Source organism: Molothrus ater, chromosome 18 (assembly GCF_012460135.2).
Source record: "Molothrus ater isolate BHLD 08-10-18 breed brown headed cowbird chromosome 18, BPBGC_Mater_1.1, whole genome shotgun sequence".
Taxonomy (NCBI): Eukaryota; Metazoa; Chordata; class Aves; order Passeriformes; family Icteridae; genus Molothrus; species Molothrus ater.
In genome coordinates, this window is record NC_050495.2 from 10,721,343 (window position 1) to 10,779,488 (window position 58,146).

General features: G+C 47.0%; 7 protein-coding genes and 1 pseudogene across 9 annotated transcripts; 5 read left to right on the forward strand and 3 right to left on the reverse strand.

The window, feature by feature from the left end:
• Positions 1-6,273: 6,273 nt before the first annotated feature.
• LOC118692965 (cytochrome c oxidase subunit 6A1, mitochondrial) lies at positions 6,274-7,893 on the forward strand. Its single transcript, XM_036393198.2, has 3 exons — positions 6,274-6,428; positions 6,726-6,865; positions 7,624-7,893. The coding sequence occupies exons 1-3, from the start codon at positions 6,323-6,325 to the stop codon at positions 7,702-7,704; spliced, it is 327 nt and encodes a 108-aa protein (XP_036249091.1). The 5' UTR covers positions 6,274-6,322; the 3' UTR covers positions 7,705-7,893.
• Positions 7,894-9,569: 1,676 nt separating this feature from the next.
• Positions 9,570-11,184, reverse strand: TRIAP1 (TP53 regulated inhibitor of apoptosis 1). Its single transcript, XM_036393199.2, has 2 exons — positions 10,924-11,184; positions 9,570-10,205 (listed from the first exon to the last, which is right to left on the reverse strand). The coding sequence occupies exons 1-2, from the start codon at positions 11,068-11,070 to the stop codon at positions 10,122-10,124; spliced, it is 231 nt and encodes a 76-aa protein (XP_036249092.1). The 5' UTR covers positions 11,071-11,184; the 3' UTR covers positions 9,570-10,121.
• On the forward strand, positions 11,141-13,629 carry GATC (glutamyl-tRNA amidotransferase subunit C). Of its 2 annotated transcripts, none has more exons than XM_036393196.1 (4): positions 11,141-11,288; positions 12,155-12,321; positions 12,704-12,807; positions 13,165-13,629. In XM_036393196.1, exons 1-4 carry the CDS (start codon positions 11,154-11,156, stop codon positions 13,221-13,223), a joined length of 465 nt encoding a protein of 154 aa, XP_036249089.1. In that variant the 5' UTR covers positions 11,141-11,153; the 3' UTR covers positions 13,224-13,629. The 2 variants fall into 2 exon arrangements, with proteins under 2 accessions (XP_036249089.1, XP_036249090.1); XM_036393197.1 differs by having other exon boundaries at positions 12,158-12,321.
• A 3,289-nt stretch (positions 13,630-16,918) lies between these two features.
• On the forward strand, positions 16,919-19,216 carry LOC118692969 (dynein light chain 1, cytoplasmic-like; annotated as a pseudogene).
• A 111-nt stretch (positions 19,217-19,327) lies between these two features.
• On the reverse strand, positions 19,328-24,330 carry COQ5 (coenzyme Q5, methyltransferase). Its single transcript, XM_036393203.2, has 7 exons — positions 24,183-24,330; positions 23,642-23,791; positions 22,926-23,153; positions 22,104-22,210; positions 20,378-20,466; positions 20,061-20,172; positions 19,328-19,944 (listed from the first exon to the last, which is right to left on the reverse strand). Exons 1-7 carry the CDS (start codon positions 24,328-24,330, stop codon positions 19,843-19,845), a joined length of 936 nt encoding a protein of 311 aa, XP_036249096.1. The 3' UTR covers positions 19,328-19,842.
• A 2,233-nt stretch (positions 24,331-26,563) lies between these two features.
• On the forward strand, positions 26,564-29,715 carry LOC118692970 (dynein light chain 1, cytoplasmic). 2 transcript variants are annotated; one of them, XM_054516808.1, is made up of 3 exons: positions 26,564-26,674; positions 27,200-27,340; positions 29,108-29,715. In XM_054516808.1, exons 2-3 carry the CDS (start codon positions 27,209-27,211, stop codon positions 29,243-29,245), a joined length of 270 nt encoding a protein of 89 aa, XP_054372783.1. In that variant the 5' UTR covers positions 26,564-26,674; positions 27,200-27,208; the 3' UTR covers positions 29,246-29,715. The 2 variants fall into 2 exon arrangements, with proteins under 2 accessions (XP_054372783.1, XP_036249097.1); XM_036393204.2 differs by having other exon boundaries at positions 26,571-26,674; positions 27,203-27,340.
• A 2,927-nt stretch (positions 29,716-32,642) lies between these two features.
• RNF10 (ring finger protein 10) lies at positions 32,643-54,228 on the forward strand. Its single transcript, XM_036392929.2, has 17 exons — positions 32,643-33,147; positions 38,887-39,089; positions 41,951-42,150; positions 43,160-43,250; positions 44,283-44,467; positions 44,545-44,681; positions 46,116-46,276; positions 46,606-46,734; positions 46,890-47,148; positions 47,779-47,912; positions 48,445-48,562; positions 48,852-48,953; positions 49,440-49,574; positions 50,394-50,491; positions 50,721-50,781; positions 50,932-51,090; positions 51,986-54,228. The coding sequence occupies exons 1-17, from the start codon at positions 32,988-32,990 to the stop codon at positions 52,060-52,062; spliced, it is 2,409 nt and encodes an 802-aa protein (XP_036248822.1). The 5' UTR covers positions 32,643-32,987; the 3' UTR covers positions 52,063-54,228.
• A 322-nt stretch (positions 54,229-54,550) lies between these two features.
• POP5 (POP5 homolog, ribonuclease P/MRP subunit) lies at positions 54,551-56,079 on the reverse strand. Its single transcript, XM_036392930.2, has 5 exons — positions 56,031-56,079; positions 55,816-55,958; positions 55,594-55,743; positions 55,005-55,088; positions 54,551-54,826 (listed from the first exon to the last, which is right to left on the reverse strand). The coding sequence occupies exons 1-5, from the start codon at positions 56,048-56,050 to the stop codon at positions 54,723-54,725; spliced, it is 501 nt and encodes a 166-aa protein (XP_036248823.1). The 5' UTR covers positions 56,051-56,079; the 3' UTR covers positions 54,551-54,722.
• Positions 56,080-58,146: the final 2,067 nt, after the last annotated feature.

The window sequence follows — 58,146 nt, forward strand, 5'->3', positions numbered from 1 at the left end:
AACACAGATTTCTTCCCTGCAGCTGCTGACAGCTACACATTCTGTTAGTGTGTGGTGGCCCAAGCAGGCCCTCAAGTCCCTCTGGACAACTCAAGTGTCTTGTGACTGGGAGTTCTCACCTCTGCAGTAGATTTCCAGACTCAGTTTTATGACCAGAGATGAAGAATGACAATTCTACTTCAGCAGAGGAATCCCCGTGCTTGTATTGCATCCCAGGAAAAAGACACATGTCTTCAGACACACCCATTTACCTTGGCATTCACAGCCTTATTCCAAGAGTATCACAATACAGACTGACTTTTGTTCTCAACAGCCCCATTCCAGAGAGATTATTCCATTCCACAGCTAAGGATACAAAGGCATTCGGTGGGAATCTGAACTGGGAATCCAGTGCTGGTTTCAAGTTCAAATTCAGAGTCCTGCTCACTGGACTAATCTGGAGAGCATTTTTCTACTTGGCAGAGAAGTGTGAGTTTTCAGGTCTGAAAGAATACTGAGGATGGAGTCACAGATACATTATCACAGACTAATATCTTTGTCAATGAAGTAGCATAAAACCAAAGCAAGCTAGGTCAGCTCTTCCCTTGGTCTCCAAAGAACACCCAATTAGTAGAGTGAGCATAACCATCTTTAATAAGTAAGCTGTTTTGGAAGCTGAACTGTTTGTTCCGAGTGCCACATAGACAGCTCTGGCTACTGGCAGAAGAGGCCCGTGAATCAGAGCCCGAAGTCTGATGCAAGAGAAATTTGGGCGTCTCAAGCTGATTTCCCCAGCAGAGAACAACCCTATTAGTTTGAGAAAGTCCCCTGCCTGCTTTCTCTCTGAGTAATTAAGAGTGAAATCCTCCTCTCAGTGACCCCAATGCTCTCAGCCTAGGCTGATTTACACATGAAAGGAACCCTCTGAGGGGCTTTCTCTCTTTCACATTCACAACCAGGCAGGACCTATAAATAAAACCTTTCTGAAAACAGGAGCTTTCAAAAAGGTCTGTGTATGTGCACAAACGTGTATGAGAGAAAGGGAATGGCTGTGTGCACTCGAGGATGTGTGTTTGCATGCGTATCTGAGGCGTGGGTGAGAAGAATGTGCATTCACACACCAGCCCTCATGCAAACAAGTGCACTGAGAAAAGCATGCACAGGTGCTGGGGGCATTGACAGGAGCCAGAGGCCGTGTCCAGGCTGGCTCCAGCTTGCACCATTCCAGGGGTTCACCCATCAGCTGAGTCATGCTAGAGCTACACACCGAAAACCAGAGCAGACTCAGACCCAGCTGTGCATAGGAGACCAAGCTTGTGGAGCACTTTCCCTCTACACAGCAGCAAAGTACTGCAGGACAAACACCAGTGGTTTACACTGCTTGGCTTTCACGTGGGAGGTAACACAGAATCAGGGCTCAGTTCCTCTAGTTTTGACAGAAAATGAGATTTTTAAGTGGTCACATCTTCTCAGCTATTCAGGAGAGAGTGAGTAGTGTTCCATTTTCCAGGGTTGTCATTATTCAAAAGTAAATTTTAGTTTTCTGGAGCATTAAACCCTTAAAAGTTTGAAAACATAATGACGAGACAGATGACCTGAAAATGAAGGTCAGGAAATCAAAAGGACTATGACTACCTTTACAGTAGTTATAAACACAAAAATGCCTAGATATGCATCTGAATTGTCCCTGCCCCACTCTCCTGCTCATCCATGTGGCTACAACTCAGGCCAGGATATCTTCCCTTCCACGAGGCCTACAGAGAACCCAACATAACTTGCAGGAAAGCTGGCAGTTCGTGTGACCCTGCCCTAATACAAAACAGGTGACACAGAGCTCGGAGCCAAGCCACGACAGCCCACAGGGTTTCACAAAGCAGGTTCTGCTCTCTGGGGCTTTGCCCCTGTAAGAGAAGACTTGGCTACAACGCGATAATTTCAGAACTGCAAATTATTCTACTCCACTACTCCTGACCAGCTGAATCATTTGCTTTGCTGAATCTGTGCCTGTGCCATATGCTAATGCCAGCAATCGGGATGTAGGTGCGTTAGAAGCACTGCAGCTGCTCCACTGCTTGGTGGGAGACCCCAGGGTGTGAGAGGGAGGCAGGCGAGGTGCCCCACCCTGCACCCTTCTGACTTCATCCCTGCTAATCGCAGCTCTTGGATCTCTCACCACCCCCCCCCCCGTCCCCCCCGTCCCCAATTCTTATGCAAACATTTAGAAGAAGTAGGCAGGAAAAAAGGCACAAAACAGGAGACATAAAGAGTGCAAAGCCTCACAGGAGCGCACAAAGCACAAAATGTCTCTTCTGCTCGTTCAAAAGATTCTTCCCAGCTCCTTGCACTAGGCAGGAGTGTGTGAGCAGGGATTCAGAGCTCCCCTCCCACTGAGCTCGCAGCTAAAGCCCTCCCCCAGTTCCCAGGGTCTTCAAATGAAGATTTGCATAGTAGTTCCAGATCATTCCCGAGAGAAGGGACAATGGCTCTCTCAACGCCCTCTTCCCCCCATCCCTCCCTCCCACAGCTGATAAAGCCTTGGTGAAAAGGGGAACAAAGGATTTACAGATGTCAGAATATTGATTTCTGCCGTTCCCGGACTACAGGGAGAAGATGAAGAAAACTTTTTGCCCCCCGAAACTCTGTGGAGTTCGAGACACAGACGCTATCTCTGCAGCACGAACTCCGCGTTTGTTGAGACAGTATCTGATGGAGGCAATATTGCTATTCGAGAGGGATGAGCAGGGCCCTGCAAATGAAAATGCACGGGGATGAGATTACAGCCTGCAGTCCCAGAGAGCGCATTTGTTGTTCCAGACGTGCTGAACGGAGGCATTTCCAGCGACAGCAGTTTGCCACCAGGCGGGCCGGGCCGGCATTGCTCCGGGCGGCAGCTCCCGCCCAGCCCATCCTGACCCCCGCTGGATCCTGGCCCCTCTCTCTGCCCCCCACCGCTGCAGCTGGGACAAGGAACGGAAAGGAAGTGAAATCTTTGAGTCTTTGGCAAGTGGCCTTTGATTCGGAATCAGAATGGAAGGGATTGCCACCGAACTCACTAAATTTAGGGCCGTTACCTGAAAGCCAAAGCTTTCTGCGCCCACAACATTTCTGTGCACAGTCCGTGTAAACCCGAGCTTGCTTTTGCACTACAAAAATTCCTTTTCGCTGTAGTGCATCAACTCCACTGACCTCCACCAGCTCCCTGCAATCGTTCAGATTGTGTTAAACAGAACGGTGACACGATCCAAAGTGTCACATGGTGGCACTGCTGCACACCCAGCACGAGACTGGCACTGGGCAGCCAAGGGAGCTTCCAGGAGCCTGACCTCCCCCTGTCGCACCACTGCTCTGAAACAGCTTCCAGCTTTCTCTCTGGGACTGCCTACTGACACTTTATAGACATACATACATTATTATATTATATTATATTATATTATATTATATTATATTATATTATATTATATTATATTATATTATATTATATTATATTATATTATATTATATTATATTATATATATTTTCCCCTCCCTTTTCAGAGCTAAGTCGGTAGCATTTCTGCACTCAAAAAGTTCCTGGGACCCTGGATCTTCTGTAAAAATGTACCTGATTAAAATTTCTCTAAATGTGGGATTTAGGCCATTTTTAAAGGTGATAAGCTAGTTTCTAAATCAAGTTCTAGGCTCCTCCGATTTGCCCTGGGGGAAAACCCCACCTGAAACTTTCTGCAGGGCACAGTGGTGAGTACAAAAGGGTTTCCCATGCCATGGGTCAATAATTCAGACAGAGCTGCAGAGCCAGAGCTGACTGCTCCCTCATTTTCCACACAGCTTTGTACAAACACGTGCTGTCAGGAGGACTGCAATCATCACAGTGATAACAACCATCACATATTGTAGAGTTAAACACATTTCACACAACTACATCAAAACATTATTCACAATACTCTTAAAATATCTAGGTTTCTTTCAATACCTGCCTGTCTTCCCTCAGCTAAAGAAATTATTCTTATGGAATATTTGGTGTCTCCCAGCAGTCACCCCTAATTTACATTTAAAGATGTGAATCAGACAAACCAGACTCCTGATACACCTCATACAGAGATTAATCACAGCTGCTGGGATGATGAAGACTAAGGCAGACCCATTTTAAATCAGTGTAACTCAGACTGTAATGAACCTGCTACCACACTCAGCTTCAGGACAGACTTCAACCATTTCCAGGTGCTCCCCACGAGCCCTTAGAGCTCCATGGGTGAGCTCCTGGGGCAGCTGTGCTCGGAGGTGCCACTTCTGCCTTCTCCAAAGGGCATTTTCTAGACTGTCAGAGGAGTAAAGGTGTCAGGGAGAACCTGGGAGAAGCAAACCTTGGCTGCTCTCACCTCCTGCTTAACACTTGCAGGTTGTGTTTTGAGGCTGCTGCAGCAGCAGCACAGCTCACAAACCGGTTTCATTTTAGAGAGAATTTTCCCTCATCTAGACAGATGTTTGCTTATTTTGCTGATTTCTTTGTTTTCTTATTTTGTTTGCTTATTTCTTTGTTTTCTCTTGTTCGTAAACATTAGTGTCTGTTGCTTACTTAAAAGTTTTGTTGCTACAAACAGGAGTAGTTTTGTTTTTACAGTTCCTGTTACAAATTTGCTTTAGGATACAGAACTTAGTCCTAGTTTCATCACTGAAATATTGTACCAAATAATTCTCTGATCTTATGTTTCCCCCAAAACCCCATATGCAAATTAAAAGTCTGATATGTTGGACATCTCATAAGCCTGAATCCAGAGGATGAAGGTGTGGAAAGGCAAAATCTCCCTCCAGTGTGGATTTAGCAGAGCAGGTGTGTGTGCACATGGCAAGCCCCAGTGGTTTGAGGGCTGTTTTGTACAAAATGCATCCTGTCCATGATGACAGAACACTTGTGCAGGTACACACAGTACCTGGAAATAACTTCTTTCAGTATGGAAACAAAGCAGTCCTTAAAACTATGTATTAAATAAAACCATACAAAAGCAAAGTACTGGAAGAGGTAATTGTAATTTTAAAAAATAAGAGAAAAACAAAGAAACCAAAGCACTTTTAACAGTTTACAGTGCCCAGATAAAGTAAATAACTGAGCAATATTTTTATGCCAAGGTGTGTTTCACAACAGCCTTCCAAGGTTCTGGCCATCTTACCATTCCTTTATACTACACAGTAAATTGGACACAAGCCCTGCTCCAAGCAAAAATGGGTAAAGAAATCCTGTTCCCCAGCAGCAAACACTTCTCCCCACCATCTTACAGCCATGGCAGGCTGCATTCCTTGGTCTTGGTAACAGAGAAGCGACCAATTCCATGGGACCAAGGTGTGCACAAGGCCAACCAACCTCCTCCTTCCAACAGAAACCTTGTTTGGAGTAAAACTTCATGTCATTCCTCTCAGACAAGCCCCTACCATTGTCCTTCCCAAAACTTCTGTTTCTTTGCTTTTTTACTGTAACAGTTTCTATATGCACCATGGGAATCCTCTCATTTTGCCATGCTGAAAAATGTACTGTCCATCTACACCAAAAGTCAAACAGCCAACCACCAGGCCCCAGTAAAGAACTAAAAGAAGACCTAGATATATATTTTTTTTCTGGAGATCTTGTGTTCATTCAAGCGATGTTATTATTTCAGTAGAATCACGCCAGGAATCCATGTAATTAAAAACACATTGGTGGTAACAGAAGTGCACCATTTTAGGGCCCCTTTGATTCCCTCATGCCTGGGACATCCCCAGCACTCTCCCTGACCCCACAGCCCGAGGACTTTTCACTCTCTGAACTACTCATCACTCTCTACCTGACAGGAGGATGTAGGCAGGTGAGGATCGGCCTCTTCTCCCAGGCAATGGCGACAGGACAGGAGAAAACGACCTCCAGCTGCACCAGGGGAGGTTAAGGTTGGACATCATGAGTAATTTCTCCACAGAAAGTGTGATCAGACATTGGAATGGGCTGCTCAGGGAGGTGGTGCAATCACCGTCCCTGGAGGTGTTTAAGGAAAGACTGAGTGCCATGGTCTGACACGGGAATGTTCGGACATAGGACGGACACGATGCTGCCCGAGGTCACCTCCAAACTAAGCGAGTGTCTCTGTCACCGCCCCCAGGCCAAGCGCCCCCAGCCCCGCCCGGGCCCGCTCCGCCCTCAGCCCCAAGATGGCGCCGGGCCGCCCCTCAGCCCGCACCGCGCTGACGTCATTGCCCCGCCCCTCCCGCTCAGGGCGGCGCATGCGCACGGGCGGCCCCGCTCAAGGTCAGCGCGGCCGCTGCTGCCGCCGGTTCCGCCCGGCGCGGTTCCGGTTCCGGTCCCGCTGTGCGGACAGGAGGACATGGCGGCGCTCGGACGGGTGTCCCGCCTGCTGCTCGGTGCCGCCGCCCCGCGCTCCCTGCCGGGGCGCGGCTTGGCGGCGGCCGCCGCACACGAGGAGGGCGGAGGTAACGGGGCTCTGCGGGGCGAGGGCGGAGCCGGCGCCCGCGGCCGGCGTGGGGCTGCCCTTGACAGCCGGTGCCCTTCGCTGCGGGAACGGGGCATGGCAGGCGCTCGGTGAGGCCTGAACCGGGGCTAAACCGTGAGTCCGGATCCCCGTTACAAACGGGGAGGGTACCCGCGCTCGGGCGTGGGACTCAGGTTCATAAGCGCCTCGTTAATGCGCTAATTGCGGTAACGCGTGTGGGGTGGGTATCGCTGATGAGAGCCGTGCTCGTTGTTCTGATCCCGCTGTCGCTGCCCAGCCCGCATGTGGAAGACGCTGACGTTCGTGGTGGCGCTGCCCGGCGTGGCCGTGTGCATGCTCAACTGCTACCTGAAGGCGAAGCACGAGCACGAGCGGCCCGAGTTCGTGCCCTACGCGCACCTCCGCATCCGGACCAAGGTACCTCTGCCCGGGTCACAGCCCTCTTCCCCTCCACGGCTGCAGAGCTTCCTCTGAGACTGCTGCGTGAGATGGCTGTGATACCAACTCACGGCTGTTTCTGAGGCAGTGAGAGTTTGTCACAGCTCTGATGGAGTACCCATGACATTCACAGGCCCTCCCACCCCAGAGTGATCCTCCTAATGTATTACTGAAAAATGTTTCAGTCCTAGAGCTGCCGTTCTTAAAGTAATACAGATCCCAAAATACTCAAAATTGGGGTCCTCATAATACAGCACAATGTTTGTTTAAGAGCAACGATTGTGCTGTTTAGACACTGTGGCTCCCAGCTAAGGGAGGCAAAGTTTTCCAGCTCTTGCTTCCCCTACATCCTGGGAGCCAGCTTGCCTAATTCACCAGCCTGTCAAGCTGTGTGATCATAGAATCATTTAGGTTGGAAAAGTTTTCTGAGACCTCCATCTTGTCAACCAGATCATGGCACTAAGTGCTACATCCAGTCTGTACGTAAACACCTCCAGGGATGGTGACCCCAGCAGCCTGGGCAGTTTGTCCCAATGTTCAGCAACCCTTTTTGTGAAGAAATTCCTCCTGATGTCCATCCTGAACCTTCTGTGGCACAGCTTGAGGCTATTTCCTCCTGTCCTGTCACTAATTGCCTGGGAGAATTGATATTTGAATGTGTACTGTTCTTGGTTTCAGGTGCTTGTAGGGATTGTTCAACAGCTGCCACTGGCTGATTTTCTTTCTTCTTTCAACAGCGTTTCCCCTGGGGTGATGGGAATAAAACTCTGTTTCACAACCCCCACGTTAACCCTCTCCCAACTGGTTATGAAGATTAAAACCAAGATCCTGCCAACAGCCAGAACTTTGGCTCTCCCCATCCTGAACCAGAATGTTGAGTGGGAGCCATCATTTCTGGGGTCATAGTTTCAGAAACTCTGTGTTTCTTCTGTGATGAAGCTGAGTGGTGGTGTGGCCCCCTGTGTGCTTGTGATGGGGCCCTTTAAATAAACAACTCTGAACGTGAATTTGGGATTTGACTTGTTTACCTGAATCCTTTAGAGTTTTTTAGTTTAGTGTTGGCAAAAAGCATTAAGGTTTCCCCCAGGAGAGAGTGCAGGAGCAAAGGGGTCTGACTGCCTGAATGGTAGCACATGTTCCTGTGTCTGCTAACACAAACAACAGGAATGCACTTGGCATAGGACATGAACCATTTCATGTTCTTGTCTGGTTTAACTGATGACTAAACTCACAGCCAGAACAACAGATACATGGATTAATAGTCAATATATACTGAAGCACATTCTCCATTATCAGCTCTTGCAATATTTATTAACAGTCATGAAGGTGATTTTTCTCTGGTCCCTTCTGGCACAGGGAGAACAGCAAAGATGTTGAGCTAAGCTCTGCCTTCACCCTCTTCTCAAATTTTCAGGTACATCAGCACATATCTTGCTCACCACTCTGCTTTCCATAAAGCTGCAGTCTGTACAAAGTCTCACACAGGTTTTGCAGAAGAAAACACAATTTTGGTTCTACTGCTTATGTCTGTACAGCATGTACTGTGTCGTGCAGAAGCTGCCTGAAGCAGAAGGAAATAGTGAGCCACTAGCCTGAGCCTGTGCCAGTACAACTTTTCATTTTCAAGGTTTTGCTCACTACAAGTAAACCCTTTTCCACTTCTTACTATAACTTCTGTGTTTTTTGCACAATGTGAGCTCTATCTCAGCTGTCATTAATGTGGTTCCTCCAAAAGGTAGAACACAGCAGCTGCTTTGGCATCTTGCTGTGGAAAGGAGTGATGGATGGCAAGAGAGAATCTCAAAGCGCCACTGCAGGATGCCCTTCCCCATGTTTCCATGGGATTTTTTTTGTCTGCTTACCAGTAAAAGATTGCTCAGAGAGGTTTTCCTGTGTTGAAAGTACAAGGCACTGATGGGCACAGTTTTAAAGCTGACAAAAGTCACATTACATTTAGCTCTACACTAAGATCATAGAAAAGCAAACTGGTTTTGTGTGTTATTCCTTAAAAAAGAAAAGCTACAGAGTCAACTGTCTCCAAAATGCTATTTATAGATCCTTCCCTTAGACCTGCTGCACTTTGCCAACAGCTTGTTTTTTCAGTGCTGTATTTAAGCCCTATGCTGTAGGAACACTCTGCACCTGAGAACAGGAGTGTGGCTCACCTGGCTCTGTGACTGGCACAGGAACAACAGCCTCAGGCTGCAATAGTTCCTGATCCTCTGCACAAGGACTCGGTCTGGGCTCTGTGAGGGGCTGTGGTGCAGACAGGCCAGCCGTAGTATTTGAGAACTACACCTTTTTAGTTTGTTTTTTTTTTTTTTTTTTTTTTTTTAAGTATAATCTTTAAATAATTAGTAGTAATTAAAAGCTGAGAGGGAAGCTTTCTTTTTTTTCTCACTGTAATTCCAGAATTATGAAGTTATCTTTTGTCCCCAGTCCATAATATCTTTTTCCCCTGTGTTGGTGTAAGGAGAGGGGCAAGCTTTGCCCCATCCCTGTGTGAGGATCAAACCACAGAAATGTGTAATGCTAAAAGGAGAGAGACAATTCCAAGTTCATGGATGTGTCAGTACCTCAGAAAAGGCTGAAGTAGCCTCTGCATTAAGTCTTCTCTTCAGCTGCTGAGCAGGCACTTCCATGCCTCCTAGGGGGCACAATCAGACTCTACTGCACAGTTACCTACTTGAACAAAATATAACCTGGTTGTATTTATTTTAGCCAAGCTGTTGCAGGTCCACTAGTGCCTTAAACCGTCTCTGCAGCTGACACAAAACAGTGCTTAAGCCCTTCAGCATTACATGCAACTAATTTCATCACCAAAATTCAGCAGCATAGAGATGATAGCAAGTACATCAACCCCCTTCATATTCTTTTTAAACACTTTCAAGTGTTATATAAATAAGCGAGAGAAATCAGTCACAAAGAGCCCATCCCAGCCCACTCCAACCAGCATTCCCCACTGCAGAGTACATTCAGTAGGAAGCTCACATGGATTTTTAAGCCACCAGATGCTGAACCACCACCAAGTTTCACTGGCGAGGAGGCAGCAGTTATCACATTATCCAGTTTTGGGGTTTTTTTCTTTTAGCTGTTTGTTTTCACAAGCAGAGAACATTTTTCACTTCCTAGAAAGCAGTTAACAAAGGTCTTCTCCAGGTGGCACCTGTGGCACACCTGGTGATGGTGCTTAGTCCAAAGGCTGCTGTCAGTAACTCCACCCATACTGCCAACATCAGGAGGAGTTCTCAGTTTTTCCTTTACTTGGGCCCATGAACTCCAGGCCCTCAATGGGTATGTCCTTTTCTTTTATTGCTTTCTGAAAAGAAGAAAACCAAATAATTAAATTCAGAACTTCTTTATACAGCTTCATGATGTTATCTTTGGTACAAAGCACAGAACCACAAAATCAGTGAGGCTGTAAAACACCTCTGAGATCATCCAGTCCAACCTGTGAGTAATAGCACCTTGTCAACCAGACCAAGGCCATGCCCAGGCTCTCCTTAAACACTGCCTACACCTCCGTGGGCAGCCCATTTCAACATCTGATCACCCTTTTTGTGAAAAAACTCCTCCTAATGTCCAGCCTAAACCTCCCTGGTGCAGCTTAAATCTGTATCCTCTTGTCCTATGGCTTGTTGCCTGAATAGAAATCATCTAAAAAGCAAGTGATCTAGAAAAAGTAGTCTTAAAGGTTGGTTTGAATAAAGCTTCAATGACAGAGATGCTGGTTTGAATAACGTTTCAACGTTAGAGCTGCTGAAGAATGTACTGAGAACTCACTGAGCTACAGTCACTCTAAAAGAAACCTGCTGCAGCCTCTACAAATCCGCCTTAAGAAATGTACAATAAAAATAGGAAACGCCTGTAAAATATTCATGTCATGACCGACAGACACGGGGCGGGACGAACCCAGCGCTGCGTGTGGGGGTCTGTGCTGAGGCCTGAGGCTGCCGGGGGCACCGGGCCGGGGGTGGAAGGGTCAGCGCGGGGAAGGACGTGAGGGGCAGGGAGCGGAGGGCCCGGGCCGGACGCACCTGCACGCAGAGCTGGTAGCGCTTGAAGAGCTGCCCGCAGGGGTCGCCGGCGCTGTCGCCCTTGAGGAACTTCTCGGCGAACCAGCGGTTGAAGCACTGGTCGTACTCGCGCTTCAGCTCGGTGCACGCCTCGCCCACGCTGTTCATCGCGGCGGCCGCGCCGGACGGGCCGGGCCGGGCCGGGCGCGCCGCCACTGACGCACATCCGGGCGGGCCGGGAGGCGGCGGCGATGCGCGCGCTGCTCCTCGGGCCGTGGCTCCGCGCCGGGCGGGGCCTCCCGCGGGCACCGGGGAGCGGGCACCGGTACCGGGGACACAGCGAGTACCGCGGGCACAGCGGGCACCGGCCGCAGGGACCGCTCCGGGTAACACCGCAGACGCCGCTCGGGCACCGCCGCTCCGCCCCCCGCGAGGCGGGCACGGGCTACACCACCCGTTAATCTCCCCTGAGAGGGACAGCGATCAGCGGGTCCCTGCATTTGGTGACCTTAAAGGTCTTTTCCAGCCTTAACGATTTTAGGATTCTTTGTAAACTCCGTTTTTGACGTGTAACAAGTGTGGAAACCCAGAAGAGCGGGAATGTTTCTCTGTCTGTTCTGGGGTGCCCTGACCCCCAGGGGAGCACTGACTTTGATCCTCATTCATGGAGAAAGTTTCCTAAACTTCAGAATAGACTAGAATCCACAAAAGGGTGAAATAGATTATAGAGAGTAGTGTAGGTGTGTCACTTGGTGATAAATTGAGGTTTTGGGATTTTTAGTATGTTGTGGATGGAAGCAAGATGGAGGGCACAGGGTGTTGTCCTGGGTTTCTTCTTCATGCTTCTTCTTCCTTCTTCTTCATGGGTTTGGGTGGCATTTTGTAATTGGGCAGAAAAGTCCACATTGTGGGCTCCTTGTGATCAGTTATTGGGTTAAAAGGGAAAATAATCCAGGTGTCAGCTCTTAATTGGACAGTTTAGTCTTAAAAGACCTTGTAACAAGAGATTGTTGGCCATTTTGTGCCTTCTAATGAAAACCTGCCGAACTCACAGTAGTGAGACTGTTTCACTGATAAGAAATAATAAACACTTGAGTCCAAACATGAACTACTGTCTCAAGTGCCTTCAATCCAGACCCAGAGAAAACCACAACTGGTACCCCCACAAAAAGTTTCTAATTAAAAGAAAGTAGCACTATTAAACTTGTTTGTTTTTGACTTTTTTTTTGTCCCTATTGATGCTTTTGTACAGCAGAGGGTGTCGGTGGAAGTGCTGGAGCACCTGGAGCACCTGGCCCTGGTGGATTTCCGGGATGCAGAGGGTGTGGAGCGGCTGCAGAAAGCGATCCAGTTTGCTGATCAGCTTCATGAAGTGAACACCGATGGCGTGGAACCCATGGATTCAGTGCTGGAGGACAGGTGGTGAATCACAGCAGCCTCCTTTTATCTGTTCATGCATCAAACTGTTTGCTTCTGGGACCTTTTCCCCCTGGGAATCACCGTGCATGTGGCCCCTTTGCTCAGAACGTTTTCCTGTGGTTCTCTGTGGGGGAAAGTTGTCATTGGCTGTGTAATTTTTATGTGTGAGCAAAGCAAAGGTGAACTTCAGTTCTTTAATCTGTCTTAATTGTCACACTGCACCCCCAATGCCTGCCAGTGCCATTTTTGAGTGCTTCAAAATGTTCCAGTACTTCTCTCAGTGTTTATTTAAGAGACCAACACCAGATTTAGAGATAAGCCACCCTTCCTACCTCATATTCACACAACAGCTTGAAGACAACCAGTAACCTTTGTCCTTCAGGTGTCTGTATCTCAGAGAAGATGATGTGACAGAAGGCAACTGCACCAAAGAACTGCTGGAAAATGCCAGAGAGAAAGTAGAGGAGTATTTTGTGGCTCCACCAGGTATTGACTTGCTTACAAAAATCTCTTAATCTCATCTGAATTAACCTGAAGAAAATAATCTGCCATAGCTGCATTTAGTATCAGAAATACTAGTAAGTAATAGGGAGCACTAAAAGAAATGACTGTAGCCATCTGTATAAAACCATGTGCAATTTCTTGGTCCAGAAGCAGCACAGAGGCTGACCTGATTCTGAAGTTACTGCACATGTCAGGCAGGACTTACTTCCCTGACTTTCTCAGGATATTTAGGCAGCCTGTACATGGAGTAAACTGGAGAAACACTTGCATGCCACGGTGTCCTGCCCACAAGGTAGCTTACAGCTGGTCTCACACAACTTGTTTTTTGTTTTCTCTCAGGTAACATCCCTTTACCAAAGCTGGAAGAACGAGAGACTTTTCTGCAGGGCTCTCAATGACAGCCCAGAGCCTAAATGCCCCTTCAGTATATTATTTGGGGAAAATGAAGTTTTGTGCCAGTCACAGCTGAAACACCCTTGGCATGTATTTTGGTCAGAAGAAGAGCACTTGCAAGAGAGGAGAAAGAAAGTGTAAAAGTTCAGTAGTGCTGTTGAAATATTCAATGTCTCTGAAGCTGGACAGCAACATGGCAGATGACCTGGGTGCTTTTATTTGGCAAAGTGAATTTGCTGTCTGGAGGTGAGAGCAAACCCTTGTCCCACTCTTTAATTGTGCAATTACCTCATTATTTGTATAAGCATCCATAATATACTCACCTAGATGCATAAAACATGTAATTACTATGATACTTGAATTCTTTCAAGGATATTGAAATAAAGCCTCTATTTAACACCACTACTCCAATCCTCTGCAAAGCTGTGACACTGTATTATTGCTTTAGTCTCAGACTTGTCAAGATTCAGACCCTGCAAATGCTGAAGTTTACAAATATACAAGCTCAGCCTGTAAGGAATTTATGAGGTGTATAGAAATCATAACAAGGAAAGACTTCAAATATCTATCAATCAATATGATCAATACCACAATCATAATATCAAAGTGGGTAATTCCCACTTTGAGAAGTCCCCCCTTGATCTATCCATTTTGGCCTCTTCCTTTGACCATCAAAGAGAATGGGGACAATATTATTTACACAGAAAAAGGAAGAGGAATTTGAGAGGGAACTGACTGGCTGCAGGAGCTTTTAACCCAAAATAGCATCAAGTAACTATTTAAAGGCAACAACTAAACCAACAATTTGGACAAGATGATCCCACATTGCCAATGCAGCACAGGCTAAACTTAAAACTGCCAGTTCAGTGCTGCTCCCACACACTCTAGGGAAAGAACAGACTGCCTGATGCTTGTTCCCTGCAGCCCAAACTGCATTTAAAGTGGAAAACACACATCTCCTTAATGAAGGGGTTTGATGCGACTTCACCACAAATAAGGGAATTACAACCTTGACTCAGACACCTGCAACCACCAAAAAGAAAAGCTCACAGAGGGCAGATGAGCTTCCTGTGGGGCAGGGCATGTCAGTGCCTCAGTGGGTCTATCACTGGTGGTGCTGAGCCCCAGGGGATGGTGCTGAGCCCCACTGGGCCCTGGCTGCACTTTGAGAGAGGGAGAGACACCCCCTCATGTGCTGGTTCCCCTGCATTCACTGCAGCACTCAGTAAATGGATCCAGTTTCTCTGGAGACCATGGAGATAACCTCACTTAGAGCTGCTGACATTTTTCCACCACCACCAAACTGTAGATCTAAAATTAGATTGGAAGCTCTTGCATATAAATCCCAGGTTTACAAAGAAAATTTCACTGTGGAGATTTCTTTGCCTTTGTGGAAAGAAAAGAAGATGGAAGTAGTTTTATTGGTAATAATGATGATTTTATGTTTTGTTATTAACTGGGAGCCCCAGGAAAAATCTGTTAGTACAGTGATAGGTTGTGCAACACAGAGTGAAAAACCACCTGATGAAAAGTGCTTACAGCCTAAACTGGGAGAGCAATCTCATGAGATGCCTTATCCATTACCCAGTTTTCTTCAGCACCTCCTCTACCCCTGCTATCATCTCCTGTGTTTATTTGTTCTGCCTTTCCCTGCAGCTCTGTCCTGAGGGAAACTCTACTTTTATACTCTTGATTACCAAGTAGGACTGTGATGTATCCCAGGCTTTAATGTTTCTCATTAACAACGTGCACCTCACCCCACACTGCCGTTTCCTGCAGTCGTCATCACAATTGTTCCTCCAGCAAACCATTTCTCAATAAATGCAGAGAAACTTGCCTGCAGCTACCAAACACAGCCACCTCCTCAGAGATCCATGGGTGTTTCTGAAGTTCAGTGGGAGCATTTGGAAGATTGTTAAATGGTTCCATTCTGTCAGCACTAAACTGTCCAGTACTCAAAGAACTACTGCAAGTGCTGCAGATACTGAACACAGTTCTGGAAATTAATTACTTACTGTGGCCCCAAGGCCATTCAAAACTTCTTCATGTTTCTAGCACCCAAGCAAAGTTGTGAACTGTATCTCTGTTTGGAATGTTAAAACCTGTGAGTCAGGAGTTATTTCTGAGATATTCTAGAGTGACAAAAATATTACATTATGCAGTTTCAGTATTTCTGGGGGCAGTGTATTCTTCTGAGGTTGCCTTAGAGTTTGCAAAAGCAAAGAGTTGCTTGCAGTTATTCTGCTTTTGCTCTGAATGACACTGAGCAGGTAACTACACTGTAAGAATATGCAAAATATTGACATTGCAAGTGAGGTGAATGACTGCTCTTGAGGTGGTTTTTTTTTTATTTCTACAAGGAAATGGGAGTCCTACCAACCAGTATTTAAAAACCTCTTTTAAATCATCCTGTGCTGTTTGCTGTAGACATGGTTCAGAGTCCTGTTATTAACAGATCAGCTGTGGAAGACTCAACAGCAATGTTCTATCTGCTGACAAGAGTGTAAGCAGAAAGTGCCCCAGGGAGAGTGAAACTAAGAAAACAGAGCACTGATGTTCTACCAAAACATCTTGCTTCATTTAAACAAAAAAAACCAAAAAAAAAAAACCAAAAAAAAAACCAAAACAAAACCAACCCAACCACCAACCAAAATAACCCCCAAACCAAACACAAACAAACAAAAAAGGCAAGAGTTGCAGAAATAGTGAGGTCTGCAAAAGAAGACATAAAAATCTGATAGATTTGGTTCACTAAAGGAACAAAGTTTGGAGCTGACTTGATCATACCCAGTAAACATGGGTCAGAGATTTCTATCAGAGGTCACTTAGTGTGACTTGAAAAGACACAACTGAAAACAGACTAGTGAACAGGACAGGTGATCAAGTGCCATTCACAAGTTGAGGAACTCCTTCCTTTGACATGGGTGGGCTTCACTCCAGTAAAGGGCATATTACTGAAACAGCAGCCCTAGGTAATATCCCAGTATTCTTTCAGTAATATAACATACTATTAAAAGGGATATTCCCAACAAGAGCTTGTTCCAAAGAGAATGTAAGTCTGTTATTGCTTAAACTCAGCATCTCTGTGATCCAGGCTGGGGCAAATAATAAAATGGCTTTTGGGGCCCACATATCACCTATGGAAAGGTGTTTTACAGAAGCTGGTGGACAAATTACAATGCCTTCGAGACTGGGCATACTTTAAGGAACAAGTTTTTTTTTCCCAGGATCACCTGATGATGCCACACAGAATCACAGAATTAGATTAGAAAAGACCTCGAGTCCAATCGGTGACTGAACACCACCACGTCAACCAGACCACGACACTCAGTGTCATGTCCAGTCTTCCTTAAACACCTGCAGGGACAGTGACAGAACCACCTCTCTTGGGCAGCCCCTTCCACTGTCTAATCACCAGTTCTGCGAAGAAATTCCTCCCAATACCCAACCTAAACCTCCCCTGGCGCAGCAGACCAGTAGCACGGGAGTCAGGACTGGAAGCTTTCCATACAGAGCCCAAATCTACGTGACCATCCCAAAACATGAGCCCCGTTCCCCCGGTACCTCCCTGCGTCCCGTCGGTTGCCATGGGAACGGACGCGGCGCGGGGCATCGCGGGCCGCAAGACAATGCTGCAGTAAAACCCGGCCGGGCGCCGCGTCTCAGCCAATGGGCATTCAGGGGCCGGCAGCGCTGACCAATGGGAGCCCGGGAGGCGGTGCCGGTGGCCAATGGGAGGGGGGTCGGCGTTCAGGGGGCGGGGCAGAGACGTTGCTAGGCGCGCACGGACCAGAGCGCAGCGCCGTCCGCTCTGCAGCGCCGCTCCCGCAGCGCCCGCACGGTGAGGGACGGGGCGCAGGCGGCTCCAGAGACTCTGCCAGCCCGGTACCGGGGACCTCGCGTGTCCCGGCGGTGCCACCGTGCCTGGGCTCTTCCCTGGCCGCCGCCTCCGGTTTTCCCGCATCCCCGGCAGCTGCCGGCGGCACCCGGCAGCCACACGGGGCTCCGAGCCCTTGGCCGCGCGTGCCGGGCTTTCCTCGCCTCCCCCGGGGCAGGGAAGGACCGTCGGGCCGGGCGATGGAGCGGCCGCGCTCTCTCGCGGAGCTCCCGGGTGGCGCCGGGCTGGAGCGGGGCTGGGGAGGGCGGCGGTGCTTGTGCGGCTCCGGCCGGAGAGCGGGTGCCGAACCGGAGGCGGCGATTGAGCCGCCGCTGCTCGGGCCCTGCCCGGGGCCGTGCCCGGCACTCCCGGCCAGGGCGGGGGCACCGCGCGGCGATACCCGTGGGGCAGCAGGTGGTTCTGGGAGGTGCTCCTGCAACTTTGAATTTCCTTCTCTTTTTCTCCAAGCAGGCAATCATGAGTGATCGAAAGGCAGTGATCAAAAATGCGGACATGTCAGAGGAGATGCAGCAAGACTCGGTGGAATGTGCAACTCAAGCCTTGGAGAAATACAACATCGAGAAGGACATCGCTGCTCACATAAAGAAGGTAGATGTTGGCTTGTAATGTGCTCATGAAAAATCAACTGGGGAGAATGCTGCTAGGCAAGTAGCTCTAGAGAAACGAGTTCTAGAGGCACCAGATAATCAAGTTAGACTTTCTCTCTTTCTGTTCTGTTCCCCACCCTTTATGTGGACCTTTCTAGGTGGTTCTGCTTTTCTCTTGTAATGCCTTACACCTTTTCTGCCACTGCCCCATTGTCCAGCTGAGAAGAGAGTGGCACCTGGCTGTCCCTGTGACTGATGAGCTGGTACAAGACACAGGCTCTGTGCAGCCTATTTAAAGAATGGTGCTTTGCCGACCATGTAATAAGTGGGTTTGGTTTTTTTGCCTTTCCCACCACATGTACGACAAGCTGTTCATGCTAATGCTGAACAGATGGTTCATAGCTTACATTTTGTCACATTTTCTCTCTTGACTCCTACTGGGAGCCTGACTGAGCTGCAAGGAGCTGAAGGGTTTGGTTGAGCAGAACAGAAACTTCCATGTCCACACAAAATTCTTTGCAGCTGACAGCTGTTAGGTACTGCAGTATAAATCCACTCATTGCATGGGTTTGCTCACTGTAGACCTGTACACAGGAGTTTGTTTGTAGCAAGCTCCTGACAGCAGTGTGTCACATCATCATCTCATGACCAGGTGTCAGAGATATGGCAGAGAATTTTCCATCAAGTGTTCTTTCAGCATCCTTACTGCAAAAAAAAAAAAAGCTAATGAAGTCCATTAGCTTCAGAAATAGAAGCTAATATAGAAAAATACCAGTTTCATTGGAGATTCAGAGATTCAGAACAAGCAGACAAATTCTTAGAAGTTATAGTTTGAGATCATGGCATGACTGTAGGGGAAAAGTTACCTCCCCAAACATATGTTTTAAGCTTATTCCTGCTCTGCTTGGAAGCACTTGTTTTTTTTTTTTTTGGTATGACTAAGCAGCAGATGAGTTATAAAGTGACAGATGATCCTTGTGCTTAGGAGCATATGCTGCTCTTTAATTGCCTTCTTCCAAAAGTGATACTTGTTATCAAGTGACAAATCATTGCCAAAAAAGCCTCCCCAACTGTTAGACAATATAAGTATAATTACCATGAAAATGCTGACTTTCTAATTCTCTATTCTGTAGGAATTTGACAAGAAATACAATCCCACGTGGCACTGCATCGTGGGAAGGAACTTTGGCAGCTATGTGACTCATGAGACCAAGCACTTCATCTACTTCTACCTCGGCCAAGTCGCTATTCTCCTGTTCAAGTCTGGCTAGAGCCATGGACTGTTACTGAAACTTGCACCTGGGCACAGGACTGCACACTGATTCCCACCTTCAGCCTTCCTGGGGAAATACATCTTGATCTTCAGGTCTTGTATTGTATTGTTAATGGTCAGGGATTTTGCTGTAGCGGCTGGTATTTTCATTGTGGCTATATAAAAAAGCAAAAATGTCTTCCTTGTATTTATTTTCTTTCAAAAGATGGCTTCTTTGCTAATAAAATCGTTTATCCCTTTGCCCTCTTGAATTGCCCTCTTTATTGCCATGTGAATGAAGGATGAACATCCCCACCTTGATTCCCACACCCCAAATCCATCCTTTCTTAGGAAACCTTCTTACAAGACTGATTTAAGTGGAAAAAAGTTGATGCAGAGCCCTTTTATTTCATAAGCCTTCCATTTGCCTTTGAAAGAAGGAGTCATGGGAAGAAAATCCTTAAACTCCAGATGACAAAGATAATAACAGCTTCATAAAAGTCCATAGTTACTTCATAAATCCAAGTTATTTCTCACAAGTATAATATCCTCCTTCAAAGCTTAGTAAAAAGAAAGGCATCTTATTTGGAGACTAATCAGTCTGTGTCTTTATCCACACCCACTGCCAACTTGCTTCGCTTGTCAGCATTGCTCAGTTTTGGCCACATCCTTTACATTGCACTTGAAGGGAAATGCAAGTGTAAGAAACACCACTGGAGTCACTCCACAGGTTTCTGGTGGGGAGAGGTAACTTGTGTTCTTCTGAGCCCAGCTGCTGAACAAGTGTCTGCTGCACAACTTCTCAGGACTCCTTTTGATCCCGTTAAAATTCCACAGCTTTCATATCCCTCATGAAAATGATACTTTTGGTGTTTTGGTACCCAGACTCAGAGTTTGAAACCTGAGTGAATGGCAACAATGCCAAAGTTCAAATTCTCATAATCCACTTTGAAAAAGCCTGCATCTTCTATCATTGCCTTCAGCTCCTCCTGAAAAATAAGTGCCATAAGTATTAACAACCTGAAGGCCCGTAAGCCAGCTGGCCACAAGATTATGCTGGAATTGTGTTTTGTGTGTCAGTGAATCTGGGGAAATCCTGCCTTACCTGAGGGGGGAACTGTCGGATGCTCTCCACAAGATACTGGTAAGATCTCCAGTCACCAGCAATAACCTCACCCAGAACAGGGATAACCTGGAAACTGTAGAGATCATAGAGCCTGCACAGAGAGATGGTAAATACAGATTAACAGAAACAAATTTAAACCCTCTCCAACACGAGCTGCTCTCTGTGCCACTAGGCTGTACAGTCTGTAGCTGCTTTAAAAGTGCACCAAGATGTGGTCTCAAAGTGTCTCCACATCTTATTCTGAGTACAAACAAGAGAGCCCTGTGACTTGGCATAAAGCATCACCATGCTCCTACCTGGAAAGAAGAGGGTTGCTGACATGACTGAATTCAAGGCAGAGAAATCTTCCTCCTGGTTTCAGCACACGATAGGCCTCTTGAAATGCCTGAGACAAAGCAGATGTGATAAGTTTGCTTCTGTAGAACAGCACCTGCCTATTATCATGCCATGTGATGTTATCATGCAACCCTGATGAACCGAGGGGAATGAAGAGTATCCTGACTGGCAATCTGCAATATTTACTGTAGAGAAGCATCCCAAGACAAGTATAAAAAAAGCCCCAAATGTGCCACAAACCCAAAGCACAAATACTCTTGCTGTTACATAAATAGATTTTTACAAGGCTTTGTGTCAAAACTGTGATGTCAGGTTTGCAATTTTCTTTCCCTACTCGCAACTGATGAAAGTTTGTTGGCTGAGCTCTTATAATTACAGACCAAACACAAAAGGGAGAAGGTGACTCAGCTACAAGAAACTGAAAATCAAAAACAGGCATGATAATTTTTTTTCAATCAAAAGATTTTACTGTGAGGCACACCCAAAGGTTCAAAGAAGGAATGATACTGGGTTTCGGATGAGCAATGTATAAGAACAGGAAGGAAAGAGAAAGAAGAAAATCTTTGGCTACTTTGAAAATTCCATCCTGCATCAAAATGGAACACCTAACAAGAATCTAGACAAAATCCTGTTTAAAACTGTATGTTCTTTCATACAAGAGCAGAGTTGTATTCCAGAACCTCTGAAGGTTGTACATTTTTTTGACTTCAACTGTCCTGTTCCTATGGGATAAAATATCAACACTACACAGGAGCTCTGCACAAGTCTTGGCAGCTTGAGTGTGTTTTGTATCAGGTCTCCAGGGAGCTCTGCGACCACACTGTTGTATGCACGAAGGCAAAGAGCCTGTGCTTTGGAAGGGTGCAGACAAAGCACCTGGAAAAGCCACATGCACATTAAGTTCAAAGGAAAATGGTTCAAGGTGGTTTGGATCCAAATGCTTCACCTTCCACAGGAGCTCTGCCAAGGTTGTAACACACTCCTCCAAAACAGACAATGAGTGCCTCCAGACAGGTGTCACCCCCACAACAGCCAGTCCTTCTCAAAGGACAGAGATAGTTCAGAACTATCTGATAGTTAGAGTAAAAGAGTACTACTATTTATCCTAATTAAAATCATACTTGTTCTTTATAGGGATCTCTGCCACCAGCCAGTGTAAAGACACTCAGCAGCAGTGGGCTGAGCAGGCTGGTTCAACAGCAGTGGGGGCAGCAGCCTCCTTCCCACTCTGCTCTGGCAGCTCTGTTGGCTCAGGCAGGGAAACAGAGGGGGACAGGAAGCACTGGACCCACTGTTGGTGGGATATAGATCAGGTGCTGCAGGAGGATTTGAGATGTGCAGCCTGACTGCTCTGTGCATGTGCAGATCCACCCATCCATGCCATAGGTCAGGAGAAGGTGGGGAATGACTGTAACATGCAGCCCTTTGCCTTAGGAACCTGAGACTGGGTGGCTTGCCAAGCTGGAAGGATTGGGTGCAACTGGTATAAATCTATCTTTTTATGACAAAGGTGGGGCACTTAATTGCATTTTCTATTCACACAAGTTGCACACTACATGCCACTTATTTTAAATGTTTCAGGAGTAGACTAGCATCTTCCTTTATCCAAAGGAGTTCCTAGTTTGCTTCCTTCGTAGAATAAAAAATCATAAGGACCCCACGTCAGGATACACTACAGTAACTTACCAGATCAATACGAGTTACATTTCGGATTCCAAAGGCAATTGTGTAAACATCAAACTTATCATCATCAAAGGGCAACTCTTCAGCATTCCCAAGTACCCAGGACAAGCCTGTAGTGAAAGACAAGTCATAGAACTGAGCTCAGACTGCTCCAGAAAGGCTAGAACTTACCAATTCTAGAAGGAATTGATTATTTTAAAGTGATATTGAAAGCAAATGTTTCCATTTTGCAGTTTTGTTAGAGGAAAGACACCTTGGCCTCTACTTGCAAATCTTTCAAGACAGAGTAGTTGATTTGCAGATCAGCCAAAACATCATTCTGCACATACACACACTGAATATGTGCCACAAGGATTTTACCCAAAACTTGCATCATAGTGGAAAGCACTGTTGGCTGCCATTTGTGGCAAAGTTGTAAAAGAGAATCTCTGCTCAAACTGTAGCTATGGACAATTACTAACATCTTACCATGCAACAATGGCCAAAACACTCAACACATTTTGCTAGAAAGCTCCCACAGGTTGAGGAACATGAAAAGCCACACTCCCTCCATCAGGACTATCAGTATGTGATGCAGTTGCAGCTGTGTTGCTTCCTAGTCCCCAAAGGATCAAGACCACATCTATCTGTAGAGCATGTATGTCCAGGTCATTGGCAAGCAGACTAAATGCACAATCAGTGACTGTGCAACTCATGCTCCTTTTCTCCATGCACAGCTCCCACTCTTCCTGAATGTACACAGGGAAACAGCAAAAAAACCTCTGTCCCTCACAATTTCTTGCAATCAGGAATTCCTTTCCAGCCACAGTACAAAGCATTATTTACCTTCAGAGTAGCCAAGATGCTGTGCTTTCTGCTTCCCAACTTTTAACATTTCTCTGTTGATGTCACAGACCACCACTTGGGAATCCCCTAGTGAGTTGTTAAATTTGTCATTCTGGTAACTCTCAAAAATTTCCTGCCATGACAAATTCTGATGGTGCTTGAGCTTCCTCTGGAGCTGGCGTTGTCGTACAGAGCGAACATAATTAATGAATCGAAAGGCAATGTCACCTGCAGTTGTTTCAAAGGAAAGACACACATTTTGGAGTATTTTCTGACTCCAGGGAGTTGAAACATAAGGCTTTGAACATCCAACTGACTTACTATTTCTTTTTAGTCATATATATTTATAAAAACACCCCCTCAGACACACTGTAATAGACACAGAAAGTGTGTGTGTGTGTACATGGGTAAAGACAAAAAGGGAACTTATTAAAATCAAAGAGTCCATGATATTCTATAAATTCACACAGTTTCCCATAACATAACATGGCAGGACTATAACACTTTCAGACCCTTAAAGCAAGATATTACAAAACACAAAGATATCAGTTCTCAACCCTTCCCTGGGAAAGTCAAGTAGATGCTTCACTAGCTTTAAAGACAGGGAGCTAAGGGTGAGGAAAAAAAAAAAACAGCGGGAAACGTAATTCTGAGCAGATTCAAACAGCTGAAAAAGAGTGTGGCATTGTCATGTGGAACTCACCCAAATTATTTACCTGTTCCCCCAGCAACATCAAGGAGGAGTGTTCCTGGGCAAGGGTTCATTTTATGCACGAGGATATCCTTCCACACCCGATGAATTCCTAGAGTCATTGAATCATTCATTACATCGTATTTCTTGGCCACATTTTCAAAGACCTGATAAACTGCAAAGAAAGGACATGGGAATGAGATGCAATTTACTTAAAAATGCTTATGTCTAAGTAAAACTTGTCCTTTATTGCCCTGTGGAGGTCTGTCCACTATGTGGAGCTGAAAAATGCCACCAAAAAAAGCAAAAAAGATTGAATTGACTGAGCCTGTTGCCTGACAAAGGTCTCTGGAGAAGCACAGCCTTCCCGAGCTGAGGGAAGTAGCAGTGATATTATGATTTTATTCACCGAGACTCCCGGTAACGCCTCAAACAAGGGCCAAACCCCACACACGACCCCAGCACTGTGGATGGAGAACGATCACCGGCTGCCGGGAGCCCAGCTCGGCGCCGGGCCCGGCCCGCCCTCTCCCGCCCTCTCCCGCCGCCGCCGCCGCCGCCCTCACTTTTCTCCCTCCTCTCCTCCTCCGTCACGGTCTGGAAGCCGAAATGCATCTCCGGCCCCGCGGCCAGGCCGCGCTGCGCCCGCAGAGCTGCGGCGGGCCGGGACAGCAGCGCCCGGCAGCGGCACCGCCACAGCCGCAGCGCCGCCATCTTCGGCACGGCCGGCGGGGGCGGCGCTGCGCCCGTAGAGCTCCTACCGGGACAGAGCCGGGAGAGCGCTGCGCCCGTAGAGCTCCTGCCGGACAGAGCCGGGAGAGCGCTGCGCCCGGGTGTCTGCTCCTACCGGACAGAGCCGGGAGAGCGCTGCGCCCGTAGAGCTCCTACCGGGACAGACCCGGGAGAGCGCTGCGCCCGTAGAGCTCCTACCGGACAGAGCCGGGAGAGCGCTGCGCCCGTAGAGCTCCTACCGGGACAGAGCCGGGAGAGCGCTGCGCCCGTAGAGCTCCTACCGGACAGAGCCGGGAGAGCGCTGCGCCCGTGCCCGCTCCCACTGGGGACGTTCCCCGCAGTCCAAGGCGCCGCCGCTCCTGCCGGACACGGTCACCGACCACCCCTGCCCCCCGGTGTTCCACCCCTACTCTGCGGTGGAACCTGTGTTGTGAGGACAAACGTGACGGGGGAAAAAAAAACAAACCAAAAACCCAAACCAAGCACAACCCTCACGGTGTACTTGAATAATTTTGCAAATAGTTCAACTTTATTTTATTTAGCTGTTCTTTAGATTTTTAATTTTGCAGTTTTCTTCACTTAAAGTGAAGCCTCGTAGGGAACAGGAGGGAGGGTTTGTGGGTTCTGATGAATTGCAAGGAGGAGTGAAAGATGCTTTGATTCCGGTTAGGAGCATTAGGACACATTAGAAACTTAACTTTTCTTTTCCTTTCCTTTCCTTTTCTTCTTTTCCCAAAACTTGCCCTGCTTATCACACTACTTGAATCATCCAGGAGTTCTGCCAGCTTTGTAGATACAAAAAAATTACTTAACCCATTCTCAGGAGAGATGACATCATGCTATTAAAATCAGCCCAGGGACTGCATTCCCAGGGCATGAGCTGGGCTCCCTCACCCAGGACCTTCCTGCCATATTGGGACTTTTAGCACCATCATCAGACCACACCACGATTTTCTCCTATTTTCCTCATATAATATTTTTTAACTCAATGTTCTTTGCAGTGGGATGCCCTCCGAAGCATATTTGGTTTTGTTGGGTTATTTTTCTCAGCCTGAGCTATAGTGACAGGTGATCTTTGCCTACCAGAGCAGTGACCTGGAGAGTCCCTCTCATGCTGTAGTCATGGACACCAGTGACCACCTCCATTCACAGAGTCACAGAACAGGTCAAGCTGGAAGGGACCACTGTGGGTCATATGGTCCAACCTTCCTGCTCCAGCAGGGTCATCCCAGAGCACATGGCACAGGATTGTGTCCAAATCGTTCTGGAATATCTCCACTGAAGGAGACTCCACAACCTCTCTGGGCAACCTGTTCCAGTGCACAGTCACCTGCACAGTGAAGAAATTCTTCTTTGTCCTCAGGTGGAACTTCCTGTGCATCAGTTTCTGCCTGTTGTCTGTCTCTTGTCCTATTTCTCAGCACCACCAAGAAGACCCTGGTCCATCCTCTGACACCCACCCTGTAAATATTTGTACACATTAATGAGGCCCCCTGTCAGCTGTCTTTTCTTGAGGCTGAACAGGCCCGGCTTTCTCAGCGTTCCCTCATATAAGAGATACTCTGATCCCTTACTGATCTGTGCTGCCCTCCACTGGACCTGCTCCAGCAGCTTTATGTCTCTCTTGTCCTGAGGAGCAGAGATGGACACAGCACTCCAGATGTGCTGAGCAGAGGGGCAGCATCACCTCCCTGACCTGCTGGCAATGCTCTCCCTAATGCTCCCCAGGATTCCATTGGCTCCCTTGGCCCCCAAGGCACACTGCTGGCTCAGGGACAGTTTGTTATCCACGAGGACCCCAAGCTCCGTCTCCGCAGAGCCGCTTTCTAGCCAGTCATCACCTGTACTCGGGGTTATCCTTCCCCCTCTTCCTGCCTGCATTCAAGCAGCTCAGCCGTGAAGAAAAGAACAAAGCGACGGGGCAGAGCTGCGCACGGCCGGAGAGCCGCCGGTCGCGGCCCGTCCCGCGCTGGGCCGGCGGGGCCGGGGCTGCCCCAAGGCCGTGCCCGCCGCGCCTCACCGCGGCCGCCGGTCGCCATGGCAACGGCCGCAAAGCATGCCGGGCTGAAAGAAATTGCTGCGGCAAAACCCTGCAAGAGCGCTGCAGCGGGACCAATAAGATCTCGGGGTGATTGTGGTGGTGACCAATGGCCGACGGCCGCTGCTGAGGGGGCGGGGCTGGGGGCGCTCGGAGGCGCCGGCGGCGCGCGCGGGTCGGTTAAACAGCCGCGGCGGCGGAGCCGAGTGCGTGCCTCGCTCCGCGCCGTCCCGCACCGTCACCGGCTCTGCATCCGCACCGCGCCGATACTGCGGCGCCCACTCGACGGTGAGGGCAAGGCGTTGCCGACTTGAGCATTGGGCAGGGGTAGCAGCCGAGAGAGGTCGGGTCCGGCTCGGGAAGTCTGGGACTGGGCAACCCCCCCATGCCTGGGCTCTTCCCGGCCGCCGCCTCCGGTTTTCCCGCATCCTCGGCAGCTGCCGGCGGCACCCGGCAGCCACACGGGGCTCCGAGCCCTTGGCCGCGCGTGCCGGGCTTTCCTTGCCTCCCTCGGGGGAGGGGACGGGCGTCAGGCTGGGCTCGCGGAGCTCCCGGAGCAGCGCCGGCCTGGGGAGGGCCGGGAGGGCGGCGGTGCTTGTGCGGCTCCGGCCGGAGAGCGGGTGCCGAACGTGAGGCGGCGATTGAGCCGCCGCTGCTCGGGCCCTGCTCGGGGCCGTGCCCGGCACTCCCGGCCAGGGCGGGGGCACCGCGCGGCGCCCGAGAGCGCGCCTGGGAATGGCGATACCCGTGGGGCAGCAGGTGGTTCTGGGAGGTGCTCCTGCAACTTTGAATTTCCTTCTCTTTTCCTCCAAGCAGGCAATCATGAGTGATCGAAAGGCAGTGATCAAAAATGCGGACATGTCAGAGGAGATGCAGCAAGATGCTGTGGAATGTGCAACTCAAGCCTTAGAGAAATACAACATCGAGAAGGATATCGCTGCTCACATAAAGAAGGTAGATGTTGGCTTATAATGCTCTCATGATATCTCTATGCACATGAAAAATCAATCTGGGAGAACGCTGCTAGGCAAGTAGTGCTAGAAAAACAAGTTCTAGAGACGCTAGATAATCAAGTTGGACTTTCTCTTTAGGCTGATGTCCGTGTGTTCCTTTACCCACCCTTTACGGGCCCTTTCTAGGGGCTGCTTTTTTCTTGCAGTGCTTTCTGCTTACGGCCTTTTTAGCCGCTGTCTGTTGTCCACGTGAGGATAGAGTGGCACCTGACTGTCCCTGTGACTGATGAGCTGGTACAAAACACAGGGACTCTATTGAGTTCTCCTGTGGTTTTCCTCTGAGAGGTAGCTTGTTCTGGGTTTTGTTTGTATTTAACTTAATCTTAAGGATCTTTTTACAATTCTTGCCAGCTGGATCAAAAATAGCAGGGAAAAAGTGCTTTTCTGTAATTCTCTGTAATCACACCTCTCCTTACGTAGTGATATAAGCAAGAAAGAAAAAAAGATCCTGGTGGCACTGCTTATCTGTTGTTTGCAACATCTGTGTCATCCTTTATGTAGGATTAACAATACATGAGAAAGATCTAGTTCAGATTATATTTCCTGCTTCGTCAGCTCAGGAGAACGGAGAAATGAAAGTGCGTCAGTAGAAGTTAAAGCTCTGAGAGGAAGAGCTGTTGAAATGTTGAGGCTGATTGGACTGAAACTGTCTGGAGTTAACTGCTTGGCACGAGGAGCTAAGTTTGGTAAAGGTTTAGGCCACAAGCTGTGAATTTTCACATAGATATGTTAACTTTTACTTAGCACTGTGAGAAAGGGCCTCAAGAGCTGGTTCAAGCTGGAAAATAAGGAAGTTATAACTGTCATCAGAAATCACAACATGAGAGATAAAAAAGACTGTCCAGAGACAATAAAAAAACCCCAATAAAGAGCAAGAAGTCCCCACACCCTGCTGTTATTATTAGTCAGAACTGTGAGGGGTGGGGAGCTGAGACTGGGAGGGTGTAATTGCCTGGCAGTTTCTTTGTCCGGGTCCTTCTGAAGGCACCCAGCTGGAGCTGTTCTGCTGCTGTACCCCTCAAAGCCTGGGGCTCTGCTCCAGGATACCTGGGGTGGAGGTGACTTTAAAATTTGGGATACCTAGAGTGAAGTTTCTCTAACATGAGAAGTAATTCATCCATGCAGAACAATTGTTTCTTTTAAAGAAATACTTGTTTGCTATGACCAGAATACCGATTGGCTTTTTTTCTCCAGACACAGAAAGTACCTATTGAAAATTGAAAAGAGAGTTTAGTACTTTTCAGATATCCTTCATTGCAGCTACTGGGAATTAATAGAGGATTTGTTTGAAAATATGTAAAGCACAATTGCTTAGATTTATTGATCATACTGTTGTTACATAGCAGGTGGCAGAGAATTTTCTGTTTAGTAGCTGTGCTGCTGATAAACAAGTGTAAATTATGACTTTGTCTCTTTGGGTACAAAACTAATGGTGAATCTTTTACTTGAGAATTGTAGATTCAATCATGTTATGAATTATGGGGGAATAGAAGACTACTTTCCTTCAACAAAAGTAATATTTTACACTTAGTACTGCTCAGTTAGGAAGCACTGTGGGGTTTTTGCGTGTCTGACTAAGCAGCAGGTGAACAATAAGATGTAAATAAAATAATCCTAGTACTTAAAGAGCATCTGTTCTTCCTCTGATTGCCTTGCTCAGAAGGTACCTATTAGAAGAGTTCTTAATTTGTAGTGATCTGTTTTGCAGGAGTTTGACAAGAAATACAATCCCACTTGGCACTGCATCGTGGGAAGGAATTTTGGCAGCTATGTGACTCATGAGACCAAGCACTTCATCTACTTCTACCTCGGCCAAGTCGCTATTCTTCTGTTCAAGTCTGGCTAGAGCCATGGACTGTTACTGAAACTTGCATCCAGTTACAGGACTCTGACTAGTTACTGCAGCCTTCCCGAGGACACAGGCCTTGATCTTCAAGGGCGATGGCAGGGATTATGTTGTAACAGATGACAGTACATCGTGGATATAAAAAGGAAAAGTACCAAAAAAGTCTTCCTTGTATTTATTTTTTTCCAGAAGGCTCCTCCTTTTGCTATTAGAGCTTTTGGAGCAGTTTTGCTTTTGCAAGTTTTATAGCCATCTACTGTATTTCCTGATTACTGCTAGTGCTATGCAAGTACTGACAGTGTGTTTAGCTCTTTATGTTCCAAACTTCTCTTATTTTTTTGATTTTACTTTTATAAAATAATTTTCCCCCTCTTGTTTTGCTGGATTTGCTGTCCCAAAATCTGAGCTGTTTCTTTTTTCTGCTGTCTCTGGAGAAGTGTACTGGAGAATAAAAGCCAAGTTCTACCCCAGCCAGGTTGTTATTTCTGGCTGATTTGTATGTTGTGGTGACGGTGGATGACTGGGTCTGGGTGGGCCATGGGGAGTGCAGCCTGAGGGGGTGTGTGGGGCTCTGTGTGGGGCTCTGTGTGGGGCTCTGTGTGGGGCTCTGTGTGGGGCTCTGTGTGGGGCTGTACTGCAGCCCACGGGCTTGGACTCCATCCTGGGCATGGAATGGAGCCACCCCTGCAGTCCTGGCAACAAAGGACAACAGCTGCACTCGCCCAGGGGGAGTGGGAGCCCCAGGGCAGTGCTTGTGGCCGTGTGGGTGGCAGGGCCTGGCTCCCTGCCAGAGAGCAGCTGCTGAACATGAGCTGTGTTTGAGCAGCTGCTGCTCGAGCTGTGCCCCTGCCTGGCACACCCGGCTGATGCTGTGCAGTGACACTGGTGGCACTAAGGGCACGCTGAGAATGGCAGTCCCTGTGGGGCTGCTTGGCAGGGGCTTCCTCCTGCAACTAGACCCTCTTCACTGGTTGGTATAAACACCCCTGTATGATCAGGCAGCTATGGTACAGGACAGACACATGCCAAAGACATGCAGCAGCTTCTGCAGGGTCCATTAGGGCTGTGGAGAAATGGGAAGTTGAAAGAGAAATCACGGTAATTACAAAGAGGATTAATGATTGATTGTAATAGCCTTTCATGGAACACTATCCACACCAGACGTCAAGGGGGAACAGTTGGAAAAGTGAAATACTGTGATCATGTGATACTTAGGTTATTTTCCTGGGGCCTGGTGTCACCTCAAAGAAAGCTCTTCCAAAATCCAGAATACCTGAAAGCTGAGCTAAATACATAAGTCACCAAGGAGCACTGTGGTTAGACAGGCCTGTGCTCTGTCAGGGACAAGTAGGAGCTACAGTAGCCTTGGCCTGGGTCGAAGGCCATCTGTCTGTCCCATGTCCAACTCCTGGTGACGTGTTGCAGAGAAGGAAAATATGTGGAGCCTTGAAGATAAGCCCAGTGTCCTCTGTGTTTTTCCAGAAACCCCAGACTCTGCTGATAGCCGCTATCGTGCTGAGAAAAAACTCAGGAACTCTTCCCAGTGTGGGCTCAAAGCTCCTTGACCAACTAGAGTTAATGGCCAGCCAGGCCAATGGAACGACCTGGGCTCTTGTTCTTGTAGAGCAAACGGTGCTTTCAGGAGGAGCGGGAGGCATTTAGTCGATCCCCTCCCTGTTCATTGCAGCGTCCACAGCATTACAATTATTTTAGCAGAGATAGGCCGCAGCCGTTCTCCCTGGTGTCCCCGGTTACCGGGGCCGCGGGACCGGCGGCGTTCCCGTCGCCATGGGAATGGGAGCGGGCGCGCGGCACGCCGGGCTGGGGAACGCCCCGCCCATCATCCCGCGTCTGGCCAATGAGCTCCTGGGGAACTCCTGGCGCTGACCAATGGCTGGCGGCCGGCGCGCAGGGGGCGTGGCCAGGGCGCTCGGGAGCAATGGCGGCGGAGGCGGAGCCGCTGGACAGGGACGGCAGTGCGCGGCCGGGCCGTGACGGGAGATGGGGGCTTGCCGCCCTTCCCGTGCCCGGGGACGTTGCATGGCACACCCGGCCAACGCTGCCCTCGCCCTTCCCCTGCCCGGCACACCGGCCAACGCTGCCCGGCCACAGCGGTGGCACCGAGCGGCGCCCGAGAGCGCGCTGGCAGTGACAATCCCTGTGGGGCTGCTTGGCGGGTGGTTCTGGCAGGGAGCTGCTCCTGCAACTTTGAATGCTTTTTTATTATAGGCTTATTCTGTTTATTCTGTGTGACCTGACGGTTGTGATAAAGAATACGGAGCTGTCTGAAGCGATGCTCTGCCGGGTGCCAGTCGGGCTCTGTAGTGTTGAGTGTGGCACTGCAGCTCATGTAATTAGGGCAAGTGTTTCCTACTAATACCTTCCTATTGAGCACTGTTTGAAGTACATGGTTGTTTTTATTTGGAGAAAGACTTCCTTGTATTTATTTTCTTTCCACAGCAAGTTGATTTGCTAATAAAAATGTTGCGTTTTGCTTTTAAAAGTTTTGTGTCTGTCTACTCTCTTTCTGATATGCATGTCTGTTTCTTATTTATTTTCAAATGTGGAGGAGCAACTTTGTTAGAAAGTTGAAGGTTTTTCCCCCCTCAAATCCAGATCTAAACACTGTGGTAACTACACTCACAGCTTGGTCAGTAATTCTAAGAATAATAGACCTAAATAGGGAACAACCAGGTGCTAAAATAAGGCCTTTATGAGGATTTTCTTAAAATAATATTTATAGAGGATTTGTTTGAAATGTGTAAAACACAAATTCCTGAATTTGTTGATCATACTAGTGTTACAGAGCACATGGCCTGTGCATACAAAACTAGCAGTGAAGCTTTTACTTGAGGGATGTACATTCAGATCATGGTATGAGTTTAGGGGGTAAAGATGCCCTTATATTCTCCACCTGTACTTTTTTTAAGAAGCTGGGAATTGCTCTCCCACAGAACTTGAAGCTCTCATCCCCAAAACAATGGAAAAAGCATCAGGAGATTCATTCAAGAATGCATTTTAAAGGTTAAAAGAAATGTCTTTAGGATCCGAGTTGCCTTGAGAATTGTTTCCCCTTTGAGGGAAAAGTTAAAAAAACATCACTTCAAGTAGGCCTGGTGAGGTACTTTTTTTTTCTTTTCTTTTAAGTTTCACGATTATTTGCTACAAACCGATGGCAAGGATTTTATACCAGATGATTTTCCATCCTGCTGAGGTGGGGGCGATCTCGTCGGTGCCGGTGGGGAGCGAGGGGCGGGCTCCGGGCTCGGTGCAGGCCCGGCCCCGGCTCCCGGCGCGCCCCGCGCGGCCCAGGACTACAAATCCCGTCATGCCCGGGGGCCCGCCCGGACAGGCTGCATCCGGGTCTGGCCACTGCTGCGGGCGACTCGTCGCCATTACGGGGCAGCGGCGGCCGAGCCGGGGCCGGTGCGGCGCCGAGCAGCCGGTGGGTGGCGGGGTGGTGCCGACCCCTCGGGCGGCAGCAGCGCCGGGCCCCGCGGGGCTCCGTGAGCAGCTCTCCTTTCCCCCGCGCCCGGAGCCCCGCAGGCCCGGCCCGGCCTCCCGCGGCCTTCCCCGGTTCGAGCGGAGCAGCGAGAAGATGTCGCCATGAAGGAGGCCGAGTCCGCGCTGCGCCGCCCCCGCCGGTCGCCCCCGCGGGCCATGAGCCTGGGCCCCCGCCGGCTCCGCCAGCGCCCGTCGTGCCCCCCCGCCCAGGGCCGCCGCTCGCCCGGGGCGCCCGTTGATGCTGCAGAGCCCGCCCGGCGCGACCCCCGCCGCCCCCGCCATGGACAAGAGCAGCCCCTGCGGCTCCGGTGCGCCCGGATCCTCGGCCGGCAGCAAAGGGCAGCAGCCGCGCTCCGCCTCGGCCGGGCCCGCCGCGGGGGAGTCTAAGCCCAAAGGCGGTGAGAGCGGGGCGGGGGCTCCGCGGGGAGCGGGGGTGAGTGGGGGGCTGCGGGGACAGGGGCCTTGTGCCGCCCTCGGGCTTGTGCCGAAGCTGAACTTCGCCGTGCCGGGTTGTTTGTGTCTCAGCTGCGTTTCATAGGCGGCGTTTCAGGTCACTGCCTGTTTTTGGTTTCTTTTTTCCTTCCTGTTCCGGCTCTACTCGCTGTTTGGCGAGCTGGGATTCCTACTCTCCTCTTCCCTTAAGGATTAATGCTTTATCTTCGTTAGTATTGGAGTAAGCAGCTTGAGCGCTAATGCCCCGGTGCTATGGTAGGAACATACATTCCCCAGTGCCTGTGAATAGAGCCCTTAACTTTATCTTGTACCTGTGCTGTTACACCTCACCGAGGGGGTCTGGTATCCGTACACAGCGTTCCCCCTGCCCCGGTGTTTCAGTGATCTCCTGCTTTGGGGGAGCTCAGGGTTTGCTGGCTGTTGTTTGCTTATCTGGCGTTCAACCCAAAGTGTCTCACCTGGGATTGCAAACAGCTGCTTCTGCTGACAGAGCAGTTTGTCAGAAGCCAGTGTGGTTCCTGTCATCATTTCAAGGTAATACCTAAGCCCACATAGCTCTCTAAACTTGTTTAGGAAGAGAGTGAGTGTATGAGTGTTCCTGACAACCTTTTTTTTTCTTTTTTATTTTTTTCCCCTAAAACCTAGAAATGGGGCAGTAGTGATTAAACTTGGTGATTTTACTCCTGGAAGTATATGAGGGAGTGTCAACAGGTTGCTACACCAGCATTGCTGTACTAATTTCCTTCCTCCTCAGTGGTTTGTTTCAGCTGTATTACTTGAGGCCTCTGAGAAGGCAGCATTGCACTCCAGAGGGTTAACAAAATAAGTATCTTGGAGGTATTTGTTGACTCCTTTTTGGACCTTCTAAGCATGGTCATTTCCTGGGTAACCAAGTATTACCTGCTCTTCTCCTGTATTAATTGGCCTTACCCAGGATTGACAGAAGTGGGACATGGGAGGTGACTCAACCACAGCTCCCCAGGTTGTGGTGTAACCGTGCAAATAAAACGAAATTTTAACTTCGAATTCAAACACTTGGAAGTCTTTTTAAGAAGAGCTTTTTCTGTCCCTGTCTTGCCAAGAGACACCTCCACACTCCAGCCTCTTTTGTAGTGGTGTGTGATGCTCTGTGGAGGACTGTTCACAGAATACAAACGTCCTTCAGGAAGGGGTTGAGATGATTTGTGCTTTGCTGGTATTCCTTCCTGTAGAAGACACAGTATCTGGACTGAGGAAGGATGTAAAAGGCCTGTTGTTCTAGCCCAGAATAAAAATGTTAAAGGATTTTTGTGGAATGTCACCTTTCACAGGTTTGAAATAATGGCACTGGTAGCACAGGAGCAGTGGGGAAAGGAATCCTGATGATTGTTCTCTTCTACTCCAAAACTTTTTAATTCAATAACCGCCAAAGCTTTTTAAGACCTCTTTTTTTTTTAATAAAACAGAGGAAAATTTTGTCATAGCACAATTTCACTACAGTGATACTTGTTTCCAAACTACAGTGGAGGGCAGAGGGATGAGTTGCTTCCTTTACAGGGCATCAAAGAGAGCCGGACAAATTAGAATCTCTTTTCATAGAAGTAGCTGTTTATTTAGGAATATCTTAACTGGAGGGTACTGAAAACTAAAACAAAAAGATTCCCTTGATGAAATTAGGGCAAACAACTACACAGGATGCAACTGGGCAAAACTATAGCTATGTTTTCATAGCTGTTGGCTGTAGGACACTGGCATGTCACCATATGGAATCTGTTTCTGGAGCTCCTTATCACTGTCCTTGTAGCTCATGTGGTGCACCCCTTAAAAGACAGATGTATGAATATATATAGGCTATATATAATAGGAACATATTTTATATATATATACATATATATGAATATACAGGTATAGGATGTGTTCAGGAAATCTTGCATCTCCTCTGAAATGGAAGGTAATCCTATGCACCACAGACCTTCCTCAGATGGTCACTGGGTTAAATCCAGTCAAGCACTTGCCATTTGATGCTTTCCAAAGTTACCTGCTGTAACTGTCCAGCTGAGGAAGTAAAGAAATGCATATTCCTGAACCCTTATGGTAGCTTCTGTTTCTCTTGTAGTGCAGCTGGAAATTGGCTAAATAGAGTACTGTATTCCCATGTATTTGTGGAAATTTGATTCCTCCTATCTTTCAAATTTAACCTCAGAGACTAAATTAAACTGAAAGTTTCTAACAGAAAAGTTTCTTTATGTTGTATTAGTGTGGCAACAGGAATCACATCCAATTAGAGTGGGATGAAGTAGCTAAGGCACAATAGGCTTGTTGGGGTTCTCTGCAGTCCCGTGGAGCTGATGGACAGTGTTAGCTGTCACAAACCTTCCTGGGCCTTATCACACCCAGGGCGAGCCTGCTTGGCTGGGCTGTGAGAGCTCAGTCACCTCCTGCTCACTGGGATGTTTGCCTTGGCAGCAGCAGTGGCCCCAGTGTGTTTTCATGAAACCACCCTGTGGCTTTAGTGTGATCCAGACCCCTTATGCAATGCTGCTGGCTTCAGCACAGCTCAGCAGAAAAGAGGGGGAAAAAGGTGGAAGGAAACAGCAATTCTCACCCCAGCAGCAAGCCAGTATTGCAGCTCCAGTGCACAAGTGGTCACCTACAGCTGCTTCTAATGCTGTGAGCTTCATCTCCCCTCTCTGGATCTTTGGAGATACAGGTCCTTGAGCAGCAGGTGAAACCACAAATCTCAGGGCTTGCTCCAGAATGCCAGAACAGTTTTATTGCTAGTGTTTTTAAATTATACAGGCAGCATTTTTTATAAGTCTCTTGGAGTGTGAATGGGTAGATAAATCCACATCATCTGTATATACATACATATATAAATGTATAGGTTGGATGCCATGAAAACAGCAAAAGGACTAACTGAGGACCTGAGTGAAGAGTGAATACCTCACCCGCACACTCTGGCTGTTGCTAACTCCTCATTTGCCAAGACAAGAAACTAACAAATCCAAACTTACCCTGCTTAAAACTGGGATTTCACAAGAGAGGATGGCAATCTTCCACTTTTCTCTGTGCCAGAGTGCAGCCTCTCCTGTCCTGCCCTTTGTGGGAGTGCTGGGATGGATGATAGAAAGCAGAGAGCTCCCTGACGTGTGGCATGCTGGAAAGGTCGGAAGGGACAGCATTGCTTAGTTCGGGGTAGGAAAAAGCTGTTCCATGTACAGATGCATTCTCCAAGCTCCTGGCTGTCTGCTGACCAATTTCATTACTGCTCTGATGGACCAGGCTTCTGCTGAGGTCAGTTATTCTGGTGGTGGGGGGGTGAAACTGCCCATCTGTAAAATCAGGTGTGAAGCATTGTTAGACTGTTGTAGGGTCCTTTTAAAAAAGGCACAAGTGGAGTTCTTTCCTATAAAATGTGAGAGTCACTGAAGTAACTCCCAAAGGCTCTAGGAGGTGCCTTAAAAGGACCCATAGTATGAGAAGAATGTGTGTAAACCATCTGACTGACAAAGCTGGTGGTGAGTAACTCGATTAAAACTTTAAGTGGCTGGAGATTCTTCTGTCAGCTCCAGGGCTGAGCTGTTCCGTGTTCAGGGACTTGCAAACACCCACTTTAGACTGACTTTTTTGAGTTGTTTCTTTTCACCATTTGAAGATGGCAGAGAAACTGCAAAGTGGTACAGGCACAACAGGCATGTGCCCCTCTAGTGCATTTGCTGAAATTACAGATAGAAGAGGGTGGCTGAGCTCTAAGCTGACAAGTTCTGCTCCTGAGTAAATGAAGGAGTAGTCTAAACTGCTTAATTATTTACTGGAGACCCTTGAGGTGCTGGTTATTCCTTCTTCCCTACAAACATTCTCAAAAAAGGTCTGTCTAATCATTCAGCCAGACCTGGTCACACCCTCAGTGCTTGGCAGCTTCTGGTGTGTTTTTTCCTGATAACACTCAAGCCATGTCCTTTTAGCCTGATGTGCTTTAAAGCACTGCCAGCTCTGCAGGCATGTGTTTAACTTACACAGCTGTGGTTCTGACAGAGTTGGTTTAATTCTGAATTAAAGGATCAGCCTTTTGAATAGCAGAGTAAATTACCAGTTCTGATGATGAAGTTTGTCTGCAATATGGGCCTGTCACATCGTGTGAAAGTAATGACAGTGTCCTGTTTTAGCTGTCACTGCAGCCAGAGAAGTCTGACAAGTGCAAGAAACAGCAGACCAGCACAGAACCTGGTCCAGCCACTTTTATTGCTTAATTTATTCTTTAGAAATTGGGTCCTCAGTGATACACAATAACACACAAACCATGCTGCTCTCAGCTCACTTTTTCTGGGTGATGCAGGTGGAAGAAAAAACTTCAAAAAACAACAACAACAAAAGATACTTCATGTGGATGATGCCATTCCAGCTGTTTTAAATGCTTAAATGCTTGGGTAGATGGGAAGTGGTGCTGGGAAAGGGAAAACTAGGAGCCCTGGCAATGAAACTGCCCATATGAGAAATGTGATTCTGAATCACAGTGATGTGTTTGCCTGCCATGTAAGATTTATGTTAAGGGGTGGGGAGGAAGACTGCAAAGTGGGAATAGGGGAACTAATAGGCTTTTATAAAGTGCAACTAGATATTGTGTGAGTTGTTGCTGTTTGTGTAATGTTTACTGAGTATCCAGAGTGACTTTGGGGCTGGCTGCTGTGGGTAGATGACTTGTTGGGCCTGAGGAGTTTTGTTTCTGAGCTTATCACCATACTCTGCTACAAATAAAACTTGGGGCAGGTGGTGGAAGTGCTGGGTTAAGCACCCAGCCACAGCCTGTTGTGTGCTTGGGCAGCTCTGATCTTGTGTTAAGACTACTGGAAATGCTTTCATAGTATTAACTCTGTTCTAGCAGTTTGATTTAGCAGCTGTTGAGGCACAGAACACCCCTCTCAAGGGCTGGATTGACTTTTCTGCTCTTTATTCCTGCAGTTTTTTGCTTTGTGCTTCACCACTGTGTCCTGTGTTAGGGTCAGTGATGTGCCAAGTGCAGTTTTTGGCAGACAGTTGTTGTTGCATGGGTTGGTGGACTTTGTACTTAGATCTTAGGTATGTGCCCTGCAAGGCCACAAAGCATTTGGTTTGTGTTTCAAGATCAATTAGCATTTTTTGGCCTGATAACATAAAAGTATTTTTAAAACAGAATTAGATCTGCTGGGATCTTCTAAGCAAAAAGTGCAGAAGTGATTGAAAACAGGCAATGGAAGCCTTCAAGAAAAACTCAGGCAGCACTGTATTTATACAGTGTATTTTATGTGTGATAAATATGATAAATGGTGTGTTTTAGGCAAATTAAATGAAAGTAAATAACTAGTTGTTGTCAGTCCTTGTAATGGGGTATGAATATGTGGCATGTGATGTTAATGTTTATAGCTTAATGTACCAGGTTGCACACTAATATTTGGTGGTGGCAATTGCAAATCTGAAAAAAAGAAATTCAACTTTTTTATAAAATGTAGAGCACAGCAAATACTTTCTTTTAAACTCTTTGACCAGCTCTTTGGACAATGATGGGAATTAAGTGGTTTGGGTTGCTGGGGGATTTAGTGTCCTGATAAACACTACTCTTAAGATAGTGGCTGAGGTGAGCTCATCTCTGAGGTGAATTTAGCTGAGGTGCAGTACTTGGGGCCAACTCTGAGGCTGCTGATCTGATTCTTCTTTTCTTTTCCTTTTAGATGGAAAGAATGCCAGTGGATCCAAACAGCGTTATAATCGAAAAAGAGAAACTTCATATTCCAAAAATGAGAACTTTTCCTTTCAGTCCCGTCGCTCCAATTCACAGAAAAGCAAAGCTTTTAACAAGATGCCCCCTCAAAGGGGAGGCAGCGGCGGAAGTGGGAAATGTTTTAGCTCTTCTAATGGTGGAAGACGAGATGAGGTGAGAAGTGTAATGCCCTGACTCCAAGGCCTCCTTTCTTGGGATGAGAGGATCACCCTGACCTGCCTAGATAGGTCTGCTGTGTTCAGTTCCTGGGTTGGGAAGGGTGAGAGTGATAAGAGGTGCTAACATTGTTGAGGTGCCAGAGGGAATGTGAGCAGAGCAACTTGGCAACTACAGAGGAGTTGCAACTACAGTTCTTTGCTCTGTGTGGTGGTGTTTGAGGGTTCCCAGGACAAGGGAAGAGATGAGAATCTTGACTCCATGTTTCAGAAGGCTGATTTATTATTTTATGATATTATATTAATAGAAAACTGTATACTAAAAGTATACTAAAGAAAAAAAAGGAGACATCAGAAGGCTACCAAAGAATGATAGTGAAAAACCTGTGACAGACTCAGAGCCTTGACACAGCTGGACCATGATTGGTCATCAAGTAAAAACAATCCACATGAGACCAATCAAAGATGCAGTTGTTGGTAAACCATCTCCAGACCACATTCCACAGCCATCATAGTTATTGTTTACATTTCTTTTCTGAGGCTTCTCAGGAGAAAAATCCTAGCAAAAGGTTTTTCATAAAATATCACAGTGACAGCTCTGCTCTAAGAAAAAATGCCATCTGAGGAATGGGTGCCAAGACAGGCCATGTACACATGACAGGGGTCCTTTGTGAAAATATACAGTGATACAGTTTCACTGCCCTGTCCCTGCTGGCCACGCTGTTTTCAGTCCAGCCCAGGTGCCACTGGCTGCCTTGCCCACCTGGTTCATGTTCAGCTGCTGTTTACCAACACCCCCAGGTCTTTTCCTGATGGTCTTTTCCAGCTGCTCTTTCCCAGGCCTGGAGCATTCCAAGGGGCTGTTGTGACCCAGGTGTAGGACCTGGCACTTGATGTTGTTGAACCCTGCACCATTGGCTTTGACCCATCAGTGCAGCCTGTCCAGATCCCCTGCAGAGCCTTCCTGTCCTCCAGCAGATCTGCATTCCCACCCAGCTTGGTGTCATCTGTGAACTTGCACAGAGTGCCCTCAATCCCCTTGTCCAGATCATTGATAAAGACATTAAACAGGACTGGCCCAAATACTGAGCTCTGGGGATCCCCACTTGTGGGGACCCCAGCTGGATGTCACCCCCTGTCCCCAGGGCCCAGCCATCCAGACAGGTTTTTACTTGCAGTGGTTTGCTTATCCAAGGCATGGGCAGCCAGGTTCTTCAGGAGAATGCTCTGAGAAACTGCCAAAGGCTTTTCTAAGGTCCAGGCAGACAGCATCCACAGCTTTTCCCTCATGCACTGTGTCACCTTGTCATAGGAGGAGATCAGGTTAGTCAGGCAGAACCTGCCTTTCATAAACCCTCCTTGGCTGGGCCTGGTCCCCTGCTTGTCCTGTACACACTCTGTGATGGCTTGAAGAATAATCTCCTCCATAACCTTGCCCATCACAGAGGTCAGACTGACAGGCCTGTAATTCCCCACATCCTCCTCCCAGCCCTTCTTGTAGGTGTGTGTCACATTTGGTGACTTCCAGTCAGCTGGGACCTCCCAGTTTGCTGGGGCTGCTGGTAAATAATGATCACTGCTGCCAGCTCCCTCCCTCCCTGTGGGTGGATCCCATCCAGCCCCATGGGCTTGGGGGTGTCTGGGTGGCACAGCAGGGCACTCACTGTTTCTCTGGAGTGTGGGCTTCATTCTGCTCCTTGTCCCAGTCTTCCTGCTCAGGGGACTGGGGACCCTGAGGTCAACTGGCCTTACTATTAAAGGCTGAGGGAAAGAAGGCATTAAGTACCTCAGCCTTTTCCTCACCCTTTGCCACTGCTTCCTTCTGCATCCAGTAAAGCATGGGAATTTTCTTTAGCTCTCTTTTTGTAGCTGATGTATTTATGGAAGCATCTTTTTGTCTTTTACAGCAGTGGCCAGATTAAGTTCCAGTCAGGCTGTGGTCCTTCACTTCTTTCCCTGCACAACCTCATGACATTCTTGTAGTCCTGTTGAGTTCCCATCCCGTCTTCCTCAGGTCATAAATTCCTTTTTTTCCTGAGTTCCGTTCAAAACTCTGTTGAGCCAGGCTGGTCTTCCCTCATTTTTTGGCACAAGAGGACAGTGTGTTCCTGTGCCTTTAAGATTGCTTGAAGTATGTCCAGTCTTTTGGACTCTTTTGCCCTTCAGCACTGCCTTCCAAGGGACTCTGCCAACCAATCTTCTAAACAGGCCAAAGTTTGCCCTCTGAAGATTGAATGTGTCCAACCAACTCAGGGGCACAAATTTACAGGTGGTATTGGTATTGCAAAAGTAATTGTATTGGCAAGGTAAAACCAGATTGAGGCTTTTATGCTGATGTGGGTCTAAGTACTGTGGAGTGTTTGTGGGCTTTAACTGATACTCTGGTTTTTTCAGTGTTGGTGGATGAGCAGCACTTCTCACCCAGATCACTGGCTGAAAATTCACCTGCTGCCTCTGCTGAATTTTGATTTGTTGCTTCATTACATGAAAACTAACCAAAACAAGTACAGCCTGTGCAGTCAGTAATCAGGCTTGTATTACTGTCTAATAAAAGAGTATTGTCAGGATTTGAGCAACTTCTTCTTGACTGTGTTTTGCCACCTTTTACATGTCTTTGTGGTTGCTTTAACTCTCTCCTCCTTTTGCTCAGTGTGGGGTCAGAGCACTGAGTTCTGACTTTCAGGTTCTCATGCATTTCTAACACAGCACTACTTGATTTACAGAACAGGGATGGGAGGAGGTGAGTGAGTAGATGCTGCATGTGCTGTGTGCTGTCACGGATGGGGCCTGGATGTCCACCTGTACTGATGGCTTTGCTGTAAACTCCAGCAATTTCTAACCAGTGCTGTTCTCTCTTAGGTAGCAGAGGCTCAACGGGCAGAGTTCAGCCCTGCCCAGTTCTCTGGTCCCAAGAAGATTAATCTGAACCACTTACTGAACTTCACCTTTGAACCCCGTGGCCAAGCAGGACATTTTGATGGGAATGGACATGGCAACTGGGGGAAAAGGAACAAGTGGGGACATAAACCATTCAACAAGGAGCTCTTCCTGCAGGCCAAGTGAGTGGGAGATCCATGGGGCTCTTAGACTTCTACAGAGACATGGAGCTGTAAGGGGTGACAAGCCAGGGAATTGTGTTTGGGCTTGACTCATTGTCTTGTCTTTTCCAGGGTGAAATTACCTTTCTGTAGTGTTTTTAGTCGTAATGACTATATTTTAAAGGGATGTTGTCTTTGCCTATTTGCAGAAGTATCTGTTGGAGTGAGTCCTTTAGATACAAACAAAAATCCTCTGCTCAAATTTTCAAGCACGGCTTTGGGACATGACACTCACTCCTATTTGGGAATATCTGTATAGTTCTTTATAGAAGATGGTGGTTTTTTCCAGAAGTTGCTTTGTTGAGATAGAAGTGATAGCAGTTGCTAGATGAAAGTTAATCTGAATTTTTAAGTCCCAAAGGCAATTACTTATACAGGTCTTAGTTCTTAAAATGCTGATTATTTTATGGGCCCCAGAGTATGTAGTATAACCCAAATGATGATCAATATAGTAACCTAGCAGCAGAATTCCTTTTTGACTGGAAATTTCCCCAGAATTTGAAGTGTGTTCAGGACATCCTATCTCTGATAATATTGAAGATAAAAAGTATTTTCAGCATTGATGCTTCTGATTTCTCCATAATGTTTTGTGGCTTATTGTAGTGAAGTCTATTTGCAGGAACCCCAGTAGCTGTAGTTTTTGTGACAAGATTTTTCCCCTTGTGGATTCCCTGTTTTTTAATAGATCCCCATTGCAGCTGACTGTTTCCTACACGTTTCTGGAAAACCAGTCTGCCTGGCTCATTCTGTACTTAGTGTGTGATGTTGTGTCTAACTGAAATTAGACACACCTGTATCCTGAAAATCTGAGTGTGAACTGAACTCTTGATTTCTTGTTGATAGAAGTTACTGACTGCATCCAGCAGTTTGCTGCTGGACAAAGAAGAAGCTGAGAGAATCCTATAGGATAGTTCTCAAAAAGTTTTTAGAAACAACTGAGTGGATCATCTGTCTCTTTGCCTTTCCCCAGCTGCCAGTTTGTTGTCTCTGAAGAACAGGACTACACAGTCCACTTTGCTGATCCAGATACCTTGGTCAACTGGGACTTTGTGGAGCAAGTGGTCAGTTGTGATGGGCTAGATTTTTTTTTTTCCCCTCTTAAGAACCTCAACCTGTCTTTAACTACCTCTTTCCCTCTGTGATGTTACATAAAACTCATCTGTTTTTGAGTTGAGGCCTTTTCTGTCACTCCCACAATACTGGGAAAGATCTGTCATGGAATGAATTATGAAATACTTTCATGACAGGAAAAGAGAAGTGCTAAAATCTATTAGGAAAATTAGCAGCTTCTTCTTGCTTTCGCAGATGGGAGCTCATCAAAAATAGTATCTGACATTCTGTAGACAGAGTCCTTGTGATCGAGATATTAACAGAAAACTTGGGCATGAGTCCACAGAAGAGGACTAGAGTGTAGAATTTTGAAGAATTATTCTGTGCATAGGTGGCCTATCTTGCCTAGCAACAAAATGGAAAATCTCTTGAGAATTGTGGTCAGAAGTTTTGGGTTGCCTCAAGCAGCAATTTATATCTGCCAAGACAGTCTGGTGCATGGTGTAGGTGGAGAGGAGGTAGGCTTACTGTTACCTGTCACTACAAGAGAGCTGAAAAATCTAGGTGCTTGCTTGGCAGTTATGTCTCTGCCACACAGGGAAGCTACCAAAGTGTCTGACTAGACCTAGCATGTTGATGGAAGTGGGTAAGTTCAGTCTCACAGTTACACAGGGCTCCACAAGTCTGCTCGTGGGAGAGGCCACAGAGCTTGCTTGCCTTCTCACTGTCTGAATTCACATGATGGGGATGCTGCTAACTCTCAGAGATGATGAATACCTGAGGGGAAACATGAGAAGACTCACTTTTTAATGTCATTAGAGTAGAAATAAGACATAAGAAGTTGCCATAAGATGGGTTGCTTAGAAGGTTATCCCATGTGCAGTCTGAAGGTGTTAGTTCACAGTGCACTAATTTCTTGGTAAATAAACAGAGCCTAAAGAGCTGGAAGATAATATATTAGAGTAGATCTTACAGGTGGCTTATTCTGGATCCCAGGAACTGATTTCTGAGTCTTGTACTGTTCTTCTCATGTGCCATTTCAGCGAATCTGTAGCCATGAAGTGCCCTCTTGCCCCATATGTCTGTACCCACCCACTGCTGCCAAGATCACTCGCTGTGGGCACATCTTCTGCTGGGCATGTATCCTTCACTATCTCTCCTTGAGTGAGAAGACCTGGAGTAAGTGTCCTATTTGTTATGGCTCTGTCCATAAGAAGGATCTCAAGAGGTGAGATGATATTAATTAAATCGTGCATCTTTTTGCAATGTTATTTTTACACTGCTAACCTCCTCCGTACATTGCAGTGTTGTTGCTATGGAAACACGTCAGTATGCAATTGGTGACACCATTACAATGCAACTCATGAGGAGAGAGAAAGGTGTTCTGGTAGCACTGCCCAAATCCCAGTGGATGAATGTGGTTCAGCCTGTTTACATCAGAGGTGAGTGTATCTCAGTCCTGGTGGTTGGATCCTGTTCCTGACTGTGGGCCAGGATTTGTGTAGAGACAATTGACCCTGGCTGCAAAATGTGGGGCTTAGCAGCAGAAAAGCTTGATGACCACATATTAACCATTTCTACTCATATTGTTTTTCTGCAAAGGCTTTAACTTGTGTGCTGTGTCCCTTCAAGTGACTGAACTCAGACTCCTGCCTTCACAGTCACTGCTTATAGTTTGATGTGTCCTTTGTATCCTGCAGTCATTGGTGTGACTCTTACTGCTTTTATTGGCTCTTCAGTGTCCTTAACATTTTTCCTCCTGACTCATTATACAGCTTCACAAAAATAACTGTCTCTGTCTCTAAACTATTTCAAGGCTGTAATCTTCAACAAGGTTTTCATCATCTTCACTTACCAACTGAAGTCAGTGAATGCTATGGGGAAATAATCAAAATTATTGCAAACCTTATTCCAAACATCTGTTGCCTGACATCTTCAGTTTTCTCCAGTTAAGAGTGTGACTAACTCATCATCATCTTATATGTTAGTATAGCAAAAATTTTGTGACTAAAGAAATAATTTTACTGAACATTGCTGCTTTGTGGGCTGTCTTGGCTCACTTCATTTTGCAGTCACATTTAGGAAAGGCTGCATGCATTTAAACTCTCTGGAAGAAGTCTTCCAACATGTGATGGATATCCAGCATGCAGGCTGTGGTCTTTCTTACATATTTCTCAGTATTTGAAACTAGGGGACTTTAAGTATTTTCATAAAACAAACAAAAGAACAAATATGGGATTTGAGAACACTCTAAAGCCAGGAAATTCACCATTAACTTGGTGTCTGTCTGTAGACAAGGTTGGACCCTTGGGGAGCAGTGAATATAGGGATTGTGTTAATATGGGATGCTGTGGTTGCTGTAAAGCAACAGCAGTTCTTTATTTTACTATTTTTGCTGTGAGTCTTGTAAAAACCTCATAATGATGTTTTATATGGATTTTTAATACATATGGGCTTATGAGCTAGTTTGAGCCAAGCCAAGGTGGCTTTGCAGAAATTTCCAGCAGCAGTATTTTTGAGAGAAGAGGAAGAAGCTGCAGACTGCATTGTTTCAGGAAGCTTTGACGCCCTCAAGGCTTCTCAAAGGTGATGCTCCTACAGTGTGGAAGTTTAGGCTTCATTTCTACTGATGTGTAGCAACTCAATGGTGAAGTGGCAGAGGAGCTGCTGTGTGGGGGAGGTCTCAGAGCAGCTATGTGACACCAGCTTGTGATACAATGGTAATTTGTGGAGTCTGTATCAAACTCTTGCTGAGTGTTGTCTGCTTTGAGGGATTAACTCCCAAAAGTGAGCAGTAACAAACTTCAGAAGCAGCAGCACTCCAAACTGGTGGCTCTACATGCAGATATTAATGATTTGGTGCTCCTTCTGTGCAGATGACCAGCACAGTCAGTATTCAAAGCTGCTTCTGGCATCCAGGGAGCAGGTCTTGCAGCTGGTGATCCTGGAGGAGAAAGCAGCATTACTGAAACAGTATGAGGAAGAAAAACACACCCCAGAAGCCTGTTTCATTGAGGCAGCTATCCAGGAGCTGAAGGTAACAACCTCTTGGGAGCCTTCTGGTAGCTTTATTTTTAAGAGTGTGCTGAGCACCCTTGTTCTGCTGTATGGATGGTGGTGGGTGATTATTCTGGTCTCTAGCAAATTGCTGGTGTTTGATGCTGGAGTAGCATTATAAACCTTGGAGGAGACTCTAGCCTTTGGGCCCCAGGTATCTGATGTGGTGTTCAGGATAACACAGCAGAATGGTTTTTATAGGATGGTATTCCAGTAAAGGAATGCCAGAGCAAGGCTAAAAATAACTATAGGGGTGGTCTCCTGGCTTAAAGGGCAAATTGAAACTTGATCCCTTTGGATGATCTCCAGGAGCGAGAAACAGCCCTATCTGCTGACCAGGATAAAAACAATGGCATTGCTGGAATCAGTGCAGCTGTAGAAGAATTGGTCCTAGAAAGCTCCAAAGCTGTGGAGCCTGCTGTTTCCCAAGAGAAAAAGGTGGGTGACAAATCTGCTCTAGCAGATCCTGTTAACACTTAATTCTGGCACCTCACACTGCAGTGTGTGGGGAGCTCGTGCCAAAGATTTTTGCAGAGATGATAATCTTTGAAGTAGGTGGTGTGGTACTAACTCTATACTCTCTGCTGTGGTAGTGTGATGTGGAATATCTCTCTGCATTTGATGAAGAGCTTGTGGAGCCTTCCTCTGACCTGGCAAGTTCCTTTTCACCTCCTGTGGAAGTAGAAGAGGCAGTGCTGGATGAGGAGGAAGTACCTGAGGTGGACACTGTAGGAGAATCTGTTATGAACACTGTAGAGGAGCCAAATCCAGCTGAAACAAGCTGCCAAGAATCTAAAGATACAGTTAGCAGTGGACATCTTGGCAACTCTCCTTTTTATTATTTTTATCAAGGTCAGTGCAATGAAATCTTTGGCAGAAATGCCTCCTTTGGGGCCCTCCTTGAGGATTGTGTTTGTTACTTCATTAGATGCAGCTAACCCCTGTGAAATAAAAGTCCTACAGGAACTCAGAAAGGAGCATTAATTTTATTCGTGGAGGATGTCCTGAGGTGGGGAGAAGGGTACTGAAAATGAACAGGCAAGGAAGGAATGATGATGATGTGTATTGTATTTGTGGGGTGCCCTCGTGGCAGGAAGGAATGATGAATCTGACTCCATGTTCTCAGAAGGTTCATTTATTATTTATGATACTATATTATATTAAAGAATGCTATACTAAACTATACTAAAGAGAATACAGAAAGGATACTTACAGAAGGGTAAATGATAGTAGTGAAAACTCGTGACTCTCTCTCCAGAGTCCTGACACAACTTGGCACTGGTTGGCCAAAGAGTCAAAATAATTCACAGCAGAAACCAATGAAACAATCTCCAAACACATTCCAAAAGAGCAAAACACAGGAGAAGCAAATGAGATAATTGTTTTCCTTTTTCTCTGAGGCTTCTCAGCTTCCCAGGAGAAAAATCCTGGGCAAAGGGATTTTTCAGAAAATGTGAATGTGACAGATGTGTTGCCTTTCAGCGGAGGATGGGCAGTGCATGTACCTTCACCCTGTGAACGTTCGCTGCCTTGTGCGTGAATATGGCAGCTTGGAGAAGAGTCCAGAGAAGATAACTGCAGCTGTGGTGGAGATAACTGGCTACTCCATGACAGAGGTAGTTATTTTATCTTCTTACTAATTAAGGGCCTTGTTTGAGCAGGTTGGTCATTGTAGAGGAGACTTGATTCACCTCAGTAGTAAGAAATAATAAATATGAAGGGGTAGGGATGCTAATCTGTGAAGGGCTTCTGTGGAAGGTGCTGGGCCTTATGTTGCTTTTGATAAGTAGGCTACAGTATAGATTTTTTTTCTTCCTAGAAGGTCCAGTACAAAAATAATCATGTTGCAAGTCTGGTATTGCAGAATTTATTCCAGTGATGTGAGTGAGAAGGGAGGAAGACATGAAAATCAGTAAGCAAGCTGATGTAACTGCATCCAAGTCTGATTATGATGTAGCTGGTGGAGATCTTGGAACATTTGATTCTGACTCAGGGCATCCGTCATGTGTTTGTAGTTTTTAAAGTAACCATTGTGTCACCGGTGCTATTTTTTTCTGTTTGATTTGATGACTATTGTGCATTCTATTTCTGTTCATCACCATGGCTGCCTCTAGTCCTTGTGGTGATAAATCACTCTCTCTTTGTCAGGATATAAGACAGCGCCATCGCTACCTCTGTCACTTGCCCCTCACCTGTGAGTTCAGCATTTGTGAACTGGCTCTGAAGCCACCTGTCATCTCTAAGGAGACTTTAGAGTTGTTCTCAGGTTTGTAGTTGTTCTTATCCCTTTAATTGTAGAAAAAAGAACATACTTTAGAGCTTTACTCCTCTTGCACCACCTGTCTGGTGACTGCTGGACAGAACAGCCCCAACTCACTGTTTCATAGACAGCAGTTACAAAAAGAATAAAAAATCCCAACTGCTTGGAAAAGCATATGTTGTTGTAAGCATATTTTGTTACTAATGTGTTATAAGGTTGTTCTCAGAGCTGGAGGAACCCTTGCCAGAGTATTGGTGTGGGTTTTTTGATATCCAGCATTGTGCATTGCTCCTAGATGACCTTGAGAAGAGGAAGCGTCTGCGGCAGAAGAAAGCTCGCGATGAACGGCGGCGCGAACGCAGGATTGAGATGGAAGAGAACAAGAAACAGGGCAAATGTAAGTCATGATGGCACATAACTGGTGGATTTCCAGTCATATTTGGTAGCTGAGCTGATTTCTTGAGCTACAGGGTGAACTCTGAGGCCTGTAGTTTGTAGTGTGTACTTAGAACAAGATTACAAAGTATTAGGAACAATGTCTGTGTAATGAAAAGCATAAGCTGTTTTAGTCAGGATGTTAAGTGATGTTATGCAATTGCTGCGTACTTGTGCATTTTGGGAGGGATGGAGGGCATTCAAGGGCACAGTTATCTCCATGGTGTACATAGCTCTCTGTTTTTATAGTAATCACGATGTAAAGTGAAAAGTGAAGAAAGCAAAAAAAGGCCCAGAAACTGCTTCCATCCAGCAGCAGGACTTGTACTGGTCTCCAAATAGAGGGTGGAAAGAAATGAGTTGGCACCTCCTAAACTCCTGAAATGACTTGCATATTGACAGTCCTCCCCCATGTTGTGTAGTGCTTTAATTTAAAATCTCTTTCTAGATCCAGAGGTCCATATTGCTCTGGAGAATCTGCAGCAGTTCCCTGCTTTTACCTCTTGCCCTGGAGAATCTACCAGCGCTGATCATCAGGGCTTCTGTCAGTCTCCTCTTGGCAGAAGCCCTGTGTTTCAGACAGGTGAGATCTGGAAAAACACATCACATCTAGTTCTTGATCATTCTTTTGGGATCTATTGCTCAGGTCATCACGCTAAACTTTCTCAGTATTGATCAAAGACAGCTTCTTTTCAGAGAAGCTCAGCTGCTCCATCCCTGAAAGTGTTCAAGGTGAAGTTGGATGGGGCTTGGAGCAATCTGGGATAGTGAAAGGTGTGCCTGCCCATGGCAGGGGGGTGAATTGAGATGGTCTTCAAGTCCTTTCCAACCCAAACCGTTCTGTGATTCTGATTCTTTCCTAAGCTGCCTGTGAGATAATACACAAAAGGCAGACATGGATAAGAAACATTCTGTTCCTTTGTCTGCTTTTTGCTGCCTCTACCTTGACAATATGAGATCTGCACTGTAGTTACCCCATCTTTTACATAAGGCAGAAGAAAGGAAACAATTGCCCCAGAAAGGGAAGAAATTTGTTTGCCAGGAAAACACTACTGGCATTTTTTCTTTCTATCATCTCCATCTTCTCCAACACATTATTCTAAAATAAACCCACAAAAAGCCCCCTGCCCCAGCTTTCCAAAATAAGTAAACAAAACCCCTCAAGCAAACAAAAAAAAAACAAACAAAAGAAAACCACAGGCAAACTTAAATTTTCCTTAAATAAAAAGATTGAGGAAATTTCAGAGATCCCACTGTGTGACTTATGGATAGGACCAGTGAGATCAAAATGAGTAATTACATAGGATAATAAAACTTTATTTCTGTTACATCCTGATAAGCAGCATAATGACTGCCTTGGCCAAATGCAACTGGCTTTAATTCTCAGTTCCTTTCTCTGTAGAGTCTATTCCAACTCCACTGTCACCTGCTGCCAGCCAGGTCAGCCCATTGCTGTGTGGAAGCTTGGAAGAAGAGTCTCCCTTCCCTTCCTTTGCCCAGGTAAACCATGCAGAAGAGTGAATCTTGTCAGAATTTCCTGTGTCTTAGTTGGGGATTAGGCTGAGACTGTAATTGCTTCCCCTACAAAAACAATGTGGGATAAATGTTAGGGAGACATCATAAGGTTTGAGTGCTTGAAAGAGGTTTCTAGATTTTTTTGCCACTTAGGAGGTCTGCAGGATTGTTCAAGTATGTGGAATTTAATCATATCCTACAACTATTTTGATAGATGTTGAGAGTTGGAAAGGCAAAACCAGAAACGTGGCCTAAACCTGCTCCAAAGACAAGAGGTAAGAAAATTTGATATTAGTACTTCAGGTTCTTTACCATCTCCCTGAATGTGAGAAATCTTGTAACTTCAAAAGAAGGATATGGAGTGTGGAGGGGCATTTGTGTGGTGGAAGTTTTATACAGCCTTCTGCACTCCTTCCCTCTTTCAGATGAGAACACTCTGGCACTCCCTGTGCCTGGAGAGAGTGATGGAGAAAGTGACAGCTCTGACCGGATACCTGTGCCCAGCTTCCAGAATTCCTTCAGCCAAGCTATTGAGGCAGCCCTCCTGAAACTGGACAAACCGTCCACAGCTGATCATTTATCAGGTAAAAGGCAGGGGGAAGGTCAGGAAAGCTTTCTGAAGTGAAAAAAATGAGCATTTCCCCTTTTTCCTCTGGGAGAAGTGAAAGCAGCAATTTTGGGGACCAAAAATTGGCCAGAGAACAGTTCTGAAAATTGTTAGGTTGTGGTTTCTGAACAGCTTGACTAGGGCTTCTGTCAGCTTAAAGCAGCCTCTTAGTGAGAGCTGAGATCTCCAACTAGCAAAGAATCCTGTTAGGACAGAGATGGCTTTTGACAATTGTGTTGGCCGTGTCTCTACTGGAACCTAAATTAAGCTTTATCTTAAGGAAGTTCAGGTTATACATTTCTAAACTGTAATACCTGAGCTGCTGAACTACCACTTCAGTTTGACCAAAATGTCCAGGTAACTGGTAGCTAAAATTTCAAATTAGGGAATGTGAAACAAATTGAGGTGAACTTAAACCTGGTGCTGGCTTGTGAAATTTATTTTTAATGCTCAGTTCTGATGTTTAGCTTTGGCTTCTGTTTGGAGACTGCACTGGATGATGGAGACAGTTGGATGGGAGGGCCTGGGAGTTTCAGTGAAGTGTCTGCTCCACGTGTGGTTTTTTTGGACACTTATCAAAGTGATACTTGTTGGAAAGGCAAACTGCTGCATGCTGCAGTCCCAGGATCTGCTGTTGCAACAGCAACTTTACAATCATTAAGACATGTTGATAATTGTGTTTCAGATGTGATGGAGTCTCCCTTAGTTCATCTGCAGTAATTTTTTTGTTAAACTACCTGGGTGTTCATTAAATTGGTAGTAAGTGTTGTGGATCTGTAGAAGCCACTTAAGCCAGGGAAGACCATTTATCATTTCTGTGTGATGTTCCTGTTCCATGAAAAGAATGACAGTATTATTTTAATTCTTCACAGAGGAAAAGGGAGGCAAGAAAAGAAAGAAACAGAAGCAGAAGCTATTGTTCAGCACCTCTGTTGTTCACACAAAGTGATTCTGCTATTCAAGAGAAGTTTCCTCTCCTGGTTTTCTTTTAATTTTGCTTTGTTTTGCTGCTATAGTTTAAGTATTTAAATTTGAACAGCCTAAACTTGTTTTTCCAGGATTTCTAGGGGCTTCAGGAGGAAACCATGATAGTGTATGTTGAAGTAACATGTTTTGATTCCAACTGCTTAATGAATTTATACTGAAACAGAGTTTTGGAAGTAACAACCCAGAGACAAATCTGCCAAGGCTTCTAGTTGCTGAGTCAGTCCTTTGGGCCTGATAAGCAGTGTGAAAATCCTTACAGGTGTGTGGCGCTGCCAAAGTACTGCAATATTACCCAAGAGAAAAGGCAGAGAACCTTTATTTTCCTGTAATTATTCATGGGCAGAAGTCCAGCTGACTGACAGTAGTGCTGTTGCAGTAAAGCTGTCAAACTGCTCTCTTGAGAAACTGGTTTTGGCTGCACTGGATACAGGCAAAACAGCTTATTGGCTTTAGAGTGTTAGCTGCTACATCTGTTCTTTTTCTAAAGAGCAAGAATTCCTCTGTTCTCCTGGCTTGGAAAGATAAAAAGCTGAGGTGAGTGTAAAGCAGAAATTGGCTACTTAGTTTTAAAGTGGCTTGATGATTTTTGTATTTCAAAATGGCACTAGTGGTAGAAGGAACCTCTCCTGACTTCTCTCAGTTGTTCAGGTCTGTTTTAATGTGGGTGAGGCTGCTACTTTTTGTTTGTTTTTTGCCAGCCATGGGCTACTCATTTTTTTAACCTGATCATCTAGAATAAACACTCCCCTCTAGGGCTCCTGGTAACCCTCTGAATGATGGTTTGACACTGGCTGCTCTTGAGTTGGAAGAACACAACTGATAGCTGAAGTCTGTAGATAACTTTTACACCCCAGCAAGAAACTGGGGTTCTCTTGTGCTGGGCTAAGGGCCTGTATGTGCTTGGTTCTGGGATTTAAGTTGATCTGTGCTATGAACATGTCTCCTCTGGACCCCTCCCTGCTCTTTCTTTGGGTGGTCACATTCTGCACTGCTTGTGGTTTGATTTGAGCTGCTGAGTTAAGTGGTGTGGATTTTGTTGAATAAAATGAATTTTAGGTGCAATGTACCAGTCAAGGCCAACAGTTGCAATAAATCAAACGCACACACACGCTCACAGTGCTGCAGCTGAACTGTCACAGCAGCCTGGAGCCCTAGAACATTGCACAGGGTCACATTTTACCTTCCTGCTGGCAGAATTAATTGCAGGGCGCTGGTAAAAAGTACCACTGAACTTAGGGAGGGAGACTGACTGGTGTCTTCTCTTGTCTTCAGCCCCAGTGGCCCAGGCTTCAGTGTGCTCTGTCCCTCTGACACTGATCTGAGCAGGAGATGTGTGTCTGAGGCACCTGGAGTCAGGTATTCCAACACCGCTGGCACTCAGTGGCTGTGTCCCTGTTTAAAAAGCTGCTGTCAGTACATGGGTGCTTGATTTCAGAGCAGCAGGCTCCACGTGTGTGCCTCATGGGAAGCTGGTACCAAAGAGTCCATCACATGTGGCTGTCAACCAGAAAGAACAGGAGAGGGGGGAGGTAAAGAATACTTCCAACTGCTGCAGGAGGATAGAGGAAACACCTGCAAGACATTCTTTGAAAGCAGCTTGACTTCACGCTTGGTCACGACTAACCCCACTCAATGAAAGACAGTACAGCTTGTCAGGGGACTGCAAAGAAACTAAGACAGGATACTTGACAGTGTAACACATCTTGCTGTCAACACTTTAAATGCATATGGGAAAACAATTGGTGAGGGCAGAGAAAGCAACTAAGAGATTCAAATATGCAGTGAACTGTGGTTACAGCAAGTCATTCTAAGCTAAGGAACAGGAGTAACAATACTTAAGTGTCTAACCAGTATCTGTTGTGTTCTGTTATCTCTGCACATTTATAGTCAACTTTTCTTTGCATTGGGAAGAGAGAATAGCTGGAGCTGGTGTAACTCACCTCCACATGTCACAGGCACTAGGATAAGGGAAGTGATGTGGGCAAGGCAGGCTGTCCCTGCTGCAGGGCTGTCCCCACAGGGACAGCATCTTCCATTGTATCTTGTTTTCCTATGGATTCGAGATAATACCAGCAATGCTACTTTCCTGTAACTGATTGGTGTAAACTTAATAAATATCTAAGCAGTACTTGTACCTATGAGTTTTATAATGGGGGGATGGAGTTGAGTCTTGCACTCTGCCATACATTCCATGAACTCACTGCTCCTGTGTGCACAACTGGTGCTTTTCTCACTCAAAACAGTGGTAGCCCTGTGGCTAACAGTGCACTTAAAAGTAAAAAGCAGATGTTAATGCTTTTTGTATGCTGAAGGAGAATAATGACAGTCCTTGTCTGTGCCAACTGCCTAAAGCTCCCTTCTACCTCAGCATGAAGAACACGTTGAGCTGCTGCACTCCTCAGAAGTGCAAGTGGTATTGACTCCTGGAGTGAAACAGGCAAATAACCTACTTAAGTGAAATAATGTTTTATTTTTTTAAATTTTAAAACATTTGGAATGCGGAATGAAGTCTAAATCTGAACAAATGCTTTTCCAGTCCCCTGCACTGCTTAACACTGAAGATAACCAGTCACATCTTGAGTAAACAAGCACAGAATAGAGGTGAACAGAAACAAGTGACATTCAGTCTGTCTCTGTGCCATCATCATCCTCTTCATCTCCACTTTCAGACTGCTCTTCTGTAAGGGAACAGCTCAACAAGGACTTCTGTATACATTGTCTTTCCTCTGCAATAGAGAAAGCAACAGAGGGTTAGTACTTGATCTCTTCACAGACACTGGACTCTCCTCTACTTCTAAAGACAGAAACATTTCTCAGGCCAGGAATTCAGAAGTAGCCCAGCAGATCCTACAACAACCCCAGGAATTGAGGCTACATTTTAGGAAAGTGGCTGGAGTCACTCACCTTCATTTGTACAGTTTTGCAACAACCTCAGCAGCTGTGTTCTGTTATACTGAATCAGGAATTTCTGACATGTTCTTATGGTACCTGTAGAAGTCACAAGAACAGCATGTAACAATCAACACAATCAAATGTTTCAGAGCTGAGTGTGTATTTCCCAAAGAGCATTGTATCAAGTGACAAATGCCCCAGGAAACAAGGTTGTTATTGTAAATGCTACAACGGGGTTGCAGACTTCTGCACTGCTGAGGTTAAGTGGTGGAGTAATAATTTCAAACAGGCAGTGCCTGTTAGTTCCCCTGGGGGTTAATTTTCACAATACAGAAGATACTATACTTTGAAAATATATTTTAAAATAATGTAACATTGTATTCGCTGCTCTGGTTTTGTGATAAACGTAATGAAGCTTCAAGCAAAATTAACGAGGCTTTCAAAAAAAGAACTGCTGGTGCCTGTTTCTTATTTAGATCCGCTGAAAGCAGTTGCTGTTATTAACACAGAGGAATGTCTGTCGCACCCAGAGCAGCACCACGGCGTCGTGGCAGGTTATGATTAAAGCTCTATCCTCCCCCCGAGCCCGGGGGCTCCTGACCTCCGACGTGCAGGGTGTTGAGGAAGCAGGGGTAGCGCTGCCCGCGATTCTCCAGGTGCCGCACGAAGGGCAGCGCGGAGCACAGCAGCCGGTACGAGTCCTTGCGGCAGCGCAGCAGCACCGTCCCGGTGTAGGCGTTCAGGTACTTCACTGCGGGACACACACGCACGGTGAGCGGAGCAGGAGGGACCCCGCGCCCCGGGGCCGCCCTCTCCCCCGCACCTGTGAAGGAGATGGAACAGCACGCCAGGCCGTAATCCCCGTGCACCCGTGTGATGGCGTCTCTGACGGCGAGGCCCAGCACGCGGTCCTCGATGCACTGCCGGCACCGGGGGTCCTCCGAGACCACCTCGCAGAGCACGTACCTGCGGGACAGCGCGCTGTGAGCGGCGCGGCACCGGCCCGGACGCGGCACCCGCGCCTCCCGCCCGCCTCACCTGTTCTTGAAGCGCACCATGGCGGCGGCGGTGGCGCGCGGCGCGGACGGACGGCAGGCCCGGCCAATGGGGAGGCGCCTCCGCGCGCTGTAGCCAATGGGCGGGGACAAGGGGAGGACAGCGCGGCCCCGCCTCCCTCCATGGGCTGCGCGTGCGCGGTGCTGCCGCGAGCTGCCCGCGGGTCAGGGAGCCAGAACCGCTGAGGGTGGTAAAGGTCTGGGGTTGTCGTGCCCATGCTATGACCAGTCACCACCGTGTTAGCCAGACCACGTCCGGTCTTTCCTTAAACACCTCCGTCATCCTGGGTAGCCCATTCCTGTGTCTGATCACACTTTCAGTGAAGAAGTTCCTCCTCATGACCAACCTAAAATTCCTTTGGCGCAGCTTAACACTGTCCTCTTGTCTGTCGCTTGTTGTCTGGAGGAAAAGCCCGATCTCTACGTGACTCCGGTTCCCTTTCAGCTACTTCTAGAGAGCGATAAGGTCCCTCCTGAGCCTCCGCCAGGCTAAACACCCCAAACTCCCTCAGCCGCTCTTCACAAACACATACGCTCCAGACCCTTTCCCAGCCCCGCAGCCCTCCTCTGGACCCACTGCACTGTTACTGGAGGAAGTACTGACACGCTCTGGCTGGGGTATATCACACCTCAATGTCCTTCCTGAACTGGGGGGCCCAGAACCGCACAGAGCCCTTGAGGCGCGGTCTCAGCAGTGCCGAGTCCGGGGGTACGATGGCTCCCCGGTCCCGCCGTCCGCACCATTCCCGGCACACGCCGGGTCCCGCTCTCCCTCCCGCCCTCCGCCAGGGGGCGCGCGCGGCGCGCGGGCCGGCCTGAGGGGGCGGCTGAGGGGCGGCGGGAGCGCGGGGGCTACGGAAGGTCCGATGCTTCCCTTTAGTCCCTTTCGCTGCATTGCACCGACCCGCCCTGGCCGAGCCCCCCCTTATCTTGTGCCTAAAAAGCCTAAATGAGGGAGACGGGACGTCTCCGTGTGATGGGAGCCTCGGGAGGTCCGGAGGAGGCGGGCGAGTACCGGCCCCTCGAAGGCCTCAGCAGAGCGTCCAGAGCCTCCGCGGTGCTCCTGGAAGGGCTCTGTCCTTGCTACCCTCAGAAAACTGCTCCAGTATTTGTAGCTCCTCAGGCTCCAGGTATTGGGGGTTTGGGACATGTACTAATTAATGACAACAGCTAAGAAAATTGTGGAACAGAGCTACTTCCTATAATTATTTCTGTAGTGGTGTCCCAAACTGTGATGTGTGACACTGTTGAGGAAGCAGGGAGGGCTCATTGAAAAGATCTGGTAGGAGAATTAACTGAGGAGAAGGGAATGAGGGGAATAAGGGAAAAGATGTGAGGTAGATACCTGAATGTGAGATGGGAGAAAGAGTTTTGCTGAGGTTCTTGGAGCCAAGTCGCATAGGAGTGCTGAGAGACAGTATAGATTAAGTGAGAACTCATTGCTAATTCAGAGTGGAAACATCTTTAATGACCTTCATTCTAGACACAGAAAACAATGATAAAGCCAGTGGAAATCCTGTCCTGGGTGATAAACTTCTGCCCTCTGAAACAGATGCCTGTTCTGCTGCTCTCTCCCCTTAGCTGTTAACTCCCCTCCTTCACCTGTGATCACGTTTTCAGGTCGTGTTTTTTTCTAAGAACTGCAAAATGTGAGTTGCCTGGGGAGAAAAAAGCTCAAAGCCCAGCATGGACTTTTAAGAGACCTTTTCTCTTGGGCCACAATCAAAGGGACTGGGGACAGTTTTGAAGCTAATACAGATAGAAGCATTTTCTCGATGAGAGGACTGCATTGCATTGATCTTTGCCATATTGCTCTGTGTTTTAGTATCCAAATGGGGATCTAACTATAATCTGTTCCACTTGTCAATACAATGAGCTCCTAGGTGATAAGCTAGTCTCACATTTTTGAACAATATTAAAGTCCATGAAGATTCCCATTGATTTTCTTTGTGGAGTGAGATTCCACTTTCGGCTTACAGTTGGCTTACCAGGTATGTTTCCCTGCTGCCCCTGTGTTTGTGGTGGCATCACCTATCCTGCCTTCCAACAGGGCTCGGGTTGCCCTGTGCTGCTCAGGTTGCTTTTATCCATCCCCTCCT

Coding starts and splice junctions, on each gene's coding strand:
- LOC118692965 (XM_036393198.2), top strand. CDS start 6,323: ATGGCGGCGCTCGGACGGGTGTCCCGCCTGCTGCTCGGTGCCGCCGCC. Junction 6,429..6,725: donor CGCACACGAGGAGGGCGGAG/GTAACGGGGCTC, acceptor GTCGCTGCCCAG/CCCGCATGTGGAAGACGCTG. Junction 6,866..7,623: donor ACCTCCGCATCCGGACCAAG/GTACCTCTGCCC, acceptor TTCTTTCAACAG/CGTTTCCCCTGGGGTGATGG.
- TRIAP1 (XM_036393199.2), bottom strand. CDS start 11,070: ATGAACAGCGTGGGCGAGGCGTGCACCGAGCTGAAGCGCGAGTACGAC. Junction 10,206..10,923: donor GCTACCAGCTCTGCGTGCAG/GTGCGTCCGGCC, acceptor TCTTCTTTTCAG/AAAGCAATAAAAGAAAAGGA.
- GATC (XM_036393196.1), top strand. CDS start 11,154: ATGCGCGCGCTGCTCCTCGGGCCGTGGCTCCGCGCCGGGCGGGGCCTC. Junction 11,289..12,154: donor GGCCGCAGGGACCGCTCCGG/GTAACACCGCAG, acceptor GCTTTTGTACAG/CAGAGGGTGTCGGTGGAAGT. Junction 12,322..12,703: donor GATTCAGTGCTGGAGGACAG/GTGGTGAATCAC, acceptor TTTGTCCTTCAG/GTGTCTGTATCTCAGAGAAG.
- COQ5 (XM_036393203.2), bottom strand. CDS start 24,330: ATGGCGGCGCTGCGGCTGTGGCGGTGCCGCTGCCGGGCGCTGCTGTCC. Junction 23,154..23,641: donor TGATGTTGCTGGGGGAACAG/GTAAATAATTTG, acceptor AAACAACTGCAG/GTGACATTGCCTTTCGATTC. Junction 20,467..22,103: donor ATGTAACTCGTATTGATCTG/GTAAGTTACTGT, acceptor GCTTTGTCTCAG/GCATTTCAAGAGGCCTATCG.
- LOC118692970 (XM_054516808.1), top strand. CDS start 27,209: ATGAGTGATCGAAAGGCAGTGATCAAAAATGCGGACATGTCAGAGGAG. Junction 27,341..29,107: donor TCGCTGCTCACATAAAGAAG/GTAGATGTTGGC, acceptor TCTGTTTTGCAG/GAGTTTGACAAGAAATACAA.
- RNF10 (XM_036392929.2), top strand. CDS start 32,988: ATGCTGCAGAGCCCGCCCGGCGCGACCCCCGCCGCCCCCGCCATGGAC. Junction 42,151..43,159: donor GAGCTCTTCCTGCAGGCCAA/GTGAGTGGGAGA, acceptor GCCTTTCCCCAG/CTGCCAGTTTGTTGTCTCTG. Junction 47,149..47,778: donor TTTTTATTATTTTTATCAAG/GTCAGTGCAATG, acceptor GTTGCCTTTCAG/CGGAGGATGGGCAGTGCATG.
- POP5 (XM_036392930.2), bottom strand. CDS start 56,050: ATGGTGCGCTTCAAGAACAG. Junction 55,959..56,030: donor ATGGTGCGCTTCAAGAACAG/GTGAGGCGGGCG, acceptor GCTGTCCCGCAG/GTACGTGCTCTGCGAGGTGG. Junction 55,089..55,593: donor CAACACCCTGCACGTCGGAG/GTCAGGAGCCCC, acceptor TGACTTCTACAG/GTACCATAAGAACATGTCAG.